Consider the following 71,524-nt stretch of genomic DNA (forward strand, 5'->3'; position numbering starts at 1 on the left):
GTTCACAGGTTACCCGTGTTTATGCACGACTAGCATCCCAGCCAGTTTATTCTCAGCCTTATAGGTGGTTCTTTGTCTCATCTGGCTCAGGGTCACCATGAGCCCTGGCTTACAAGAACTCACAGAAAAATCGTGGTGAACAAAACTGAAGACATCCTTTAAGCAGTCTTACCTCTGTTTCCATTTGTTTGTTCGTTTTGTGGATTCCTTGTGTGTTTAGATTAAGAAAATAGACAAAATTTGGGCACACGGATTTTGAGACCACCCAGATTTCTTTGTTTATTTCTTCACTCGAAAACAAACAAATCCTACGGAAATAAGGCCCAAGCGCCTTTCCGTCCTGTATGGCACCAGCAGCTCCCACCGCAACACCCTGACTACCCATGTTTGCAGGAGCCTAAACATGCTCATTTAGGTTACAGATCATCATGCTGCAGGACACCAGTGGCATTAATGCCACCACTGATCCTTCACAATATGTTTAAAGGACAACAAAAACAATGGAAAAGGCCCAATTTCTTATCACTGACACGCGGAACATGCATGTCCATGCATCCACTTGCCTTGTCTGACTGGAAGATGCAAATGGCTCTAATACATACAACTAATAATTCTCCAGTGGTCCAAAATGCTTTACAATGTAAGAATATTACGAAATGTAAGAAATTTCAACAAACCCGTATAAAAACTAACGCGGAGACCTTGCAGGTCAGCATGCTCATACTGTACGTAAATCTGATCACTGCAGTTCGTTACATTAAATATTCATTTGCTTGTTTTTTCCATACAAACTGTCTCTAAGGATACAAACAGTCTTTCACGATACAACTGGTCAGAGATGCAAGCTTCAGTGACCGTACATGCAAAAAGGACGTTAAGAAGAGCTGAAACATGCCGTTTCTTTGAGGGCGATGTCGAGCCGTTGTGCTCCTGGCCTAGGGGCCAAACGTCCTGGAAGACTCATACTCCGACATGCACTTGGGCTTGATCCCCTTGCTGTTGTAGTAGTCAACCACCTGGTTTGGGACCTCTGCCAGGACGGTTTTCGCCAAAGCCGCAGGCGAGGCCTGTGGAAAGGACACATTTACCTGATGGCAGCAAAACCCGCAGGTGCAGCGGCGGGAAATGAGCCTGTAGCCCAAAGGTACAGCAGCAGGAAATGAGCCTGTAGCCCAAAGCCCAAAGGTACAGCAGCAGGAAATGAGCCTGTAGCCCAAAGCCCAAAGGTACAGCAGCAGGAAATGAGCCGTAACCCAAAGCCCACAGGCTCGGCAGCAGGAAATGAGCCTGTAGCCCAAAACCCACAGGCTCAGCCACAGGAAATGAGCCTGTAGCCCAAAGGTACAGCAGCAGGAAATGAGCCTGTAGCCCAAAGCCCACAGGCTCAGCAGCAGGAAATGAGCCTGTAACCCAAAGCCCACAGGCTCAGCAGCAGGAAATGAGCCTGTAGCCCAAAGCCAATCTCATTCCTTAGCTGCTATACAATGTACTGAGTGCTCTACAACATTGAAAAACAGTGTAAAACATCACACACACACACACATTTATATACGTGCTTTTCAAGACACCCAAAGCACTTTACAGAACCAATGAGGAGCCACTTCCACCACCACCGTGTAGCCCCCACCTTAATGATGGCAGCCATAATGTGGGGAGGGGGCAGGAAGGTGCCGCCCCTCTCTTTGAAGGGTACCCAGAGATCTTTTATGACCTGGCAGAGTCAGGACCTCGGTTTTACATCTTATCTGAAGGACAGCTACATTTTTACAGCACAGTGTCACAGTCACTGCACTGGAGCTTGGGGATTCATACAAACCACAGGATGGGCTAAGCTGTTAGCCACAGTGTCCCCATCACTGCACTGGAGCTTTGGGATTCATACAGACCACAGGATGGGCTAAGCTGTTAGCCACAGTGTCCCCATCACTGCACTGGAGCTTTGGGATTCATACAGACCACAGGATGGGCTATCCTGTTAGCCACAGTGTCACAGTCACTGCACTGGAGCTTTGGGATTTATACAGACCACAGGATGTTCTAAGCTGTTAGCCACAGTGTCCCCATCACTGCACTAGAGCTTTGGGATTCATACAGACCACAGGATGGGCTAAGCTGTTAGCCACAGTGTCCCCATCACTGCACTGGAGCTTTGGGATTCATACAGACCACAGGATGGGCTAAGCTGTTAGCCACAGTGTCCCCATCACTGCACTGGAGCTTTGGGATTCATACAGACCACAGGATGGGCTATCCTGTTAGCCACAGTGTCCCCATCACTGCACTGGAGCTTTGGGATTCATACAGACCACAGGATGGGCTATCCTGTTAGCCACAGTGTCACAGTCACTGCACTGGAGCTTTGGGATTTATACAGACCACAGGATGTTCTAAGCTGTTAGCCACAGTGTCCCCATCACTGCACTAGAGCTTTGGGATTCATACAGACCACAGGATGGGCTAAGCTGTTAGCCACAGTGTCCCCATCACTGCACTGGAGCTTTGGGATTCATACAGACCACAGGATGGGCTAAGCTGTTAGCCACAGTGTCCCCATCACTGCACTGGAGCTTTGGGATTCATACAGACCACAGGATGGGCTATCCTGTTAGCCACAGTGTCACAGTCACTGCACTGGAGCTTTGGGATTCATACAGACCACAGGATGGGCTAAGCTGTTAGCCAGTGTCCCCATCACTGCACTGGAGCTTTGGGATTCATACAGACCACAGGATGGGCTATCCTGTTAGCCACAGTGTCACAGTCACTGCACTGGAGCTTTGGGATTCATACAGACCACAGGATGGGCTAAGCTGTTAGCCACAGTGTCCCCATCACTGCACTGGAGCTTTGGGATTCATACAGACCACAGGATGGGCTATCCTGTTAGCCACAGTGTCACAGTCACTGCACTGGAGCTTTGGGATTCATACAGACCACAGGATGGGCTAAGCTGTTAGCCACAGTGTCCCCATCATTGCACTAGAGCTTTGGGATTCATACAGACCACAGGATGGGCTATCCTGTTAGCCACAGTGTCACAGTCACTGCACTGGAGCTTTGGGATTCATACAGACCACAGGATGGGCTAAGCTGTTAGCCACAGTGTCCCCATCACTGCACTGGAGCTTTGGGATTCATACAGACCACAGGATGGGCTAAGCTGTTAGCCACAGTGTCCCCATCACTGCACTGGAGCTTTGGGATTCATACAGACCACAGGATGGGCTATCCTGTTAGCCACAGTGTCACAGTCACTGCACTGGCGCTTTGGGATTCATACAGACCACAGGATGGGCTAAGCTGTTAGCCAGTGTCCCCATCACTGCACTGGAGCTTTGGGATTCATACAGACCACAGGATGGGCTATCCTGTTAGCCACAGTGTCACAGTCACTGCACTGGAGCTTTGGGATTCATACAGACCACAGGATGGGCTAAGCTGTTAGCCACAGTGTCCCCATCACTGCACTGGAGCTTTGGGATTCATACAGACCACAGGATGGGCTATCCTGTTAGCCACAGTGTCACAGTCACTGCACTGGAGCTTTGGGATTCATACAGACCACAGGATGGGCTAAGCTGTTAGCCACAGTGTCCCCATCACTGCACTAGAGCTTTGGGATTCATACAGACCACAGGATGGGCTATCCTGTTAGCCACAGTGTCACAGTCACTGCACTGGAGCTTTGGGATTCATACAGACCACAGGATGGGCTAAGCTGTTAGCCAGTGTCCCCATCACTGCACTGGAGCTTTGGGATTCATACAGACCACAGGATGGGCTATCCTGTTAGCCACAGTGTCACAGTCACTGCACTGGAGCTTTGGGATTCATACAGACCACAGGATGGGCTAAGCTGTTAGCCACAGTGTCCCCATCACTGCACTGGAGCTTTGGGATTCATACAGACCACAGGATGGGCTATCCTGTTAGCCACAGTGTCACAGTCACTGCACTGGAGCTTTGGGATTCATACAGACCACAGGATGGGCTAAGCTGTTAGCCACAGTGTCCCCATCATTGCACTAGAGCTTTGGGATTCATACAGACCACAGGATGGGCTATCCTGTTAGCCACAGTGTCACAGTCACTGCACTGGAGCTTTGGGATTCATACAGACCACAGGATGGGCTAAGCTGTTAGCCACAGTGTCCCCATCACTGCACTGGAGCTTTGGGATTCATACAGACCACAGGATGGGCTAAGCTGTTAGCCACAGTGTCCCCATCACTGCACTGGAGCTTTGGGATTCATACAGACCACAGGATGGGCTATCCTGTTAGCCACAGTGTCACAGTCACTGCACTGGCGCTTTGGGATTCATACAGACCACAGGATGGGCTAAGCTGTTAGCCAGTGTCCCCATCACTGCACTGGAGCTTTGGGATTCATACAGACCACAGGATGGGCTATCCTGTTAGCCACAGTGTCACAGTCACTGCACTGGAGCTTTGGGATTCATACAGACCACAGGATGGGCTAAGCTGTTAGCCACAGTGTCCCCATCACTGCACTGGAGCTTTGGGATTCATACAGACCACAGGATGGGCTATCCTGTTAGCCACAGTGTCACAGTCACTGCACTGGAGCTTTGGGATTCATACAGACCACAGGATGGGCTAAGCTGTTAGCCACAGTGTCCCCATCACTGCACTAGAGCTTTGGGATTCATACAGACCACAGGATGGGCTATCCTGTTAGCCACAGTGTCACAGTCACTGCACTGGAGCTTTGGGATTCATACAGACCACAGGATGGGCTAAGCTGTTAGCCACAGTGTCTCCATCACTGCACTGGAGCTTTGGGATTCATACAGACCACAGGATGGGCTAAGCTGTTAGCCACAGTGTCTCCATCACTGCACTGGAGCTTTGGGATTCATACAGACCACAGGATGGGCTATCCTGTTAGCCACAGTGTCACAGTCACTGCACTGGAGCTTTGGGATTCATACAGACCACAGGATGGGCTAAGCTGTCAGCCACACCAGCACCTCCTCCAGTGGCAAACCAGCTTTCCAAGTTGGTCTCCCATGCAAGCATTAGCCAGTCCCAAACCTGCTTGGCTTCAGATGGATTTTATGTCTCATGCAAAGCAGGAAAACTACCCAATTTCGTGTGGGGATTAATAAAGTATCGCAATTCTATAAATGGACAAGGTGTGAAAAACACTCAACTAGGTAGAGCAAAATACTCTAAGGTATAGCTTGTGTTAAGCACATACCTCTGAGGTACATTTTATGTTAGATAAATGACTCCAGAATGCTTAGACAAAGATATTGCATGAAGCGCCTTCATTTTAAATGCTTGGAAATTACCTATATGAGAGTCATAAGGTTTGGACAACAGGCAGATCAGCACCCTGAGGATATTCAGGCTAACAGATAGAGTCAGACCACATGATTATCTGTGAAATATCCCCTTGCTGATGTTAGGCCGCAGGCTCGGAAGGGCCCAGAGAAGCCAGCACAGCCTTAGGGAGAGAGCTGACTATCTGGGTCAATCAGGTCCAGTCCTGCGTGTGTCAGGAATATTGATTGTGGGGAGAAGGAATGGCCACCTAGTCAGAACAGCAATGTTTCAAAATATTTCACAAAGGACAGCATGGGCGTTATTATGGTTACAGTCCATGTGGCTGCAGTGTGTCGCCATGGTTATTGACAATATTTCTTCAGGGTGTCTCCATGTTTGAGAACTGTGAGACCGCAGGGTTTCCCTGGATTTGGGCACCAATTCAGCCTTGGGACTCCACAAGGCTGCAAGCTGATACAAGTATGTGGATCAGGTCCAGTCACATGTGTGTGAGTGTGTATGTGTGGGACAGTCATAAAGGCTGATGTGTGGGAACCTCGCAGGATTGTCATCAGCCTTCTCTCTCTCATTTCTTCCTCTCCCTTTTGATCATCACTCTCTTTTCTATTCCATTCCTCCTTTTCCATGTAACCTCTTGTCTTCTGTGCCCATCTACTTCCCGCCTTGACGTCTCATTCGATTTTGCTTCCATGAACCCTCTACTGGAATAATTTCTCTTCCATCTCGTCTCCCGTCTCTCCATTCCTCTCTCCCCAAAGATTAGGTGCCGCGAGCTCATTAGCACTTAATGTCTCCCTGACTGGAGAATCCCCCAAACTCAACTTCACAGGACACACAGAAAGTGCTATCATTGCATCTGCAGGCTCATCTTCACCACCGCTGGATGCTAATTGTCTATATGTTCCTTCCTCTGTACCAGTCTGGCTTCATTTTGTCTCTTTTTAAGCAGTCATTTTTGTGAGCTGCCAACTCCCCCCCCCCCCCCCCTTTCCATTTCCATATCCGAGAAACGCATATTCAACAAATTCAATCAGCCGCGGCTCTCCTGTGAGAGTTTTTTTCATTAAGGGAAAACAGCCTCTCGTCTCATTTGGAGAAGGATGGAAGACTGTGTCTGAAATTCTGCATTTTATGCGTAAAAGTGACTGCAGTACACTTTGTCTTGTCTCCTTTCATCTATGTGGGAAATGAACGGGCCGCAGTCGCTTCCCAAATGTTAAACTAACTACCGTGTCCACTGCGCGTGCGAGAGCCTATGGGGGAGCTGGCACCCTCTCTCGATGATTGTTTAAAGGAAATGTGCTTTTTAAAACCCCACGCAGCTTCTGTCCATTCAAAAAGTCATCATTGTCCTCTGCAACTGGTGAGAAATTAGGGCGCGGTTTGCATGCATCAGTAGGTCTCATAATTAAAATATAAAACAGACAATTGTACGACTCCAGCAGGACAATAGCTTCCTGCGTTAGTTTATGCGACGTCTGAAATTGTCTGTCGACATGCCTGAATGAGGCTGCCTCTTGCCTCTAACCGTCTTTTACCTCAGAGGAGGGTGGGATTGCTGGAGTGTGACCATCAAGGCTTGCTGAGCTGCCAGACTGCGTGTCAGGGTACGTGTGAGCGTGCGCCTGCATTGCCTTGCGTGTGTGGATGCGGATGGGTGTGTGTGCATGCAGAGTGCTTCAGTGATGGGAAATGAGTCTTACGTGTTGCCATTTCCATCCACACTGTCTCATTATTTCCAATCCTGCGCTGCCTGTTGTCCCTGTGGCCTTTTGGCACCAAATTCCCTCCCGTAATCATATTTCGAAAACAGATTCCGAATCCTTCAGGTTAAGGAAAGAACTATTTAACAGAGCATGGAGACCACAGGACGGTGAGCCATGTCCTGGGGGAAATAATATCCCCAGGAATCTCAGAGAACACATATCACTGCATTACAGAGAACACCACAGTGAAGACATTTTCACATGAGCAGAATCCTGCTGTAAAAGTTCACGCAGCTGATTGAGTACATAATAATGTCAAAGTATCCGAAAGTACTGGAAAGTACTGATCTGAAGCCTCACATGCGCAGTTACAAGTCAAACAGGCTGTCCGTTACCAGATTCATTGTGTGGTTAAATGGGGAGGTAACAGAAGACCCTAGAGGCCCGAGACACGGCGGCGAAGAGACACCCACGTGCTTGACGTTGCGGAAGGGCACGAACTGCACGATGTCCCTGAGCACGGGCTCCCCCTTGGGCGAGCGCAGGATGCCGTCGTCGCCGTCCAGCATCTGCATGTCGCTGAAGTCGGCGTTGCCCACACCCACGATGATGACCGACATGGGCAGGTGGGAGGCGTGCACGATGGCCTCCCGTGTGTCCGCCATGTCAGTGATGACGCCGTCCGTCAGGATGAGCAGGATGAAGTATTGCTGCCAGGGGAGGAGGAGGAGGAGGAGGCAGTGCAGAGCGAGATTGGAAGAGGTGGCCGAGCGATGAAGGTAGGAGGATAAATGGGTGACCATGGGCTGGCTAAGGAGCCTGGACTTCAGCAGTGTTTATCTAAAGATAGATACACTGAATCTCTCTCGGGCCTCCCAACAACATACAAACCAGTTAACCTAAAACCAGTCAATCCCATTCAGACAAACCCCCACACAACTTCACCAACCAATCACAGTCAAACACTTTCCCATTCCAACATAACTGAAAAGCCCAGTCAAGTTCAAACAAATCCCTACATCCCACATCTAGCTATACACGTGATATTGAATTGATACGGAAACCATCTTGACTCTAGAAGTTTCTTCTCGCTGCTTGTGTAGGGCATGAATAACATGTATAGTTATCGTAAGTAATGATGAATGAATTCATGAAAACTCTGATGCCTACACAGTACCATTAGTATTTTCTTCCAATACACAGTGATTTGTATAACTGAATTATAAACAGAAAAAACATATACTATCCATGAACACAGGACCCAACTGACCCTCTATCTTACCAGTTAACCCAACACCCAGTCCCTGGGTAGGTGGATCTCTCTCATCGCGAGTGAAAAAGAAACACAGATCAGGTGAAACTGACTGTCACAATCTGTCCCCGTCAATCTTGTCCTGTTGTGTACCCAGAGAGACAGGCTCCCAGCAACCCTGCTTGGTGCTTAAAAGATGAATGGTTGATGGAGCACATTAAGGTTATTACGAGCTAATTCCTTTACTTCTGTGGCTTACTGGTCACCCTAAATTAGCTTTAGGCAGCTCTGACTACATGTCATGCCAATTCATCACTGTGATAACGAAGGAGAACGAGACACAGACCTTCATTGTGTCAGCCTCACTGGGATAATGTCATCAGTAATGATGTGGGAGAAGTTACCACATGTCCGTTCCCACAGGGCAACTTCCTCTACTCATCTTCAGCAAACACATGTTCAGGCAAGGCTCAGACTTGGGTTCCGCAAACGGGTCAATGTGAGTAACACTTACATGGGGGAGGGTGTAGCTAAGGGGAAGGATCGCTCTCTCACCATGGCCTCCTTGGTGTGCATCTCCTGGGAAGCGGAGTGGGCCACCTTCTGTATGATGGGGGCGATGTTGGTGGGGCCATAGAGCTGGATCTTGGGCAGGCAGCTCTGGTATGCCTCGACCACACCCTGGATACCTGCACGCGATAGAATGGCAGTGTTTCAACAAAAATGACTGCTTACACATCACAATCTGCAAGACCAAGTGCTTCGTATGTTCCAGATACAGCTTATTAATAACCATGCTCATCGTGCTTCTACACATGTGCAATCAGACAAAGCAAACTCTATTATTCTAATGGGAATTTAAAGGACTTCAACCTGCCTGATGGCCTCTTGCTGCTCAAACCACAAAAGCGCAGCTTCTACTGTGACTTCATCAAATCTGCATGTTTCATGCAGACTGCTCCTGCTTCTGAAAACCGTCACAAGCTGCTGTTTGTCACCATAGTACAGCCTCATTTTAAAAAAAGTTGAGACGTTGTGTAAAATGTAAATAAAAACAATGCGATGACTCGCAAATCGAATAAACCCATATTTAATTGCAAGTAGAATAAAGACAACATATCATATGTTGAAACTGTCACGCCCTGTCCACCATGTCCAATTGACGCTCCATCTCCTCCTAGCATGGCCCTAACAAGCCACGCCTGATACTCATTTGTCTTACTTCTCCTTACCTTACCCTCACATAAATCATTCCCAGCTGCCTCTCATTAGCTCCTTCATTATACCCCAGTCCAGTCATTGACATCAAACCCTCCTATTGTCTGTTCCCTTCCTGGTTGTCAATCCTCACACATTTGATCCCTCGTTGTCCAGTTTGTTTCCATTTTGTTCATTTTTCAATAAATCCCTTTTATTTCACCTCAGTACATACCCTCAAGTCCTTTATCTCTCAAGTCATGACAGAAACTGAGATATGTTACTGTTTTATGACAAATATATGCTCAATTTGAATTGATGCCAGCAACACAGTTAAAAAAAAAAGTTGAGATAGGGGTATGTTTACCACTGTGTTGCATCACCTCTTCTTTTAATGACACTATGAATGTTTGGGAACTGAGGAGACCAGTTGCAGTTCTGAAAGTGAAATGTTGTCCCATTCTTGCCTGATATAAGGTTTCAATTGTTTAACTGTTCAGCGTCTCATTTGCTGTGTTTTTTGTTTCATAGTTGCCAGATGCTTTCAACGGGTGACAGATCTGACTGCAGGCAGGTCAGTCTAGCACTCGGACTCCTGTACTATGGAGCCATGCTGTTGTGATACACGCAGAATGCAGTTTGGCATTGTTTTGCTGAAATATCCAAGGCCTTCTCTGAAAAAGACATTGTCTGGATGGCAGCAAATGTTGCTCCAAAACCTGTATATATCGTTCAGCATTAATGGTGCCTTCCCAGTTGTGCAAGCTACCCAAGCCATGGGCACTAATGCACCCCCATACCATCACGGATGCTGGCTTTTAAACTGTCCGCTCATAACAAGCTGGGAGATAGCAAGCTCTCCTCTTTATCTCGGAGGATGTGGTGTCCATGATTTCCAAAAAGAATCTGAAATTCTGATTTGTCAGACCACAGGACAGTTTTCTAATTGCCTCAGTCCATCTTAAATGAGCTCAGGCCCAGAGAAGTCAACAGTGTTTCTGTGTCTTTATCAATATTCAAAGGTAGCAGCCCCAGAGCTAAAGACACAAAAACTAAAATAATGGAGATAACCTCATTGGACGATCACCCATTTTCCACAGTGGATGACGAGAGATTTCATCAGCTCGTTCACCACTTATAAGAGGTCAGAAAGTACTGACCTGTGACATGTTTATACTTCATTAAGTTTAGTGAGCAGATCAATCTTTAATTTTCCACACAATACAAAATGTTGCAGCGTCATCCCGCTAATCTGAAGCGGCACGTCAGGCATGCTTCACAGAGAGCTAACTCACTGGCCTTCATTCAGCATGAGATCAAATCTGACAGCCAGTAAGTGCTACAGGAATCTGATGCAACCGGGACTTATAGAATCAACTTCAGATAGGTAGGCAGGAATGTAATTCTTTAATTGGTGGGAAGACTGAACATTAAACAGGCGGGAGAAAGTTAAGACTATTCCAAAAGCTCCTGAGTGACAAGGGGCCTAGAAAATTTGGAAAATAACTGGATTGGTCTGGACTGGGGGGCCCAATATGATATGCTTTCATGGGGCCCTAAATCTCTAGCAATGCCCCTGGGGGGGGGACATCTACAAGGGAAATCGCAGCAGGATCCCCCTCAGTATAGTGCCCCATTCGACATTTTGACACCTTAAGGCAGTCCTCATTATTGTAATATGGGAAAGCATGGCATCTGCTATAAAGATTCACACACAGACACCCACCTATCCTCAAGAATCTGCACCCAATCACAAGAAGCCTTCAAGTGCAACATCCCTCAGATTGCTCTGCTGTGCCGGATGTTTATCTACCTTCCACAAGTGAGTAACCTTTTTAATTAGTTTCATTCAACTGCTTTAATGATGTCTGAGCTGGTATCACTTTATAAACACAAGACATCTGACAGAGAATGACAAATAAGTATGGTGTAGAGTGGCGGGCAGCCAATAGTACTGGGCTGTCAGTGATGCTGGCATGTCCGTGGTGCTGGCCTGTCTGTGATGTTGGGCTGTCCGTGGTGCTGCGCTGTCCGTGATGTTGGGCTGTCCGTGATGTTGGGCTGTCCGTGGTGCTGGGCTGTCAGTGGTGCTGGCATGTCCGTGATGTTGGGTTGTCAGTGATACTGAGCTGTCAGTGGTGCTGAGCAATCAGTGATGTTGGGCTGTCAGTGATGTTGGGCTGTCAGTGGTGCAGAACTGACTACTGCATTGTCCTGTCTATAGCTGAACCGTCAGTGGTGCTGAGCTGTCAGTGGTGCTGAGCATGTACTCAGATAGAGACCATGTTCTAATGTCTTGCAATAAGCTATTTATGTTCAAAGATCAAACCCAAATTGCTACTGAATTTATTATCGTCTTAATTATATTGTTAGAAAAGTACATTTCAGAGGGGCCACTTTACAGTTTGAGTTAATGAAGTGGCCCCCATAATGCTTGCATTTCTGCAGGCAGTGCTCACAGCCCCGCTCCTCTGACGTTAAACTAAGCCGTGTCTGGTCCCTCCTGAAGACGGGTCAAGTCACACTCTTGATGCGACTTTGGATGGCCAGTAGACATCTAGCCATAAATCAAATTCGCATTTTGTAAATGTCAGGTTGAATGGTGGCGCTCCATGCGCCAGGTGTAAGGAAATGGGCATTTTCTTCATCTTTTCCTCTCAAGCAGACAGCAAGAACATAGACATCTGCTGTGTTTGGTGGCCTGTGTAGCCCTGACAGCACTCTTTGGGATGTCCTGCAGTAGCTCTTTAACAAATAGCTTTATGAAATATGTTAGATTAAAAGGACACGCCTGATTAAATTATTCACAGTATTTACTGCTCTGAGTCCTTTTAATTAGAGGCTTCTGTCTGATGAAAGCAAAGCTTTATGAGATAAGCAGCATAATGGGATTCTGCAGACTGAACATTTTTAATAACATATTTTAACACATTTTCCCAGTTAGGTCTCAACTAACTAAAGAGAATTTAAAGGACAGCAGGTGAGAAATCCTCAGGGAAAAGTGCAGAATTACTATGTAAATTCGAGAGCGTATAGAGATGCTGGACCAAACAAACTTCCACATGCTTCCCAACGGACACAAAGAAGCTCTCACATAATTAGTCATGTGATGGATCGGTCAGGGTCGAGATGAAGTGCTGCAGGTCTCCAGCCCATGATGACCTGCAAGTCCTCCTGAAGAAGCGGCTTTAACCCACAGGAGACCTCATCAACTGAGTCAAGGAGGGCACAGCACAGTGACCACAAGCGCCACCACATCATGGAGCCTTCGATATATGTTTGCTAAGAAAGGAAATGCTCAGAGGGGTTTGTAGGTGGAAAGAAGGCAGACTTTGTTTTCTTAAGCAATACATGCTCCGCCCAATCTACATCTCCACCAATCTAATTTCTTTTTGCACATCACATGGTACCACAGTGCCAGTGTGCAACAATCAACCTGCAGATGGTTAATCTACAAGCTTTTGTGCAGTGTTCAACCATAATTCCCTGGTAAAGTATATCCACCCTCCCTAGTTATATCTTTTTAAAACTACACTGTGAGGTCACACTTTTCTCCCGAAGAAACCACTCTTGGCCTTGGGAGCTCCAGTGAAATATGACCCAGATTTCCTGAAAAAAGGGCACCTGCTGAGACATGGCAGTTCGTCTCCATGAAGGCTGAGCTGTTCTGTTTCTGACACTTGCTATGAATGTGACGCGCGTGAGGAGAGACAGCTGCATGGACGTTGCATTTTCACTCAGTTTAGGAAGAGGTGCCGATGTGGCAGAAGTTGCAAAACACCAACCTGCACATTCTGGGTTCTCCTCATTGAAGTTCACAGCAAAATCATGAGAGACCTGGAGCACACGGAGAAGGGATATCATGGAGGGATACACACACAGACAAGGCTATAAAATGCATGTCTCACCCAAATTGCAGACACAAAAGAACAGCCAAGCCTGCATCTTGCCAACTTCCAGCTCATTCATGCACAGGTTCCACCTTCTTTCTACATAGGTTTTCATGCGAACACTCATTTTCTGCAAAGGTCACATAATCCATTCACCTTAAAGTCAGGTGGTATCCGAGCTCCGAAGCCAAACGCTGGGAACATTTTGTCACTGGATGGGTATGAAACAATCACATAGAATGAAGGTATTATCACTGAGAGTCAGATGAGAGTATCTTAACTGCTACGCCACCTGCTGCATGGTTTTTATAGCACTGAAAACTTTGGAGATAACTAATCCAACAAGGGACAAATACAATTGATTATCCATTTCGTTAATATTTGAGGCGGTCGCCTACTCCTGAATATTGGCTTAACCTACCCCAGAAAAGGACGCCACCTTCCCCCTCACCACTTTGGACAGAGAAGTGACTGAGCTACTTACAGATGCAGCTGGAATCTAGCCCTGCAATAGCAACAGTTCCGATCTGCATCATTTACGGACGTCACAGAGCCAGCAGGCAGTACCGTGTCTTATCACCGAGCACCTGTGTTGCTGTGTGATTAGCCAAAATTCACCTGTCATAATCCTGGCAAATTTCCCCCACAGCAACAAGAGCCTTTAGGTACTCGTTGGGCTGGTATGGATGGATGTAGTGCAGGGAGCAGCTATTCCGGGGGTCTCCGTTGGAAGCTGTGAAGTCGATCGCTACCTGGAGGGACGAGTGGCAGTCAGAGAGGGAGCCGCCGTGCTCTAGTCAAAGGAGCTTTCAGTATTTATGCTTCCCACGCTCAGGAAGGCATTAATCAAACCACTTGTGATGGTAATAAAGCATGCCCCCATCTACAAAGCATGCTAAGAGGTCTTGCCGGTGCTTCCGTTAAAAAAGAAAATGGACATTGTGAATGAAGCGGCAGCCGAGTTCTAGATTTATGGAGGCCTTAATACCTCCCAAAGGCTGGCGAATTTGCTGATAATGAATTCTGTTAATGTAACTTTAATGTTTGTCGTAATGTCTACAGCAGGCTAGGTGGCTCCTGTACAGCTAGGATAACGGCCCATTTAAACTCTGCGGCTCTAATCGGCAGATGCAGAACCACATGGCTCCCATACCCCTTCATGCTGCTGGTGCAAGGGGGTCGCATCTCACATACCTGTGCCGGGCGGCACTAGGAGACTGACACAGCTGTTCACTTCACTGTGACAAGCGTCACTTTCTCAGCTGCGTGATACCAGCAGACCATCTGCTAATGACTAAGCCTGGGCTCTAAAAGGTATCTGGTACTGTGGGCTACAAGAAACACTTTGCGAAGCATGAGAGTCTGACCAGTGGCCAAAGCACTGTTTTGTCTATCTGTAATATTAATGAATGTTCTATGAAACACATCAAGTGATTACAAAGGCTGTACTTGTACAATGGACTCAGGCAGAAGCAACATTCTGTCATAATCATCAAATGTGTTTACTTGTTTGTTTATTTACTTGCAAATGTATTTTTAAAGTAAAGTAGATCAGATCCTTCCTCGCACAGAATTAAAAAGCTTTCTGTCATAACTGTCCTCTTCGCAGCATGAGAACATTTTACCCAAAGCCCACGTCGGAAGAGATACTCACTGTAAACTGAATCTGGCAGCCACCCATGATGTAGTCCAGGAAGGAGTGCATCTTAATGATCTGTGTAAGAAAACGTCTGCATCAGAGCGCCACCTTCGGGGGGCTCTTCAAGCGAGGGCCCCGACCTGAGCGAGGGATCATCCTGTGGTGACACTTTTTAACCTTCCTGATTGTCCGTTTCCTGCGTCCATCCGCCCTGAGCGCATAGCACTCAAAGTAAGGCGGTGCTTTTATCATTCCCAATGGCCTGACAGCTGTCATGATCATTCACTCACTGGACAGTAGGGGTGTGATGGTTAAGGGTTCAGATCTGCGTCTGAACCTTTTAACGCAGAGATTCTCCACAGCTGAGCAGAGAGCTGCCTCACCTTACATTGGTTCAGAATGACGATGCCAGAATTCTTGTAGTTCTTCTTCTTGATTTTGTACTTGGGGTTTATACATTCCCACTGCATCTAAGCCAAAAAGAACAGAGCAGAAAGATTAGCTTTTTCACGAAGTTTGTGATTTGACTAAATCCCTTCCAAAGAGGTTTAACAGTCACCTGTTTGGGTAAATTTGGGGTGACGTTCCTCACAAAGGCAGGGGGAAAACAAAACAATGTAGCTCAGAACAATGAAATATCATCACTGCGGCTGGGGACACTGACAGTGACAGGCTAACCCAGCTGTCACTGCCTGCTGACCTGAGATACGGATTTGGAGCTTCTCTGTCTCGCCTTGATGAGCAGCTGTGGGAGGATAACAAGCGAATAGCGCCGAGCAGCAAACGGCGGCATTACTGCAGCACAGAGCGCCACTCAGAAGTATGACTTCAGCACAGTGAAGAACCCACATAACTTTGGCCCTTTTAGTGTCCGTTCCCACGCCACCTTACGCCGCCCTTATTGCTGCAATCGGGTTTCACCGTTAACTTTTATGTACAGGTAACCACATGATCTGTTCCATGTCTTCTGTTGCATGTGAAACCTGGGCCTGCCTCTTCACTGGGTGCGGGCTTGACTCCCTTGTCTGTCTCCTTACAAGCCCCCCACCCCCACGGTGGGTTTTGTAGTGTCATAACGTGCTTGCAATGGAACCAGTGTTTGATAACAGGGTATTAAAAATCTCCAGTGACATACGTGTAGGTTTCATTCAAACGTGACACGCAGGAGGTGTTCCCCTTCAAACAAAGGTTTTTGTGGTGCGTATTTTGAGAGGGCACCTGTGGCACATACTAATTTTATTAATTCCATGACATAAGGAAATCAAAGCACTAAACTTAGCATTAAACTAAGCATTGATAAATGACTCAACGCCACTCACACGTTTGTCCCTCACCTGTTTTCCATCCATGGCTCCTCTCATCTCTTTAAAATTCGTCTGGAACTCCCCGATGTAGTCGTGCTTTCCGTTGGAATCCCAGTCCCATACTGTACACTGAAACGGAGAGTGGAGGGGGTGGGGTGGGGGGGTGAGGATGCAGCTCAGCTTCTCTGTTAGGAGTAATATGGGCCGGACAGCTTGATTGGTCACTGTTTCCCCTGTAGGCTTTTTGGGTCGATACGACAGTCTGTTGAATTCATTGAGCCACTTCAAATTTATGGTTTCTGTTCAAGTAGATCCCCCCCCCCCAATTTTTCTCATCATAGTTATGAGACTCACGTCTAGGTGTTTTGATGAACGCCTCGCCTGCTCTCATGTTCATTTCATGTTCATTCATTTCAGCAAATCGTGCATTAGCAGACATGAGAAACGCACTCTGAGGTTCATGGGTCTCTGAAACATTATACATCAAGAAGTCTGAGCTTCTCCAGCAGGCTGACTAAGGTCATTAGGCAAGACAATGATACCTAATACCTAACAGCTAACAGCTAACTACTAAGGCAGTGACGCATGACATATCATCCATTCATTTCCAGATCTAGTACAGGGTAGCAGGAAAGCAACACCTCAGACAGGATGCCAACTGCAAGACACACAATTAGACACTACGGGCAATTCAGCGACGACAGTTTGCCTGCTGCAGAAAACGGAAGTGAGCAGAAGAAACCCGCATGACACGAGGAGACATCACAGGTAGGGAAGAAGTCCGCGATGTCAGAGCTGTTAGGCCACAGGGCTCACAGCTGGGCCACAGCAGCATCCAGGACATGTCATTCATTCATTCATTCATTCATTCATTCAGAAATCAAACGTTTGTCAGGGTTGGCACCCCTCTGTCCGAGTGTTTCATGTTCTCCCCCCATTTGGTCAGCAGATGCCACTTATTATTTGTACCCTGTTCCCCGCCTGCTCCTCGTTGCCCCTGTTCCCCGCCTGCTCCTCGTTGCCCTGTTCCTCGCCTGCTCCTCGTTGCCCTGTTCCTCGCCTGCTCCTCGTTGCCCTGTTCCTCGCCTGCTCCTCGTTGCCCTGTTCCTCGCCTGCTCGTCGTTGCCCCTGTTCCCCGCCTGCTCCTCATTGCCCCTGTTCCCCGCCTGCTCCTCATTGCCCCTGTTCCCCGCCTGCTCCTCATTGCCCCTGTTCCCCGCCTGCTCCTCGTTGCCCCGTTCCTCGCCTGCTCCTCATTGCCCCTGTTCCCCGCCTGCTCCTCATTGCCCCTGTTCCCCGCCTGCTCCTTATTGCCCTTGTTCCCCGCCTGCTCCTCATTGCCCCTGTTCCCTGCCCGCTCCTCGTTGCCCTGTTCCCTGGACCTTGTTCCCTTAACCTTTTGTAGTTAGTCCTGGTTTTTTCCTCTGGTCTGTTTTGTAGTGTTCCCTGTGTTTTCTCTTCTGTTAATGAGCCACCATTGGATCGTCCACCTTTTTCTACCTGCACTATGTCTTGTCCCTGTGCCAGAACCACCAGAGTGACAATGTGACTGAAATTATTACAGATAACAGCAGACTGCAAAGAGAACAGATGAGAACAAACAGGTTATCACACATGAGAAGAGAGTGAGATTACAAGAGAGGCCAAATACATGGATTTGGTCAGACTATTACTGATAATTACAGACAGAGAAAATTGCAGATGATGAAAAAAATATTTGTGGTTTTCATACCATTCATACTGAAAAGCGGCAACAGAATGCAATTGCATTTGAGCAATAATGCATGCAACTTCAGTCAGAAACAGTTTACGCGAGTTACAGGAGTATTGAGGACCTTGGGAACACCTTGAAGAAGGACGTACGGAGATGCCTTAGGCAGTGCAAGGTACTTCACAAGTGACTTTGGACTTCAAACACAGCACCCTCTCCGGGGACTCGGGCACGCACTACAGAGGAGACATGACCACCCCAACTGTCACCAGCAGACACCCACTGCCCCTTCAGTGCTCTCTCTGTGACCCACTATCTGGAGAAAGAAGAATGTGAAAATCACCGGAGTGAGACCTGGGTTCAGACTGCGGACAAGGCAGCTATGGTATTAGTGCAGCGGCAAACTGCACCCTAAGTCCCTCTGTTCAGCTTCTCTTAGTCGCTTTCCATCTGTCTAACTCCCCACACAGGAGGGTAAAAGTGTTTCAGAGTGTGTGGTTAAATAGGGAAAGTGGGGCTTTTATATTTAATCAGAATGAAATTGATGCTAGCCTACATTTTGGAATGCAATTCCACTTTTTTCGGCCAAGGCAGAAGGCAAATTGTCCCCATTAGGTTGTGGGGTCTGAGATATTTATGAAGCACACCGTACCGCAGACTGCTACATGTGACATGATTATGGAGTACAGTCAGCAGAGCCACATACAGAGGGGGGGGAATAGGGCTAAGGTGGGCAATGAGGAGGGGAATCAAAAATGGGCATTTAGCACCTCAAAAGGGAGGCACCTTCAATCATCTAGGCTAAAGCCCCCCCAGCCCCCACATCCATAACAATGCTGAGAGACAGTAGTCGATAGTTACTCCTTTGTTAGTGCATAGCCAATGCACAAGGTCATGGTTCATACTGAAAAGCAGCAACAGAATACAACTGAATTTAAGCAATAATATAAGGACATGTAAAACACATAAATGTAACAGTCTGCACTGCACTGTGTCTTTTACATCCCTCTGTTAGGGCCCTGTGAGTAAGTGTCAGGGAGACACTGTCTGACCACCCCATGGAGGATCTGTATTCCTGACCCTGACTATCCGTCTGAGGCCCTGGGGCTGCCCGCCTTCTGTGGCACCTTCCGGAATGCTGTCGGCTCTCCATCGACCCGTGCTTCACTAACAGGGCTCGCCACCCTCGCCACCCTCGCCACCGGGGGAAATCAGGCAAGGCCCAAGGAGGAAACGTAAAGCTCAGGGTATCTAAGGGGTTAACAGGCTTTTTTTTTTTTTAAACTAATTTTTCACTGTGATGGTGGTGCAGTGCTGAGCACTGTTGCCTCACACCTCTGGGCCCATGGTTCCTGACTGCTCTGCGGTTCTGTGCGTGGAGTTTCCATGTTCTCCCTGAGCTGTCATGGGGTTCCCTCTGGGTACTGTGGTTTCCATCTACAGCCCATCCCTGCCTTGCTACTGGAGCTTCCAGGACAAGCTCTGCCCCGCCCCCCCATTTTATTACACAGTTATTGATCTGGACATTCAAACATCCTACTTAGGCAATGCATCATACTCAAGGGGGCTGCTAGAGATTTTGGGCTCTCAGCGCAGACCAATACAATTATGTTTAAAAAATTTTATGACCCAGTCAGGGCTCCTTGGAATCTTCTTAACCCCCCCCATTACAGCCCCCCTGCTTAGGCTCCTGAAAACAGCTACTGGCTTCCAGGCTTCAAAAAGCCTCAGAAAACAGCCCAATCTGACATGCAGAGTGTGTGCATTTGTTTATTCTTCTCTAAGTGTTCCAGTTCAATGCTTGGAGATTCTGCAGATAGAGACATAGAGATCTGTATCTGGGACACTCACAGCCTACAATCAGCCACTAAATCCCATTAGGTAGTAATAACACGCTCTGATTGGCCAGCTCCATCTGTTCCGCTCCACAAAATCCAATCAAATGAAGTCTTGGAGGCCAATCCCCTACTGGCCACCTGATGAGACCGAGTTCCTCTTAAGAGATCTTTGGATCACAGACCGACTACCAGATGAGCACCAAAACTACTTTACTGCCGCAGTTCCTATTTGATTCATTGTTAACGTGAGTATGTGAGATCACATCTCCTTCAGAATATTCCTTTCTGAAATAGTACCTTAGGTTTTTTTTTTCCAGGAGTTATACTCAATTGGTTTTTCAACAAGAGATCGCAGAACCATTTCTCACAGGGGGCTTTTAACATTTATTCTGGAGATGCCTATGGTTGGTGTGATGTGAAATATTTTGTAATGCTGAATAAAATTGCCTGTCACCTTGCACCAGGGCTTTAACACTCCTTGACACACCCGCCATTCACACTTGGACTTTAACTCAAACATTTCAGATGCAATAGAACGTATGTTGTTCTAGGTTTTTTAAGCAGTCTGTGATAACGAGTAACAATTAACTGAATAAAATCTGCAGCATTCATCTGTCGTGTTATAAGATTTATCCACCAGTCAGGCTTCTGTGGCACATTCTGGAAAATCAAAAGAAATCTCCACATTACGTTATATTACGTTACATTCGGCACCTCCCTCAGAAAACTCCACATTACGTTATATTACGTTACATTCGGCACCTCCCTCAGAAAACTCCACATTACGTTATATTACGTTACATTCGGCACCTCCCTCAGAAAACTCCACATTACGTTATATTACGTTACATTCGGCACCTCCCTCAGAAAACTCCACATTACGTTATATTACGTTACATTCGGCACCTCCCTCAGAAAACTCCACATTACGTTATATTACGTTACATTCGGCACCTCCCTCAGAAAACTCCACATTACGTTATATTACGTTACATTCGGCACCTCCCTCAGAAAACTCCACATTACGTTATATTACGTTACATTCGGCACCTCCCTCAGAAAACTCCACATTACGTTATATTACGTTACATTCGGCACCTCCCTCAGAAAACTCCACATTACGTTATATTACGTTACATTCGGCACCTCTCTCAGAAAACTCCACATTACGTTATATTACGTTATATTCGGCACCTCCCTCAGAAAACTCCACATTACGTTATATTACGTTACATTCGGCACCTCCCTCAGAAAACTCCACATTATGTTATATTACGTTACATTCGGCACCTCTCTCAGAAAACTCCACATTACGTTATATTACGTTACATTCGGCACCTCCCTCAGAAAACTCCACATTACGTTATATTACGTTACATTCGGCACCTCCCTCAGAAAACTCCACATTACGTTATATTACGTTACATTCGGCACCTCCCTCAGAAAACTCCACATTACGTTATATTACGTTACATTCGGCACCTCCCTCAAAAAACTCCACATTACGTTATATTATGTTATATTCGGCACCTCCCTCAGAAAACTCCACATTACGTTATATTACGTTACATTCGGCACCTCCCTCAGAAAACTCCACATTACGTTATATTACGTTACATTCGGCACCTCTCTCAGAAAACTCCACATTACGTTATATTACGTTATATTCGGCACCTCCCTCAGAAAACTCCACATTACGTTATATTACGTTACATTCGGCACCTCCCTCAGAAAACTCCACATTACGTTATATTATGTTATATTCGGCACCTCTCTCAGGTTCATCCTGAAAAGTAACAGCTAGCTAGCTAGCTATATAACGCATTGGCAATTTTCAATGCATGCTGTTAGCAGAGCCATTATTTAAACAGCCATTTGCTAATTACCATAAATACTATCCATTTTTAATAAGGTGGTCAATTTTTTAAAAATTTTCTTTGTTTACTTAAGCATTAATAAGGAATTCAGACCTTTGAAGATAACTGGCTACTTAGGTATGTCACTGAAACAGCCTCGGTGGCAAATGGACTTTGAGAATGAGAACTTGATTCTTGACTCATACTCAACGTCGCCATAATAACTAAAATACTGCTGGATAAAAAGTTGAGGTGCAATAGAAGTAGCAGATGTAGGCTTATCTACACTAACGTGAAACAATTAACTGAAAAAAATCTACAGCGTTCATCTGTCATGCTATCACATTTGCACACCAGTCAGGTAGCCATCTAGTAGGATGGGCAAATTCATGGATGGATGGATGGATGGATAATATTTGTTCTATAAGGCCAGACCCAAATTTGCCTTCTCTGCTTGACAGTCCTTGCTTTGAATACCGTTATTGTCATTTGCACTGGTCTCCATAAGGACAAAACCACAGCAGACCTGCTTATTAAAGTGCAATATCCATCTTTTCACTCACAGCCATTACTCATCAATAGCATTGAGCAACGTATGTTTAAGAATCATCACACAATGGTATGTCCCCCCCGCCCCCTGCAAGGCCATGGCGGGAATAAAAGCCACAGTGATTTCTCTGTATATTATGGAGCAAAAACTCTCTTTATGAAAACAAACCAATGTCACAGCTGCGAAAACAACAGTACAGTTATCATGCAGCCTGGGGGCTGTGCTGTGGGGTCCCGGATGTCAGTGGCCAATCCAGTAGGTGGGGGATCAAAAAAGTATTAAACTCACTGTTGGGACATCTAAAGTGAAAACACACAGTGACCCCCCACCCCCACCCCAAGCTTTACGTCAGCATGAGTGACACACAGAGCGATGATCAACCAAATGCTACATGTTACAGAATGGATGTGTCAACGTCCTGGTCTTTACACATCCAAATGCGGCTGTTAAGAATCCTTCCAGAGTCACAGCCGCAGTGCGACCACCTCACATGGCGATTCATGATGTGCAATGGATTCTTTTGCACACCTCTGTGATGTCAGAGACTCGGGTCACATAAAAGGCTGCATCACATTAAATTGACCCAGATACACTTATTTAGCGAGAACATTGAAAGACTTCGTTAGAAGTTGACAGTGCAGATTCAAAAAGCAAAATACTACTTATAGTTAATTATAATTGTTATCATTTGAACAACTACATGCATATATCAGTAGATATAAAATTGTGGCTGAATGTACAGCTTGCTGGTGCCATCAGAAGAGCACTGTGCATGGACGCGGTCGTCCTGGCAAAGTAACCTGCTGTGTTTATTGCAGCACTGTGACATGCGGTCCTCTTACCTTCAGTGTGCGGTCATGGTCACCACTACACAGGGAATTCACTGAGACCTTGAAGGTTTTCCAGACTGGGTTCAAGTTGTTCATGACGGTCTGCAAAAGGGAGGGGCATACAGGGGTCACTGGAGAGGGATCGTCACGGGTCAGGGGTACTGGGGAGGGGTCACTGCTGGTCACTGACGACAAGGATGAATCTCACCTCGGTCCTGTGCACCAGTTGCAGGGTGGTGTCATCGTTCATCCGGAAGATTTCTAAGAATGGGTCCGACTTGCTGAAAAAATCCTAAGAACAACAGAACCATGGACTGAATAACAGAAATGGGAAAGAAACCATGGCTGACCCACCTTAGTTACCTGGGGGGCGGCTGTAAGCGCTTAATATTTAGTCTCCTGAGAGGAGGTCACTGTATTGAAAATATTGAAAATAAAATACCCAAAAACATCACAAAAAAAATGTAAGTAATATTATTTTTCCATTCTATAATCGATGACTTTAATCAGCTGAACACTGGATTACAAATAAAACCGTCCAGACAGACTGGAAGCGCTTTGGCTTAACAAGATTACATCAGAACCAGGTCCAGACTAGCGCCTGCAAACCTGACCATTTTGACACCTGTGCAGGGTCTTTCCCAGGCAGATACCTGTGTTAATTCATGAGATGAATTCCCACTGGTCATGGATCTGTCCACTGGCTACATTCTGGTGTTGCATTACTAGTCTGTGTGACATTGAATATTTAAAAATAGCATTTCATCGATATATTGTAAGGAAGTGAAGTACCCCCCCAGTACTTCTGTGACAAGTGGATGTCATTCCTTCCCTCTAGTGAATTATTCATTGCTCTGAGCTGTGGAGTAAAACCTGACGGAGAGAAATTGCTTGGACTACTCACTCCACAAACAGGTGGTGTAGGCTGAGGGACTGGAATGGCCGTTGTAAGCAGTACTGGGGAATCGTTTGTGAGCTCTGCATCCCTACTGGACTTGTACAAATTCATTATAAGCCTTTATACTTCACTGATCAACTGACACTCTTTTCCAGAGGAAACTCACCATTTTACCCAGTTATACAACTGAGTAATTCGCAGCAAAAATCCATGATAAAAGTCTCAAAGCTACAGGAGAGGGTGGGACGGCTCAGCAGGCAGCATCAGATACTACACTCTTGGCAAAGTCAGTCACACTTCCTGTTCCACACCACAGGCCAGCCAGAGGCAGCCAGAGGCACAAGCACAGAACAAGGCTGTGATCTTCTTGGGATCCTCTGCTTTCCCTGAGGGACTGATCATTGGCCACATGCCATCAAACGCCTTGCTAATAAAACCCCGCTGAGCTTAATTCGACTAATTAGCACACTTAAAATAAATAAGGCCAGCTGGGCAGCTCTGGATGACTGCTGTGGAGTTTGTGGTGCTCCCCTGGGTGAGGATTTGTGGGAATGAATGCAGAGGAATTTCAGTTTTGTTCCTTTTAGTTTAAAGGGAAATAAGTATGAATGTAACCTAAGGCCCATGTAACTTTTGTGGTTCACTGTAATCCTTGCATGTAATTTCATCAAATAGTTTAAAGCGACTCGGCAAACGTGCATAACTTTTTATCAACACATTGGCTCGATTCAACACAGTCTCATTAAGGCCATTAAGGGACAGACAGCTCTCAGAGAAACCATAGTCCTTCCCTTGAAAGGTCTTCAAAAACCTGGACTCACTTCAGTCATTTTTTCCAATTAGGACTCTCCACCCCTTGCTCTGAAGGCTGTATTTGCTCTGCTGAGATGGATGAGTGCTCCAGGAACACCAATATATTTTGGCTTCTTCTCGCTGTTTTACTGGATGCGAGGTGGCATCTTACCTTGTCGTCCAACTTCCTAGCACTGAACGAGAGCTCAACATAGTCATCATTTCCTGACAGCTCTTCGGCTATGACCTGTGGGATGTCAAACAAAGAGTTAATGGAGCTTGCAGAATTGTGATTGTACTTCCCAGTGGCTAAGAACCCCTCTCCTGCAGTGGCGGATCTCAGAGGTAAAACAGAGAACCTGGTCTCTTGTCACAACACCAAGAACAGTGATAAAAGTACAGTGCCCTCTACAGTATGAGACCATACATTACATAAATGTGCAGTGAGTGACAGTACTGCTACAGTGTGTGGGAATAAAAACACGATGGCTAGTACAATGAGAGCGATGCAGTGTGTCTCATAAACAGCAAACCAGAACCTCACTGCATTTGTTCACTTATAAAATATAAAATATTACCTTACTCTCTATGTTTGCGTCTAACCATATAACTGTTAGCAGAGCAACAGGGGAATAATTAAATGCTAAAAATAATCATGTGACATCAGGTTCTCTGATCTGAGACGTAACGTACCAAAGAGTGTCTCGGAATAAACCCAGAACGTGAAGGTGCACATGGATGAATTTAGAGGGGGACGTGTCTGGCAGCTGGACCAGGAGATGCGGGGGCAAACCCTCACGCAGGGGAACGGGCTGCTCAGCCGCAGCTGATCCTTCTGATTCCTTATAAATTAAGTTTAATGAATGAAGTGACAAGTGTAATTGTATCAACAACTAATTATATGGTCTATACCTTAAATTGCAATGAATTTGTGGGCCGGAAGACTTTAATTTATAAAATGTCTCTACAAAAGGGAGAAAAATAGCCATGCTTGTTGCTCTGTCACTCTCGGCCATTTCTCTCTCCTGTTAAATGCTTGTTTCTCGGATCAGTCTGTCCCTCTCCTCCCTCTCTCCTCCTTCCAAATGTCACAGTGGCTCCTGTGGTGCTCGGATTACAGAGAGCTCTGCTCCGGCTGGTATCCGGGGATAGAATCCCTGAGACACTTTTTCTCGTTGCTGCTTCAGTCTCCAGAGCCTGCTGATGTTTCTCCACCTCCTGCTCTTGCTGCTTTTGTGGCTGCTGTTGAGCCCCAACATTTATGTAGCCGCCTTTTCTGGGGGGGGCGGGGGGGGCTTATCAAAATGCATTTAGGAACAATGGATACAATGCAGCATAAAGACCATCCAGTGACTTGTTCAGTGGTAATTATTTCATTCCACTGAATTCACATTCGTCACATTGTCATACAAATGTCTGTACTGCTATGAGTGACAGCACTTCGATGACCAAGCACAGCGCTGAAGAACATCAGTGTGAACACAGTGTCAACCTCGAGGAAAGTATTACTGCCCGTTTTCATCATCCGAGTGGCTTTGCTAATATGGCTGAGCATGTGCCTTACTGAGTATTATTCAGACACGCAGGTCTTTGTATTTCTGATTTCTACTTGATCTAACATACTGGGTGTTCATTAGTAAAAAGGCAGCAGTACGGGGGGCTCCCAGCCCTTTAGAAGATGGACTACGGCAGGCAGAGCATAAGGCAGAACCTGGCCTCCGTGCCGTGGACACGCCCATTCCGTCCAGACTACCTGGGTGAAAGAGGCTCACCGTGATGGAGGACTTCCCTGCTGTGTTCCCCTGCTTCAGGAGGTTTTTGGAAAGCTTCCTCTGGGACACGATCTGTTGGGGGGCGATAAGAGAGTGAGAGAAGGTGTCAGGGAGCAGACAGTCAGCCTGGCTAGAGGGGATTCAGGAGATGAACTGACTCTAAGAATCAGGGAAGGGAGTCAGTCCCTTCTTTCTGTCTGGTGACCTGCTTTCATGGGGGGGGGGGGGGGGGGGGCAGCAGGCGTGTGGAAACACATGTGAAAGGGGCGTGGCCATAACAGCAAAGCGGCAGCGTGCTGGAACCGAAACAAACAGCCGTGTATCGTTCTGCTCAAGCTGCTGGAGAACAAAGCCGTAGCCTCAGCAGACACAGTGGGATCTCTCCAGGCTTCTGTGGAGCACTTACAAAGCATTTCAAGAGGAATCCAGGCCACTAATCCTGATCAATACCAGCAGCTGTGGCTATTAAGAATGCCCCATCTCCCCCATCTCATTCCAGCTACTTTTCTCATCCTAACTGTTCTCCGATGATACCCGGCCAAACAAGTCCTTTGTGGAAGCAGGCCGTCCTCTGTTTATCGCTGGTAAAAAGCGCCGGCAGGCTTCGAGGCAACGGCATCCATAATGAAGGACATCCTAGAGGAGCCATGAATGAGAGACGAATGCTTATGGAGCTGGAGACCTTCCAGTGTAAATGTTTGTCCAGTCGTCTTTCGCCATGCAGCACATTACGATCGAGGGCTCTGCAGAAGCACTTCTGGGACTAGCTAAAGCTGTTGCACTAGTGTTGCATTTCACTTTCAACAGCCTGCAGAAAGGGTGACACAGCACAATACTTGGAAATGGGACACAGGCAGGAGCCTGATAGCTTCCAGAAGAGAGAAAGCTACAGACAATTGGTCTGTTCTTTCAGTGTTATCTTTTGTAGCCTGGGAACCTTCTCTTCATTCAAGTGTGCTAAAGAATAGTGGTTTGCCTTTGTGTTTCACACTTTCCTCCAAACTGCTCCTAGAACATTCAAAGTGTTCTACAGTATTTATCAGGTGCTTATTTGTCCCACCTGGGAACACGGTAATACCTTATGACCCCACCCACCTGGCCCAGGGTGCACTCCATGGCCCCCAGGAAGTCGGCCTCTCTGATTCCATTATGGGTGCTGCTGATGTCATACAGGTCAAAGCGCAGTCTCTGCACCTCTTCAAAGTAAAAGTCCACGGTGAACACCTTAGAGAAGGTGGGGTGTATGGAGCTTCGTATCACCTCCGTTCTGTCCACCTGGAGGGGCACAGGATTTCAACGTCAGCTCATGACATGAACTTCCGGACATGATAAGGTACTAACATCTTCAGCATGAGCAAAAATCACGCATGGAATTTATGATGGAAGTTAAATGTTGTTTCTCACAGTCAGGGTCCAGGGAGGATGCTGTTCTCCTATTGCTGTCCTAAACCATTGTGCATGTGGTTTTTGACATAAACATAACCTGAGCATCAGTAGGATACAATTTATCAACATAATGTCCAGTGCTGGAAGCTGGAGACGTAAAACCTACTTGTATGATATGCTGGGTCCTGAAAGTACGGTCCTGAGAGTACGGTCCTGAAAGTACGGTCCTGAAACGCTCCTTATTTGTTCATGTATCTTTCCATTTCTTTGTCTTACTGTGGAATTCCACGACACTGAGGACATCGAAGATAAGTCTTTCCTGAAAAGCCATTTAACATACATCCTGAAAGGAGTCACCAAGCCATATATAAGACCCAAAAAAAGCCCAGTCACCTGAAACACATTTTGACAAATTTCTGAGCCCCTAAGTGAAGGCAGGTCTGCGGGGAGTCCCCCTTAATCCTCAGAAGTTGTGCAGGTGGTAGGAGATCAGGGCTGAACTTTTGCCCACTGTGCAAACAGGGAACAGGTGCAATGAGAAACCTCCGGCAGCTGTACTTGTTCAGCAAGCTTCAGTAACACATGCAGAGGCTTAAAAAGTAATATTACTAAGCAAATAAAAACCCACAGGCATCTCACTCAGGGCGTACCCCATCGTTACGTCACAGGAATCCCATTCGGGGCGTACCCCACCGTTACGTCACAGGAATCCCATTCGGGGCGTACCCCACCGTTACGTCACAGGAATCCCATTCGGGGCGTACCCCACCGTTACGTCACAGGAATCCCATTCGGGGCGTACCCCATCGTTACGTCACAGGCATCCCATTCGGGGCGTACCCCATCGTTACGTCACAGGAATCCCATTCGGGGCGTACCCCATCGTTACGTCACAGGAATCCCATTCCGGGCGTACCCCATCGTTACGTCACAGGAATCCCATTCGGGGCGTACCCCATCGTTACGTCACAGGAATCCCTTTCGGGGCGTACCCCATCAGTACATCACAGGAATCCCATTTGGGGCGTACCCCATCGTTACATCACAGGAATCCCATTTGGGGGCGTACCCCATCGTTACGTCACAGGAATCCCATTTGGGGCGTACCCCATCGTTACGTCACAGGAATCCCATTTGGGGCGTACTCCATCGTTACGTCACAGGCATCCCATTCGGGGCGTACCCCAACAGTACATCACAGGAATCCCATTTGGGGCGTACCCCATCGTTACGTCACAGGAATCCCATTTGGGGCGTACCCCATCGTTACGTCACAGGAATCCCATTTGGGGCGTACTCCATCGTTACATCACAGGCATCCCATTCGGGGTGTACTCCATCGTTACATCACAGGCATCCCATTCGGGGCGTACCCCATCAGTACATCACAGGAATCCCATTTGGGGCGTACCCCATCGTTACGTCACAGGAATCCCATTTGGGGCGTACCCCATCGTTACGTCACAGGAATCCCATTTGGGGCGTACCCCATCGTTACGTCACAGGAATCCCATTTGGGGCGTACCCCATCGTTACGTCACAGGAATCCCATTTGGGGCGTACTCCATCGTTACATCACAGGCATCCCATTCGGGGCGTACCCCATCGTTACATCACAGGAATCCCATTCCAGGCATACACCATCATTACATCCTGAGCTGTCTGAGAAAGGTTCCAGGCCCCCATAACCCTATCCAGAATAAAATATGGATGGAAATGGAACTTTCATGGGCAAGAATGCACTTGAATTTTAATGTATGACACTGATACATAATTAGCTCACTGATCCCATCCAATTTATCAAGTTTTTTTAAGTAGCAACAAGTGATATACGTCTGCCAGGCTGATAGAGATGTTTACACTAAGGTTTTAAATTTGGTCTCAGTCAAATGCAACTTTAAGATCTATTAAGTCTTTCTGCCCAAAACAATTCTTCAGTCCTTGAACACAAGAATGTAAGTTAACTGGCTTTCCAGAGCTCGTCCACAGGTGTTCAAGAGGCAACAAGTAAGACAAGTCCCATAATTTACAGCAGTCTGATGACTGTGGAACTATATTTGCACTCACTTACTCTGAGCGAGTCGTGTTCTGCAGTCTAGCTGGTGCTTGGTGTTTAAATATAAAATTAGCAGCCATATGTGGTGTGAATGGATGACATCATAATACAGTGATGTAATAATCAGGTCACATTTCAATCTAAGACTGAATATGCTGGAATAGTCTCATATAGCTTTCTTTGATCTCACAAAGCCTAAAGTGGTGATCTCCAGAGGCCAAAAATGCAGTGTTCCCGCTCCTTTCATCCATGACAGTGTTACATCCTGTCAGCAGCTTTAGCGACTCTCCTCCTTTTTAGACGTCAATTAAAAGCAGCTTTCTAAAAATACAGGCCTTCTTTTCCTTGGGTGCGTAATTAAATCGAGGTGAAAAAGGCTCATTCTCTCAGCCGTGAGCTTTCAGCCTGATTCTGCGAGCAGAATTCACAGGCTGTCCTTCAAACAGGCATAAGGACAAGATTCTCCACACCTGTCGACAGACCATACTGCATTGAGCAAAGGCCACCTACAAGGCCCCCTGCTGTCTAAGGGGACCAGAAATATATCAGAGGTCCACATCCTTGGCTTTCCCACCCTGTCCATGACATTTACCTGCTGCAAAGTTTTGCACAGACCCATGATTTGGGGTTTTCGCCATTTTCGCCGTTTCCTTGCTCTGTTCACTCAGTCGTGGTTCCTTATCTCTCCTCATTCAAAGACTATGCTGTATTTGCAATCCATTGGACATGTCAAATACAATTCATCCCCCAAGGCAGTATGTGTCATTGTATTTTCGTATGACTATTTAGTATTTACCAATGGCGAGAAGACATATGCTGCACATTGACATCCTGTTCCAAGAGGATTTAGGAGCTGTGAGCTCAGTTTAAGCTTATCTGTGAAGTGGAACATGAAGGGGTGATGAAAACAGGGTTTCAGGTGTCCATAGCTCATGCATCAGTGACAGACTTTCACAGGACATACACCAGATATTTTAAGTGATAAGGTGGAGGCTGAGTGGGAAAGGGTTAGTAGGAGATGACCAGGAGAAGAGAGTGAGGAAGGGAGAGTAAGGGAAGGAAAGTCAGAAGGAGAGAGAGCCAGGAGGAGAGAGAAAGTGGGGAGAGAACTAAATGGGGTGAGAGAGAGGGGAGAGTCAGGGAGGGAGAGTCTGGAGGAGAGAGAAAGAGGGGAGAGTTAGGAGGAGAGAGTCAGTTTAGAAAGAGTCAGGAGGAGAGAGAAAGAGGGGAGTCGGGAGGAGAAAGTCAGTTGGAAAGAGCCAGGAACTGGGAGGGTTCTGCATCCCACACACGTACGCAGACAGACAGGTTCAGTGTTTGGCCATGTAGACAGACACAGACAGACAGGTTCAGTGTTTGGCCATGTAGACAGACACAGGCAGGCAGGTTCAGTGTTTGGCCATGTAGACAAACACAGACAGACAGGTTCAGTGTTTGGCCATGTAGACAGACACAGACAGACAGGTTCAGTGTTTGGCCATGTAGACAGATGCAGACAGACAGGTTCAGCGAGCCAGCATGCAGACAACCCCTCACCTCATGGAAGTTTCACTGATAGAGGTTCATTGCAAGTCGTACATTGTCCATCACACAAAGGCAGCCCAATAACTGCTGATGACCCTGGTGATGGTCTTGATGTTCTACAACTACCCACACCGCAGCTAGCTTATGATGTTCGGGATTCTGGAGCCTTTAATGGATGGAGAATCTTCAGAGAGGTGTATAATCACAGAACCATACGGGGGAAGATGCGTATCAAAGAGACAGCCATCTGTTGGTGAGGGTCCAACAACAACCAGCAGATGAATAAATCCTTTATTGAGCGTGAAGAAAAGAGAGAAGCTGCCAAGAAGTATCTGACTTAAAGAGTCGGAATCCCCAAAGGGTGCCTCTTATTTTAAAAACTGTCATAAACACGACACAACTTCTGTCGTATCTGATTGCTGCTGACACGGAGATTTCTTATCTTAAAATTTACTTTTTTGTACATTTATTCAGCTCAATATTTTATAGTAGAGGCTTCTAATGAAGAAGCCAAACTTGGAGCCCAGGACATGGGACACCTGAATCATCAAGGGCACTGAGCTTCCGACCTGGGACACCTGCATCATCAAGGGCACTGAGCCTCTGACTTGGAACACCTGCATCACAAGGGCACTGACCCTTTGATCTAGGACACCTATATCATATGGGCACTGTCCCTCTGTCCTGGGACACCTGCATCATCAGGGGCTCTGACCCTCTGACCTGGGACACCTGCATCATCGAGGGCACTGAACCTCCGACCTGGGACACCTGCATCTTCAAGGGCACTGAGCCTCTGACCTGGAATACCTGCATCACAAGGGCACTGAACCTTTGATCTAGGACACCTACATCATATGGGCACTGTCCCTCTGTCCTGGGACACCTGCATCATCAGGGGCTCTGACCCTCTGACCTGGGACACCTGCATCATCAAGGGCACTAAACCTCTGACCTGGGACACCTGAATCATCAAGGGTACTGAGCCTCTCACCTGGGACACCTACATCATAAGGGCACTGATCCTCTGACCTGGGACACCTGCATCATCGAGGGCACTGAGCCTCTGACCTGGGACACCTGCATCACAAGGGCACTGACCCTTTGATCTAGGACACCTACATCATAAGGGCACTGAGCCTCTGACCTGGGACACCTGCATCATCAGGGGCTCTGACCCTCTGACCTGGGACACCTGCATCATCAAGGGCACTGAGCCTCTGACCTGGGACACCTGCATCATCAGGGGCTCTGACCCTCTGACCTGGAACACCTGCATCATAAGGGCACTGAACCTCTGACCTGGGACACCTGCATCATCAAGGGCACTGAGCCTCTAACCTGGGACACCTGCATCATCAAGGGCACTGAGCCTCTAACCTGGGACACCTGCATCATCAGGGGCTCTGACCCTCTTACCTGGCCTCGTGTTTCTGAAAGTGTTCTACTCTTCAATCCATGACTAATGTGATCTTCTGAGGATCCCATGAGGTCTCCACACTCAAGCTAAAGCACTGCTGATCCCTCCTCTGATGTAGCTACAATGCTGCAGCTGACTGCTTGCCACCAATTACACAACCAACCCGGCTTTGCAGTTTTGCAGCTGGAGTGTTCATTTCCAGTTGGGGCAACTTCCCTGGGGCAGTGCAGAACTGCAGCTATGGCTTTCGGGAACAAGACCAGCCGGATAATCGCTTCACAGCCTCCTGTGCTCCAAAGAATCTGTTGTCACACCTTCCATAAACCTGAGCCCTCAAGAAGCACCAACCTGAGAACTTGTCTGCTCTACATGACCAGTGGACAGGCCTCACCATCAGATCCGGTCTGACAACCCTCTACCAGTCATCTCCAATTCTGCTAAAGTTGGTCAGACGTGCTGCAAGACCCAAAAACTGCAGCAGAACCTGAAGAAGACCTGACACCACTAGTCACCCTGTCATCAGTTTATAACAGAAAACATCCTCGTTATGCTTTTTACACAAAATAATAATAATAAAACAAGCATAATTCTAATCTGATTACGTTAAAAGGAAAACCGACAGGCTAAGGCATTTGTTTCACTATAATTGCACCCTGGGGAATAAAGCAAATTTCAAAGGAGGTTGTGAAACGTATGAAAATGGCTTTGCTGAGAAAAGGTGTCTGTGTTAAGTGTAACATACGGGGACATTCCCTGTTGCAGCTGCCACATTTAATCACCTGCAGCAAAACCATGGAGAAATACTATGTTTTCTATTTTATTTTATTCCAGAGGACCCCATGTAGCCTCCACCACGTTCGGTGACATGTCAACTGAAGAAAACAAGATTAATGATTAGTTTTAAAATAATGGAATAAGCAGCCTGCGTGCTCGGTGCTCCACGCTCCATCGTGTCTGAAACATGCAACATCAAACCGGTCTGACCCTGCTGGTCTGGCCTAGATGTGCATATAAACGCAATGTTACTTTCAGGTAACCTCCTTCACTGACTTAAAGAGCTTTTCAAATGCGTGGAAGTCAAATGTACATTTTTCACATGTATTACACGGGGAAAAAAAATAAAAACTGAATATTGATGTGTACATTTTAAAGATTTTCTTAAAGCTCATTTTAGACAAAAACCTGCATCCTGAGAAAATGCCCCCGTAAAGACCTGGAAGAAGGAAAAGCAAAGTGTCAAAAACTAAATTCTATTAGGTGCAGAAAAAATATTTTCAACCGGAAAGTTTTAATTGTTTTTATTGTTGCACTGCTGTGTGTCTGTTGGTAGAAACCATGGCAACACAAGCAGCCTATTTGACAGACTCTATTGATACATAGCAATTTCTGTTTGGCTATAGTTTGATAAATTTTGAACCCCTTCACTGTTTTATAAATATTGCTGCAAAAGTACTGCAAAAGTTTCAAATATAATAGAAACTGATCTATAATATCTGGTCAGTTCAATCTACAACATTTCTTATTCCCAGTGCACTATACTCCATCCAAGTGCAACTTCAATCTGTTGGCATTCACCAGTAATACCCTTCCTCCCCAGTGCGTCTCAAAGGAATCTGCATCGACCACATCCTCACACGTCTGAAGGTACCAGCTCAAACCCCACGTCCAGCGTGATTGGATAACAGTTTAAGGGCTGATGGAAAATGGAGAGGAAGCATGACTGAACGAATAAAAGGCTATGGGCTACCATCAGAGAGCATGACCTGGGTAACGGGATGCCAGGAAGATCTTTCAGCAGCTAGAGAAAGCAAGCTTCACCCAGCCCTTCAGATAGAAGATTAACTGTAGACCATGGCCTTCCCTGCAGCTCAGGGACAGTGTGGGAGACGTGTCTCTTCAAACAACGCCTTTGAGGACCCATGTGCCTTTTCCCCAAAAACTCATTTCCCACCACTGACAGCAAAAATAAAGACAGATTAGCTTTAGCAGCATTGTGCAACAGACCATGTTCATTTGGCATGTGCTGTGATTCTTCTTGTCCTGCCTGTTTTTCAGTGCAGGAATTGTGGTGGCAGGAGTTAAAACCATGTGGACATGTAAAGGAAATGTACTGGACACTCAACACACACATTATATTTCAGGCCTCAGATAAGAGACAGATAAATTAGCAAATAAATGAATAAACTGTAAATATTCTTGTTGCATTTTTTTCAGTGTTTACAGTAATTTAGGGAATCCCTAATTATCTTCCTAAAATCCTGTGATCATGGAGACATTCCCCCCTAAATCGGTGCACCAATCTCAAGGCGTGATGTTTATGTTAGCGGCTTTGAGCACATGGATGCAGACATCACCACTGTGACAAGGTCAGTGCTCAGGAGTGCTAATCTTTTACCTCCGAAAGTTTAACCTTGAACTCAAAGAAAAATCTAAAAAATGTGTAAATCTTTTATACATTCCCGATTTGGCCTGTAACATCAGCACCAGCTGGGCCATTTGTACTGACATTATCACGACGTGACTCTGGCCAGACCCCATCCTGACACTCATTCCACACATCGTCTTTCATTCTGGGGCACCTGAGAAAGCCAGCAGTGAATGTCAGCCAGAAAAAGGGCTGCTAAACCCCTAGGTCACGGTTGTGTGTTTCACCATAGACTACATACTGAATGAGCTAAGCAGTATGAATTTAACACTGGCTTGAGCAAAAAGCCCTTCTGTTCAGCAATGAGTATTGAGGCGTAAATCAGTAAAACTGCTCTCTTTTCTGTTATTCCTCCACCAAAAGCCTCTTTCATGAAGCAGAATGTGATACGTATAGACATTTATTTAATTTTGTTCTATAGAAATTAAGTTTAAAATTAAAAGTGAACAGGTGCAGATGGTGGAGCAAGACACCGGTGTCTAACAGTAAAATTCTCTTTGTAGGACTTTCCTGTAAGGAAACACTATAAGGCAGGTCCTCACACTGCCTTTCAGTACTGCTTTGAATTCCTTTTCTGAACCTCAGATATGCTCCTCTGAAGATACTCTGCATCTCTGCTTTGACACACCACTGTTTCCAGATGTTATTTGTGTTCTTGCTCCAGTGAAGTGCTCCAGTGATGTTCGACGGCTCTGTTTTGACAGACCGCCGTCACTGCATGTTATTTTGTGTTCTTGCTCCTGAAGTGAAACGCCTGGCATTCATTCCCACTGGACTCTGTTTGGTTACAGTCATATATGCAGCAGGTCCCTTAACACCATACCAGCTTCCCTTCACTGCAGTTGCAGGTGAGGATGAGGAGGGGCATGAACAGCCAGACTCAGGGATATGGGCGTCAGGGAAGCTACACATGTGGAACTCAGAGTATCAGCGATGTCCTTCACTGCTTCATACCAGGAGCCTAAGCTTAATGAAGAAGGTTCATTTTTTTCAGTTTGTCGTTAGGCAAAAAGGCAGTGTATTAGAACGGAGAGTTTGTGGTGGCAGACAGCTTGTCGCTGAACTGTGCCTTGGGAGGAAGCAAGGAATTCTGGGTCCCTTCACTGGCTTGCTCATGGTGCTCAGGCTCAACTGCCCCAGTTACACAGTATCACGCAACACCAGCCTGCTCGTGTGTCGAGACTCGCCAGGACAGATGCACACAGCCCGCTCTCCAGCAGCCAGTAAGCAGGCAGAATGTCGCTATGGTAACCCGCTTCCATTAAACCCCCTCCCCAGCACCCTGTCCTCAGCCTCTGCAGGACACAGATGGCTCCCTGTCCCCTTCCCCATCCTGCAAGACACAGGTTTGTCCACCACAAAACCTTTAGTCTTCTCAGCTCTAAACTGACCTTTAGGTTAAAAAAAGTAAAATGGGATTTCCTATAATGAAACCTTTGTGGGGATGTCATTTGGCTATCAGAAAGCTGTCATGTGATGGAGCTGTGAGAACGATGACACAATGGGAATGACGTCACAGAGGCATTTATGTCACAAAAGAGAGAAAACGCGAAACAGCCCTGACAGAAGACCGTCAGAGTGAGCCACCTACCTCCAGCCACTGGCCGTGCGACTGCATCTTAAGTACCACACATGGGTCAGGTTTGGACAGCGCGTCCCGGTCTGAGATGCCCTTGCAGGCCACACGTAACTCCACCTTGGTTAGGCACGGGCTGCTGAACAGGCCTAGAGTGCTGGCTGCTGACTCGTAGATGTTGCTCATGATGCCTGTGACGCTGGTCCTGCTGAGAGCAACACACACAGGGTGAGGACTGTGCATACACAGGGTGAGGACTGCATATACACAGGGTGAGGACTGCGCATACACAGGGTGAGGACTGCACATACACAGGGTGAATATTGCACATATACAGGGTGAGGACTGTGGATACACAGTGTGAGGACAGCACATACATAAGGAGAGGACTGCACATACACAGGGTGAGAACTGCACATACACAGGGTGAGGACTGCGCATACACAGAGTGAGGACTGCGCATACATAGGAGGAGGACTGCAAATACACAAGGGAGGACTGTGCATGCACAGGATGACGACTGCGTATACACAGGGTTAAGATTTCGCATTGCACTCCACAGTGTGACACACACAATGTACTCAGCGACAGGAGAGCGCATATAGCACTAACAATACCAACATGACCTAAAATGTTTCAGTTCATATAAACAGACACATTGAGTGTCCACCTACACAAGCAGGTAAAGTAACATTCTCTCAGAGAGGGGATCACACAGGTGAGCTGGCTTTCACCCTCAGCTCTTTCACAGTAAGTATCTTCAGCTGTCAATCCAGTAATAATTCAAACATAATCAAAATCCTCCCGGCTCCAGTTGGCTGGGGTTGGGCTTAGAAAAAGCCATCTGAGAAACGCTTGATTGTGTTATAGAGCTAGAATCAAGTCTTGCTCAGAGGCGCATCGAAAAATTAAATCACTAGTATGGGTCTGTTCATTACCAGAAACACTTCAGTGTGCATGGGGGCAGTGGGAATGCAGTGTGCGTGAGGACTGGTCCAGGGGATATGCATCAGAAACTACCATCAAAAAGCAGTGTCTCTTCATGCAGGAGACTCCAGGTCCTTGCAGGGATTCTGTGTCGTGAAGAGCCCCACAAAGATGGGTCACCACCCAGCTGTGGCTCACTGCGCCCCTCTGGCAGTAAGATCGCTCCTGAGTCAGGTTGTATGCTGACACTGTAAATATAGCTGTGAACCCCCTCGACTCTCCTGCTGCTTATGGCCTCATGCTCTCTTTTAAGGTTCCAGAAGGGCAGTATGAGTCACAGCCCATGTGACGCCCCAGGCAAGCTTCCTCGCCAGTGCCCCCCCAACCAGGCAAGCTTCCTCGCCAGTGCCCCCCCAACCAGGCAAGCTTCCTCGCCAGTGCCCCCCCAACCAGGCAAGCTTCCTCGCCAGTGCCCCCCCAACCAGGCAAGCTTCCTCGCCAGTGCCCCCCCAACCAGGCAAGCTTCCTCGCCAGTGCCCCCCCAACCAGGCAAGCTTCCTCGCCAGTGCCCCCCCAACCAGGCAAGCTTTCTCGCCAGTGCCCCCCCAACCAGGCAAGCTTCCTCGCCAGTGCCCCCCCAACCAGGCAAGCTTTCTCGCCAGTGCCCCCCCAACCAGGCAAGCTTTCTCGCCAGTGCCCCCCCAACCAGGCAAGCTTCCTCGCCAGTGCCCCCCCAACCAGGCAAGCTTCCTCGCCAGTGCCCCCCCAACCAGGCAAGCTTTCTCGCCAGTGCCCCCCCAACCAGGCAAGCTTTCTCGCCAGTGCCCCCCCAACCAGGCAAGCTTCCTCGCCAGTGCCCCCCCAACCAGGCAAGCTTCCTCGCCAGTGCCCCCCCAACCAGGCAAGCTTCCTCGCCAGTGCCCCCCCCCCAATCCAGAGAAGCTTCACCGCCCAATTTCATTTAGTCTCAAGCAGTGCCCCTAGAGCCTATGTTGCCTTCGCTAATATAGTGTTTCCCAGTCCCAGTCAGACCCACAGTCAGTCCCACAGTTGGTCCCACAGTCGGTCCCACAGTCGGTCCCACAGTCAGTCCCACAGTCAGTCCCACAGTCGGTCCCACAGTCAGTCCCACAGTCGGTCCCACAGTCGGTCCCACAGTCAGTCCCACAGTCAGTCCCACAGTCGGTCCCACAGTCAGTCCCACAGTCAGTCCCACAGTCGGTCCCACAGTCGGTCCCACAGTCAGTCCCACAGTCGGTCTCACAGTCAGTCCCACAGTCAGTCCCACAGTCGGTCCCACAGTCGGTCCCACAGTCGGTCTCACAGTCAGTCCCACAGTCAGTCCCACAATCAGTCCCACAGTTGGTCCGTGTTTTTGCTCCCTCCGAACTCCCTGCCAGAGAATCCACATTGCTCCTCCCAGCTCCTGCAGCAAAAGCATGGACATTCTGAGGACTGGATTGGGAAACACTGGCCTAATGGAGGGTGAACGACCCTGCAGGAGACCACAATTTCACACACACAGCACATGACAAAGACCCACACACGTCTGGACCCCCCCCCCAACCCCACCACTGCCACTACCTCCACTGGGATGGTAAGATAGGTGCCCACAATGGAGCTGTTTGCACCAACTCCCTCCAGACATGGTCATGAGCAACACGACAGAGGAACAGAGATGTGGAGACGAGGCTGAGGGATATATCTGCACCCCTGAATCCGGTAGCCATTGTGTAACAGTGGTAACCTTCTGGACAGAAACACCTTCTGCTCCACACCAGCATCTGGAGTTCAGCTCCGTCTCACTACCTGGTGCCAGACTGGTTTGAAATGCATCCCAAATGTTTATAAAAAGGGTTGATTTGTCCGCGCTGTGGGGAGTTTTGGCGGGACCAGTGTGAGTTCTCAGGTGACTCGCGCTCTCTGCTGTGCTGAGAGCTGAATCCCTACAGCTGGTGCCTCTGTATCCTCTAAGGAAGTAACACATTTGGGAAATGTGTGTTCAGGGGAGCAGCACAGCTCCAAGTATTCATCGATGAAGAAAGGAGGCAGGAGAAGTAATGAGGTGAGGGATTTTCCAGAAGGTTCCAACAGGTGGAGTGGGGTAGCCTTCATCTGACCAGTCTCACACTGGCATCCACGCTGACATGTGGCTAAAAAGCTTCCACCACAGATATCAGGGGCACTGTAACCCTAACCGCACCAGCACTGCAAATCTCCAAATGAGCAAACAGATAGAGGAAATTTCATTATTCATGCTCTGATGTTGTTTAAGCCAAGATTATTGACAGTTTATTGACAGATGTGAGCCTTTGACCTTTCTGCTGCTGGTCCATTTCCTATTAAAATCACTTCAGAGGAACAAGCCATTCAGAGTTAAATAAATACATAGTAACAGCCAATCAAATTGAAAACTGAAGTAACAGTCAAAAAGAGTAAAAGTCAAATCCGAGTAATGACCTGTCAGAGCAGATACCTCTCAGAAAAATGGCCATTGACAGTAACAGCTAGATAAGACGCAAAGTAAATAACTAGAATTGCCATCCATTGCATTGACTCAGTTATGTGGCAGAAAACCAACCACAGCTCACCCAGCGTGGCAGCGCCGAGAGTCACGTCTCCCCTGGGCCTTGCATCTCATTACTTATTCACCTCACACCTTCTGCTGACCAGCAGCTAAAGGCTGTCACAGGACCGAACCCGCCGGCCTGCAGTCACAGGAAACGCCACCGGCCTACAGTCACAGGACGAAGCCGCCGGCCTGCAGTCACAAGAAACGCCACCGGCCTGCAGTCACAGGGCAAAGCCACCGGCCTGCAGTCACAGGACCGAACCCGCCGGCCTGCAGTCACATGGAAACACCGCTGGCCTGCGGTTACAGGACCAAACTCGCCAGCCTGCAGTCACAGGAAATGCCACTGGCCTGCAGTCACAGGACGAAGCCGCCGGCCTGCAGTCACAGGAAATGCCACCGGCCTGCAGTCACAGGACAAATCCGCCGGCCTGCAGTCACAGGAAACGCCACCGGCCTGCAGTCACAGGGCCGAACCCGCCGGCCTGCAGTCACATGGAAACACCGCTGGCCTGCGGTTACAGGACCAAACTCGCCAGCCTGCAGTCACAGGAAACGCCGCCGGCCTGCAGTCACAGGACAAAGCTGCCGGCCTGCAGTCACAGGAAACGCCACCGGCCGGCAGTCACAGGACGAAGCCGCCGGCCTGCAGTCACAGGAAACGCCATCGGGCCTCCGTGTCCCCATCTGCTCTTGAGATGAAATTAGACTGAACCCCAGATCCTGGAGAGGGCTGAGCTGCAGTAACACCATTTGCTGTTTGGTGTGTATATTCTGTTTACCAGTTATTCCCATAAACTACACAAATAAAGATGGATCCCTGCTTCCACTTCATCTAGCGGTATGTTTTATCACGCCAGGGGTCGGACACAGCATGTGCACTTCGGCAAAGAAAATGTATATCGCTTCTGTTCAAAAGTGCAGACAGTCAGGTGGACCTTCCCAAGGATGTGCGGATAATGACTGACAAGCCCAAGAGCAGTGGGGCTTTAATGCCATACCGACACGGCCCAGCCTGGGATAGTTCTGGGGAAACTGCTAGTTAGTATTACAGAACTGTCAGCCACGAATGGAGAGGAGTTTACCAGCAAAGAACTAGATGCCGACTTCGGTCAGCTGGCTGGTGTGAGGCTTTCAGTTCAAGACAAACCTGGGCTTGCATGCACATACATTTACATGGATGGAACAGTTTTATTACCTTGTAAATAGTCTGTAGGGTTTGCAAACTACCCCAATGGTTTTGGTGTAGATAACTTTAGGATTATAATGGAATAATACAGATTTCTTGCGTGAGAGTGAGAGTCTGAAATCGCGAGTGTCACACCAGATGCATGAGAGTTGCCTACCCTGCAGATGTACCATTTACACCATAGTGAAAACAAAACGTGAGCTGCGGACATAACGGGATGTAATGGGATTACGACTGAATCTAGGAAGCCTCTCTCAGCACTTCCAATGGGCAGGAACAATAACACTTACAGGTCTACAACATGCGTGCCGCGTGCTTTCCGAGTTACGTAATTAAGGTACTTAGAATCTTCTTTGATGTGAAGCGAGCTGGAGTGTATGTATTGTTTTACTTACGTTCATTTTTCTTATTATACAATATTTGGGGAAGGTCGGAGTAACTTCATGTGCATGTAATCTATCCCATTTCTATTGTTTCATAAAGGTGTTTTCTTTTTTTTACTGTATTTCATGTGAAGGAGGTAATGCAGATTGTCAGCGAGCTCTCATTTAAATCCCATGATGAAGAAAACTGCGTACCGAAATGAAACGAGCCCTCCTCACGCCAGATGTGGCTGCAACAGCAGCTGATAGGATCAATAAAGTAATATAACTAATCAAAGGCACATCCTTACATCCCGGCTCCAGGCAATGTCCCCTTAATCTGAGCGCAAAGTTAAACAGTGCAATGCTAATGCGACTTGTTCGCCCCCTTTTGGTGATGGAAGGAACCATCGGCCCTTTTCTCACGAGCCCGCCGTTTCCACACACGCGCAGCAAAGCAGCCCGAATCTGGCCACGAGGTAATAAAATCCTTCGACCGGAGCAAAGAATAATGTATGAAACTAGAACAACGTGTCTGTCAAGCAAAGAAATTGAGAAATTGAGATTGGGCAGCTGGTACAGGCACGCTTAATTTCTGATAGTTACGTGTCCTGAACTAAAAACTTTTTCTGTTTTCCGCAAAGCTGACTGTATTCATTCTTCTGTTAAATCACCGAAGAGACTTGGAATTGGTATTTATAGTGGGAAATTATTTTCTCTGTTATCTCATTGAACATTGGCACCCTTGTTTATGCTAGAAAATGATTTTCTCCTCTTAGTTTAAACAGGTTTAGCATCCTTACAGTGAGTGATAAATGACTGTTTCCGTTGGCGTCAATACCTATTATGGTAAATCACTGTGTTATCTCAGAAGGACTTCGCATTCATAGTGCAAATTGCTGTTTTCGCCGTTAACTCACAGCGAATATGCAGTGGCGTTTTTCATTAAGGGATTTTCCTTACCCAACTTTGATTTAAAGGGACTAAATTTTCCCTGATTGACACGAAATTGATCTCAAACTACACCAAGCTCAAAGGTAGATTGATCGCGAATCATTTAACTATGTATTTGTTTATGTAATTTTCATGTGATTACTATATAGCCAAAGAAACCCCACAATAAAGCTTCAAAACTGCGTTATGAATGATATATTTCCGTCTATTAGATCATACCCAGTTTATATTATTTTGTGGGAAACCACTTTAAAATCATCTTCTACTCTATAAAATCTCAACGAGCAGGTAAAGGGTGCCGTGTATTACGCGTGCGATTCAGCGTCAAGGAAATAAGCATTCAATAGTGTGTAATCTGCCAAAATAAAATGCTTTTATCAAAACGTTGCATTAACAACAAAATATCTGGATTTAATCCACAATGCATATTCAACATAATCAGACACTTTTAAATTGTAATCATTTAAACTACTTACTAAGATGAACATTTGAAAAACGAATTTATACCTTCATTCAATCAATGACAGGAAGACAACCTACTTTTTGTATATCTTTAGAGTAACGTGCGTAGTAATAGAAATAAACTCACCTTTCGTAAACATAAAATAATATTCCTGAGCCGGTATGACTGCTATAACTTGCTTATTTAAAGGCTGGGATTTGAGTAAACGTGGGTTAGAAGGACGAATGCTCCAAGCAGAGAGCCCATGGTTATTCCATGGCTGCTGCCGCGGGGTAGCGAGCCCACCTGGAAGGTAGACGGAGTTCCGCTCACTCTCCTCTATTCGGACGACGACCAAGATCCTCAGGTTCCGCAAGCGCTTTCCTGCACTTTCCAGGGCTGCTTCTCCTAAAAGGGAAAAATCTGCCTTTGCCACGCTGCGACGGCGTCCTCTAGCGGCCGAATTCTGCGTCTCAGAAAATGGTGCGACTCCTACACTCCCATAAGCACAATGTATACTGTAGAATCATCATTGGTTTGACCTGTGAGATCTTCAGACCAGAGAGTTGTTCACCAGCTTTTGGTACCTTTATAGAAAGGTATTTTTTGCCAGTTTCTTACTTAGTTGGTGTCTCCAGAATACAGAGGGTGAAGAAGTCCTTTTTAAATTAGGCTCAGAGAGACTGCTGGTGTTTTGTGGTTTTGCTGACTCACCTGAAAGACAGAGAAATAGTTTGGAAGGTGGACGGACAGAAGAGAAATGGGGAATAGGAGTTTAAGTCTTACCTTCGTATCAAACTCGGCCCACGAGCAGCTGGCACCCGCTGGTTTCCTGACTTCTGACTTCTTCAAGCTGGCCTGTTTTCAGATGTCCATTGAGTTGGAAACATTGCTGATACATTGAACAGGAGAAAATAACCATGACCCATGAACATGAACCATGGGTTTATATTTACAGTAATCATCGCATGCTTATAAATACAAATTGTTCCCTGAAATTCTGCATAATCCCTGACGGTCTACTGGCTTGGCCGTAAACACCTCCAGATTTTCACTGGTGCGCTGCTGCTGCTGCTGCTGCTGCTGCTCCAGTGCAGTAATCAGGGCCCTGCAGTCATCCTGTCCCCCGGGAGAGACACTTACGTGGACCTGCAGCCCCCAGGGACAAGGCCAGGTAGCCCGCCATACCAATGGGAGTCTAATCATTCCACCGCAACCTCAATCAGACCTGGGCCAGGTAGGGTCCCAGGAACCCTTTTCCATTGTAACCCAGCAGCTACAGGAGGGTCTTCGCTGCGATTGACTGCAGCTGTGCCCCCATCGCATGCTGTTCCCGGTCACAGCACCACCAATCACACAGGCATAGAGTACCAACGGGTCGCTCCGGGAAGGTGTAGCGCTTGGCTCCCAGAGGTGTTCCCGGGCTCCTAGTGGGTTCTCTAGAACTCTTCCAGTTCCCTCTCAAGCTCTCCCAATCACATCCCCAATTCTGACCCCAGTGTTGTGTACAGATCAGCCATTATGGTTCTGATAAATGAAGAGACAGAGAACATTGTTTATTTAGCCACAAAGTAGCATTTATTTCACCTGTGCCTAACAATACAATCACACACTGCCCACCACGGAGGTTGCCCCCAGTACCCACACCACACACACTGCCCACCACGGGGGTCGCCCCCAGTACCCACACCACACACACTGCCCACCACGGGGGTCGCCCCCAGTACCCACACCACACACACTGCCCACCACGGGGGTCTCCCCCAGTACCCACACAACACGGTGAGCACACACACGCACACACACCCCTATTTACGACAATTAATGCCTCACATGACATTATTAGACTGCAAAATACCAACAAAAGACATGACAATTACACTGAAGTATTTACACTACTTATATTCGCCTATACAGCTCCACCACGATGTGCTGCTCCATGAATAGTCCCATGAATAGTCCCATGAATAGTCCCGGCACTGTTCAGTTAATTTCTATTCAATTTTATCTGTGTGGCACATTTTCCCAACATTACATTGTCTCAAAGCGCTTTACAGCTTCCCCACCCAAAGCCCCAGTGCACAAGCCAGAGGGGACAGTGTCAAGGAAAAGCTCCCTAGAAGGAAGAAACCTTGGGAGGGACCAGACTCAGAGGGGGAAGGAGGAAGTCAAATGAGCAAGATGGCAAAGTCCCAGTTTTAATATTTGAGTCGCAAAGCAGGGCAGGAGTCACATTTAGACTTGCGTCCTTCGTGAATCATTATTTTTTTCCCCAAAGAATCACCACAGTGAATATCATTTAACATTAAGTTTAACAACATAAAAAACATGTACAAGACATTGGAGAACCAAAAGGAATTCCGTCTCTGGTCACAATGCACGGAAACAGCAGATTATAAACATGTAGCGGGGTGGGGGGCTGAACGGTTCCAAACACCATCGGGGGAGGGGCAGCCTGAGCTAAGCAAACAGCAGTCCCACCGCAGGCGCAGAGCCCAAACGCTGTAATCCGCGTATTCGGGGGGGTTTGTAACATCGCCGCATCTTCGGGGTTTAGCTACGCGAAGGTCTGTTAGCTTGAAGTCTTGCCTCCAACAGGTGGGTCTGCTGGAACCCGGCGACATACGGAATGTCGCTACTGTATATGTTTTTAAACTGTCCCTCCAGATTTAAGGGGTGTGTCTTTTCAGGAATTACTGCCTGTTATGTACTTGGGGTTAAGTTTGACTTTTTTCCACGCATCCCTGTTGCGTGTCCGGTGGTAAATCCTCTGTAGGCGGACCTTGTATCCGCACATGGGCTTTAGTTAATTAGTCATTACTGGTAGAGTAGACAGCTACTGTACGCAGTGCTTTTTTAAAACTTAACAGTAGTAATAAGAATTATCAAACATTCTTTCCTAGGTCAACCATGGCAGCAGCGAATGCGGTTTATAACGTCACGACGGTGCAGGAGCCCAAGGCCGGAAAGTGGCTCATCGTGCCCTCGGAGTATCTGGATAAATGGCGCTTTGGCATTAAGGTGGCGGCCGTGGTGAGTGTCCCCCTTTATACTCACAGTCCACTGTAGGCTACTTCATAAAGGTTAATGCGCTATATAATTATCCTCTTTCATTATTGTCTTTATATCGGCCAAAGTTGATATTGATTCATATTTTTCTTAAATGTACGACGTCTGTGTTCCAGTACGAATAAAGGAATTTCTATGTTCCCTGACAATATTGCATCTCGCGTATTATTCTTGTAACTTCCTGAACTGCCGATGAAGGTGAGATTGTCCAGGAATTATTACAAGGTTGGGGGACCTTGTTATCCTCCCCTTCTCTCTCTACTTTATTCCTACACGGCCTCATATGTGCCATTGAATTGTTAGTTTACATTCAGCATTCCTGATAAGTCTGCCCCATTTCATAGATTCAAACGAATAGTCATGATTTTGGGCTCAATAAAAAACAAAGCTTGTCTGTTAACAATGTAGTTTGAGCAAAGCTTTGGTGACCTTCCCTCAGCATGGGATGGCAAACGCTGTAAAATCGGCCTACTGATGCTGCCTGTCTCTGCTTCCTCCGGCGTTCCCTCGTTCTTGTCCTTCCAGCATTGTGCTCCCTACTGTGCATCTTCCGAACTGTTCCAGAGCAGGTCTTCTTGTGAGGCAGGGCTCGCACTTCAGCTCCTCACGAACAGCAAGCTAAATGGTCCTTTATCTCTCTCCATTACCCTTATGCTCTCAGTGTGTTGAATGAACTGTTAAACTTCTGTCCCAGCACAGGTGGGGAGCAAAAGACGGGTCACCTATCTCAAGAGGTGCATGATACCATCCAATATGATGCTAGCAGGGGTGACCTCTCCTAATGTGACCTTTGTCTCCTAGCTTTTCTCCCTGCTGGCCTTCATCCTGGCAGCGACAGTCTACCTGTGTTCCTCCTGCCCGGCACTCTACTTCTTTCAGTTCACCAGCTGTGCAGCCTTCCTCTTCACCGGCCTGCTTGTCTTTTTTCTCGCCACACCCTTCCACCGCAGGGTTGGCATCTCCGACTGGCCCATGCTGGTGAGTGAGCGGATTGCGGTGCTTGTGACACCCAGGTCATGTAACTTCCTTCAGCCTATCCTTAAGACTGATTCATACTTCTGCGTCAAATCAATGCCGTAAGTATGGCGGGGCCATGGATCCCGCGGCATGGCCTTCACCATACACTCTCAGAAAAGGGGTACGAACTTGTACTTTTGCTTGTCACTGGGGCCGAACCCTCGGGGCCAATTGTACCCTTAGCTGTAGGTAATTGTACTTTTTAAGGTACAGAAATTGACTCTATCCCATTGATGGTACATTAATGCTGTTTGTACCTTTGGGATGATCCTCAGAGTCCCTTTCTGTACCTTAACAGGCACAATCATAAGGGCTGTACCCTTATGATTGTGCCTGTTAAGGTACAGAAATGGACTCAGAGGATCATCCCCAGTGACAAGCAAAGGTACAAATTTTCACATTTTTTTTTAAATGTAACTACATCTCTGTGACGCAGAACTATAATTGGTCCAGTGTACATCGCAAGTGTACTTCTGTTGCTGATTGAAACTGAAGCACTATTTATAACTAACATTAAATAGCCAGTTTCAGTTACCTCCCTTAATGTTATTCCTACATTAGTAAAAAATAAATAAAGAATACTATAGACACTAACTTTTAAAGGGACAGTGCATAAAATGTGACTCTGTAGTCGCTCAATGTTTTTCAAAATGTATCTGTGGGAAGTATAGAGTAGCTCACATATTACCAGGACTCGATAAACAGAGGCTTTATTAAATGTTTCGTTTCTTTATGTTTCATTTGCGTGATTTAACAGCTGAATGTATCGCAGGATGGGAAGACAGTAAGTGAAGCATCCAACTATATGTACCACCTATTGTTTTGGAGGCGTAACAGCTGAGCGAAAGACACCAGGGCACAAGTATAAATGCTGGCAGCATCGTAAGCCACTTGTGCAGGTCACACCATAGGCTCCATGCAGAAGATAAATCAGCCATTAACAAGCAACCCCTCCCACAGGACTTCTCATACACTGTGGCCATCGGCTTCCTCATCTTCCTTGCCTCTGCCGCCTTTGCCTCTGAACACAGATGGACTCTAGAGGTGCAAATGTCAGTGGTATGTCCTGTAGTCTAATAAGTAAAGTCTCACTGATCATTATGAATTCATGATTGGATGATCATGCCATTTATGAACTGTATTCATGTATTATTCTGGATGTGATTTACATGTGGATGTGATCATGTGATTTACAGTTCCTTGCTCTGAGAATGAATACTCAAGCTAAAGAAGGAAGAGGTTAACAGACATTTATTTGTATGAGGCTCTAAACCTCAGATGCTGACAGTGGAAGAAAATTGAATTATTTCATAAATGCCACTGCCTGTTGAGGCTGAAGGGAGCGTGAGATCGACAGGCAGAACGGTGCAGCATCAGCAGATGCTGTACTGTTCTGTCGTGGTGAAGAGGGAGCTGAGCCGGAAGGCAAAGCTTTGGATTTACCAGTCGATCTACATTCCCACCCTCACCTGTGGTCAGAAGCTTTGGCTTGTGATCAAAAGAATGAGATGGTGGATACAATCGGCCAAAATGAGCTTCCTCCGCAAGGTGCCTGGGCTCAGCCTGGAGACAGGGTGAGGAGCTCAGATATTCAGCAGGAGCTTACGGTAGAGCCACTGCTCCTCCGCATTAAAAGGAGTCAGTTGAAGTGGTTCGGACATCTATGTAGGATGCCTCCTGGGGAGGTGTTTCGGGGATGTCCAACCGGGAGGAGGCCCAGGGCAGAACCAGGACACGCTAGAGAGATTATATCTCTTGGCCTGATCCCTGTGAAGTAGATCTTCATCCTGTGACCGATAATTCAGGCTTGCATATTATGAATACTCTCTAAAGTGAGTGTGTGTGTTTTTTAGGCATTTGGGTTCATAGCTTGTGTCCTGTTTCTGGTGGATGCCGTGATTTTTGTGAAGATCAAGGGATGGCCGTGTCACTCAAAGCCCCGGGCACCGCCGGAGCAGAGCGAGACCCCCGAAGCGGAGAAGCTCACTGTCCACAGTGAGGAATAGGATTTCGCGGCCTGGGTTACCTGGGTTACACCCTCTTCTGTCCTTCATGCCCCCCCCACCGCCCTGCTTTGCTTCTAGTATTTCAGAAATCAGGGAGCAAGCCTTCAGCTGAAGCCTTCAATTCAATTGCCCCCCATTGTTGTTTTTGGTTGGTGGTTCTTGCTGACAGCTGTGTCACCAATTGCCTCCTGTAAAACTTGCTGGAATGGATGGGTCTGCTTTTCTGTTCCTCAGTGGGTCACATGGTAACATGCATGGGTCTGTTTTTCCGTCCCGTACTGGGTTGCATGGTAACATGCGTGGGTCTGCTTTTCTGTCCCGCAGTGGGTCACATGGTAACATGCGTGGGTCTGCTTTTCCGTCCCGCAGTGGGTCACATGGTAACATGCGTGGGTCTGCTTTTCCGTCCCGCAGTGGGTCACATGGTAACATGCGTGGGTCTGCTTTTCTGTCCCGCAGTGGGTCACATGGTAACATGCGTGGGTCTGTTTTTCCGTCCCGTACAGGGTTGCATGGTAACATGCGTGGGTCTGCTTTTCCGTCCCGCAGTGGGTCACATGGTAACATGCATGGGTCTGCTTTTCTGTCCCACAGATGGTCACATGGTAACATGCGTGGGTCTGCTTTTCCATCCCGTAGTGGGTTGCATGGTAACATGCGTGGGTCTGCTTTTCCGTCCTGCACTGGGTCACATGATAACATGCGTGGGTCTGCTTTTCCGTCCCGCAGTGGGTCACATGGTAACATGCATGGGTCTGCTTTTCCGTCCCGCAGTGGGTCACATAGTAACATGCGTGGGTCTGCTTTTCTGTCCCGCAGATGGTCACATGGTAACATGCATGGGTCTGCTTTTCTGTCCCACAGATGGTCACATGGTAACATGCGTGGGTCTGCTTTTCCGTCCCGCAGTGGGTCACATGGTAACATGCGTGGGTCTGCTTTTCCGTCCCGCAGTGGGTCACATAGTAACATGCGTGGGTCTGCTTTTCCGTCCCGTAGTGGGTCACATGGTAACATGCGTGGGTCTGCTTTTCCGTCCCGTAGTGGGTTGCATGGTGACATGCATGGGTCTGCTTTTCCGTCCTGCAGTGGGTCACATGGTAACATGCGTGGGTCTACTTTTCCGTCCCGCAGTGGGTCACATGGTAACATGCGTGGGTCTGCTTTTCCGTCCCGCAGTGGGTCACATGGTAACATGCGTGGGTCTGCTTTTCCGTCCCGCAGTGGGTCACATGGTAACATGCGTGGGTCTGCTTTTCCGTCCCGCAGTGGGTCACATGGTAACATGCGTGGGTCTGCTTTTCCATCCCGTAGTGGGTCACATAGTAACATGCGTGGGTCTGCTTTTCCGTCCCGCAGTGGGTCATATGGTAACATGCGTGGGTCTGCTTTTCCGTCCCGCAGTGGGTCACATGGTAACATGCGTGGGTCTGCTTTTCCGTCCCGCAGTGGGTCACATGGTAACATGCGTGGGTCTGCTTTTCCGTCCCGCAGTGGGTCACATGGTAACATGCGTGGGTCTGCTTTTCCGTCCCGCAGTGGGTCACATGGTAACATGCGTGGGTCTGCTTTTCCGTCCCGTAGTGGGTCACATGGTAACATGCGTGGGTCTGCTTTTCCGTCCCGCAGTGGGTCACATGGTAACATGCGTGGGTCTGCTTTTCCGTCCCGCAGTGGGTCACATGGTAACATGCGTGGGTCTGCTTTTCCGTCCCGTAGTGGGTCACATGGTAACATGCGTGGGTCTGCTTTTCCGTCCCGTAATGGGTTGCATGGTGACATGCATGGGTCTGCTTTTCCGTCCTGCAGTGGGTCACATGGTGACATGCGTGGGTCTGCTATTCCATCCTGCAGTGGGTTGCATGCTGACATGCATGCAGTTATTCTTCTGTTTTTTGTACAATTGATATAAATCATTTTTTTAAGAGATTACGTTGTATTCCAGGCTTCACGCCATTGCTATCTGCACGTCTATCCCAAGATGCAATCCACAATGCATAACAGTACAGGAATATAAAGACTCAGTCAGTGGTTTCCTGACAATAGTTACGAATCAACATCCCAAACTTCTTGCCAAACTCCGTTTTTGGACTAAAGTTTGCATTATTACCATATATTGCTTATGTGCCAAATATTTCAGACAGTAGTCACTAATGTTGTATTCTGTTTCATGCATCTGTAATTAATCATTACGGAACTTAAAAGATAATAAAATGCAGTTTTATTTTTTTACTGGAATTTTTTTGTGGTTCTGCTTTAGTGCTGTGGCTTCACTCAGACGCTCTATGGGGAAATCTCCCGCCTCCCCCTTCCATCCCAGGCTCTGCTTCACTGGTGTGCATTGGCTATACTGGTTTGCACTTCCTTTAGAACTTCCCCAGCACAAAGGTTTTTTTCCCCTAACATCCGTGTTGTAAATTACACATCTTGTACTTTTATCTCGATAACTGCCATGAATGGAACACTTTTTTGACACTGATGCGTCACAGATCACCCAGATTCCAAAGCCTTTTTGCAGGTTGTTTTTGGTGTAAGTTAACAGCCTTAGGTAACAAAGCACCCAACTCAACGATTTCAGGACATGTGGGGGACATTAGGGGCTAAAGTGCTACTGGTTAATATATGCGTATGAAAAATTAAAAACGGCTATAATGAAACACGTAATTATGCGCCTTCACGACCCCCTTGCCCTTAATTCCTAATAAAACATGGAGCACTGCGCATTTCCCGGTCCCGGCCAGACGGCGCCCTTCGCGGATCCTGTAGGGGTGGCGTGACGATCCCGGGACGCGCATCATTTCCGCTGAAGGGCTGCCGTCCTGTTTGCGGAAGTGCGGCGCTGAAACAACACAGACATCGACGGAAACCGAGGCCGGGCAGCGGCGCAGCCACTTTGGGTATTTAGCTGCACACCAAACCGCTATTGAGCGGTCAGTCTTCCCAAAAAAGGTGGGTGTGCCGGGGTCCGCCTCGCCCCCGCCCGGGACCTGCCCGGCTTGGCGGGGTGTATCCCGGCCTGTGCCCTTCTTTCTGGCACTTATTTTATTACAATGTAATTAATTATTTACCCCAGCGCCTAATTTTGTACTTTTGTGAGTAAATATGGGGTGTTTGTGAGATTATTTCGGTTTTAATTGTACTAGTTCGGGCACGTTTCTGTCTGTGTCCCTCCGGTAAGTTTCATTTTCACTTTGCCGACGTCGGGGCTCCGCACCCGTGCTTTTACTTGCGCGGTCACCGGGCTTTGAAGTGCTCTCCTTTTTTTGTTTATTAAACATAGGTATTAATTATTGCTAAACTTTTCCACCCAGTTCAATCATGGCAGAATCGAATGCGGTTTATAACTCCACGACGGTACAGGAGCCCAAGGCCGGAAAGTGCTTCATAGTGCCCTCGGAGTATCTGGATAAATGGCGCTTTGGCATTAAGGTGGCGGCCGTGGTGAGTGTCCCCCTTTATACCCCCAGAAACGCCAGTGCTCTGTCCCGTGGTCCTTATGTTTATTTTTGAGTATTTTAATGATTTTCCTTATGCCCTTTATTGTAAATTATTGTAGATTATTCTCTGTATCCGCACTATCTGCTTGTCGCCAAAGTTCGCATCGATTAAGCACTGAACCCTAATTTCAGACGGTGAGTGTTTCTCGTCCACTAGGAATAAAACAGATTTAACGCAATACTCTGAATTTCCTGAAATGGATAAAAAGTCAAATGTATTAAGAACATGACTTGATAATACTGCAATCCACTTTATATATGCTTTTGAAAGGAACGTTTTATATAGCTCTTCATTGCTATTTGTCAGTCTTGAAGAATTCACAGAATTTGACTGCTGTCTCTTTGATGTCCCCCTGTCCACCTTGACTCAGTCCCAACGTGAACACTTGTGTTTCTCTATCAGCTATGAATTAATTAGGTCAGGTGGTTTATGGAATGAGAAGTTGTCGTGAAGTGCCCACCCTTAACGATAATGTTGAAACAGCATGATCTCCTTACCACAAAGTGTCTCAACATGGATGAAACTGAATGTTTGAGTCAGTGGAATATGTGCTGATGTGTTGTCTGAGGACAGACTGCGAAAGGACAGCAAAGCACCTTCACACGCGCTAATCAGATGTATTAATCTGAACATTGTCACCCTGATTGTCACATTAAGACATTGTTTTTGGACAATCAGGTAGGCCCCCCAACCACTCATAGATAATAACCAGAAATGATTTCTTAGGGTGAAATGATTTCTTAGGTATGTTTCCCCCCAGTACAGCCCTTTCTGTTTTTCTGCTCTTCTGCTAACGCACAGCCCACTGGGAAAGCCCCTGTCTTTCCTGGCTGTCACACTGTGAATACACTGGTATCCACAACATTGTGCATGTGTGTGTGTTTTCGTTGAAAATGAAGTGAAAGTGATTAATTGTCATTTGCTGACAGACCACAGTGGTCGGGCATCTCCGTGAGTATGGCAGCTCACTGTTAGTGGTGATGGCCTCTTGAGCCGGGGTGTCTGTCTCTCTTAGGGCTGTCGTTAAAGAGCAGGTACGTTACGTGGTCGGGCATCTCTGTGAGTATGGCAGCTCGCTGTTAGTGTTGGCAGTTTTCCAAGTGAATCGCTTTTTTTTTTTTTTTTTCCCCCTCACGATGTAAGGACTGGTTTTTCTGTTGTGTCCATGTGTTTGAACGTACAGACTTTGAGACAAAAGTCAGCTCTTTATTGCACTGCCCTCCCTGCCACCCACATTCTGGACTATTCCAGGCTTGTGAACAGGTAAGGTCTGTCTGCAGCCTGCCTGAGGTGTGTGTGTGTGTGTGTGTGTTTGCACCCTGTGAGCATGAGACTGACGCATGACTGTAAATGTAATATTTTGTCTGTGTCAGCTCTTCTCCCTAGTGGCCTTCATCCTGGAGGAGGTGGTCTTGCACTGTAAATACTGCCCGCCACTCTACTTCTTTGAGTTTGTGAGCTGCACAGCATTCCTCTTCACCGGCCTGCTTGTCGTCTTGCTTTCCACACCGCTCCACCAGAGGGTCGGGATCTCCTGCTGGCTCATGTTGGTGAGTGTGCTGAAATGCGACACTGGTGACACCCAGGTCATGTGACATGCTTCAGCCTATCCCTGACGGGTGACCTCTCCCACAGGACTTCTCTTACACTGTGGTCGTCGGCCTCCTCTTCCTCATCGCCTCTGCAGCCTTCGCCAAGGACAATGGTGGGAGTGCAGTGGAGAAGACCTCAGTGGTATGTCCTGTGGTCTAAAGAGTGACCCTTTTACTGATCAGTAATTCATAATGACACGTTGACAAAGCCTTTTTAAAAATGAAGATTAGCGTTTTTCATATCCTGTTCTGACTAATTTAACATGACGTATAGTATTAAAGCAATTCACTAAGTGAGGGAACATGAACAGTAACCAGGTGGCCGTGAAATACTGTATTTTCTGCTTGCTCTGTTGAATATTGGTCCTAATCCACACGGTGAATGACAGATAAGAGCCTAAATACATGATGTAACTCTTATTGGTGCCTAATTTGCATATTATGAACTCTCTCTGACTCTTTCATTTGAAGGCATTTGGATTCATTGCCACTCTCCTGTTTCTGGTGGATGCGGTGGTTTTAGCGAAGACCAAAGGTTTGCCATGTCTCTCAAAGGCCCAGCCAGCCCAAACCCAGAACCAAACCGCTGAAGGAGAGAAGCTCAATGCCACTGGTTCTGAATAGTCTCTCTATTCCAGCAGTCTGCGTTTTTGCATTTACAAATTAGCGTTGCAGTGTCTTCATGGACACTGGTGGATCACCCATTACTGTCCCTTAAACAGGAGACACTGGGGGGGTGGGAATTCTTTTGTAATACTTTTGTGGGCAGCAAGGTGACATGTAGTTAATAACTAGCTTTTTTGTGTAAACTATGTTTTCTACGGCCAGAATTTTTAATGACTTTAATCTAGATGAGTTATATTTAAAAATCATACGTTTAAAATGTAATTTATTACAATCAGATTGAACAACAGATTTTTGATCTTTTTCTAATGTTTCCTACATCAAACCCCTTTTGTATGATTTTCAGGAAAAAGAAAAATGCAGTAATGCAGATGTGTAAAACCGAAACGAGGCCTTTCACTGTACAGTTAAGACCCTCTTTCCTCCCCATCCATCCCAAGTTACATGTCACTGGTGATTTTCATAGTCTAGTATCATATCATGTATAACTTTGGGAATATTTTTCAGATCACATTACTTGTGTGCCAAATGAAATCTCCCTGATTCTATTGTCACTGAGGTTAATATTCAGTCTTGGGTAAGTTACCAGAGAGTACTTGCCACTTCTACAGCGTTTACCCTTGAATGTCAGAATCTGGATTTGGATTCTGTTCCGGAACTTTCTCTCCATGTGGGGAATATCTGACGATGGTTTCCCTTTTCCACCCCCTTCATCAGTATGATGGATTTTTAATATACATTTATTAGCTTTCTCATATTGTACAGTGTGTATAATTGTTTTTATCACTTATATTTTTAAATGTGGATTTTAGAGAATAAAAGACCATGCATACATTCATATTTTAAAAGGCATGTGGTTTTTTTAAAGACAACTCATCCTTGTTTACAGCCTGAACAGTGGAATCGGTCCCTAGTGGCTCAACATCAGTACAGGGTGACAGGCAGATATTTGGATGCTGCCATAGAAAGTACTTCCACTTGTCTTCAGTCAGTGGATTAGACAGAAATGAGTTGAACTGTCGAAGGCTGTGACTGGTGCCATTGTGCTGTACCACAGTGCAGTGCCAGTGTCTGAACACAAGGGGGCAGTGTTGTATAATTTGTGACAGTGGGACTTCAAAGAACTGACCATGTACTCCTATTACCTATGTTGCATTTATACATTTGCAATAAAGTAGACATTTCTGTTGATCGTTGTCTTGGGTTTGTGCAGTAATTGTGGGCCACATTTGGGCATTTCTGTCCTGTTTCCAAACAATTAGCTTCCACATTTAAACTTCCATCCATCCATTTTTTGAAACTGCTTATCCTGTTCAGCCAGAATTTGTAAGGAGTTTACATGCACACCTACAAGCAATTTGGTAACTTAGCCTCAGCATATTTTTGGACAGTGGGTGGAAACTGGAAATAAACTCCATGACAGCATGGGGAAAGCATGCAAACTCCACACACATGGAACCCTGGTGGAGACTTGAGGTCACAGACGTGTGAGGCAAAAGTGCCAACCACTGCACCACCATGCCCTCCCCCATTAAACCTGTATATTTTAATCCATCTAACCGTCCTGTCCAGGATCCTCATGTTTAAACGGTGCGAACGCACGAAAATGTTGCGTACGCCCGTTTCCACGCTCACGTCAAGATGTATATAAACGAAACTTGGTGTACCACTACGCAAATTCTCACGGCAGCTCCAGATACGGCGTAAGCACGTTTCTGCTCGGCTTTGTAAACGGACGGCACCCAGTGGCAAGTCATTCCTACTGTGGTTTCCCTTTTTTAACTCAGTCATGGCGCTGACTTTATCCAATACACCGACATTAATTGTATGTTGTTTACAAATGTACGGCACCTGATTTTTTAATCAATTTGTAATAATAAAACGGTATCGAAAATGACCGAACTATTACAACTACTTTGGCAGCTCTTGCGTTAAATTTTCCTTACGCTGTGGTTGAATAGGCAACCATTAAAGCGCAATTTGCAGCGATGTCCGGTTTTCCCAATGTAATCGGAGCCATCGACTACACTCACATTGCTATAAAGGCACCTTCAGAGAACGAATTTGCTTATGTAAGTAGAAAGCACTTTCACTCTATTAATGTACAAATTATGTCTTGCGTCTCATTAATGTTGTGGCTAGATGGCCTGGCTCAACCCATGATTCATTCATTCTCAGAAACAGTAGTGTTGGAAATTTGAAAATGGGGTGGTACATGATGGCAGGCTGCTTTTTCCAATTTTATAATTTGGTCCAATATTGTAAGCTTTCTTTGATAGAACCATTTGACAGTTCCTTAGGGGACAGTGGGTACCCAGTTGTGGCTTCTCACACCGCTCCGAACCCACAGAATGAACAGGAGCGGCGTTATAATGATGCCCCCCATTCTCGGGCTCGGGCGGTGGTAGAGCGCACTGTAGGGCAGCTTAAAAGCCGTTGGCACTGCCTGGACAAGACCGGTGGGGTGCCGCTATACAGTCAGCAAAAAGTATGTCGCATTGTACATGCATGTAGCGTGCTGCATAATCTGGCACAAAATCGTGGCTTGCTGGTATCTGAAGAGCTCAGGCAAGATGAACCTGACCCTGAGCCACCAAATTTTCCACCAAATGGAACAGCGTTACGACTTCAGTATCACATAGTGTATCATTTAGATGTTTTAATTCATTGGTAACATTTCTTACAGCATTGACTATTGCATTTTGTGATGCAGCACAGCTTCAGACAGCACACGGCCGGACGGTCGCCCCCCGGTTTCTGAGGCACGGGAATGTGTGCAGCCAGCGCCCAAAGATGTCCTCGGCACAGCAGCACCATCGCCGCCTGTGTCGTCCTCGGCACTGGGGGCACCTTTTGTACTGTTGTCTGTAAGAATAAACAAACAATAAAGAAAAGTAACATCGCATCTGCGCCCTACTTATTATTCATAAACATGCAAGTAATTCAAACAAGTATGCTACGAGAAAAACTTGCGCTGACATCGGCGTCCCCCTCACCCGATAAAGTGAGAGACCGGGGAGTTCGCTCCCTCCGCCTGTGCTGTTAAGACTCTTACGGTGAGCGGCCACTCGTTTTGTCACGTCGACTTTAATGTCCGACCACTTCTTTTTAATTTCGGCCACCGTGCGAATAGATAAAAACACTTCTAACTGACTCCACCACGTTCTGCCGCTCCGTCAACTTTAGTGCTGATGCCACTAATTAAACCACCAAATAATATCACTTTTCTTTTCTCGATTTCTGTTAACATGACCTCCACTTCACACTCTCTGAAATACTTATTTTTTCCACGTGGTTTATCCATTGTTGTTTAAGAAAAACAGAACAAAGCGGGTATTTATACAGATTTACATATGCAAATATACATAATTATGGGCAGGTCGAGGGGAGGTGACTGCGGCCTCGTTCATGTGCGTAAAATGTCACGCTAATTTGGATTTGTAAAGGGAATGTGCATAGATCTGTACTTACGCACAGTTTTGTGCATCTGGATTATTCTTACAAATGCACATTCCTATGTGCTTTCGTGTTAATTCTACGCTTGTCGTTATACATAAGGGCCCCAGGTTCTTAACACCACAAAAACAAAAGAGAAAATTGAGGATTTCAGAAGAAACAGATCTGAGCCTCAGCCCATATACATCAATGGGGACGGTGTGGAGAGGGTTTCTGTCTTCAGGTTTTTGGGCCTGCACCTGAATGAGGACCTAACCTGGAAGACCAACACCACTGCACTGATCAAGAAGGCACAGCAGAGACTCCACTTCCCGAGGGTCCTGAAAAACAACGCCCTAACCAAGGAGCTGCTGACCTCGCTTTACAGATGCCCTGTGGAGAGTGTGCTCACATACTGCATGCCATTGTGGTTTGCCAGCTGCACGGCTCAAGAAAAGGCAGCATTCCAGAGTGTCATCAACACAGCGCAGAAGATCATCGGACGCACTCTCCTCTCCTTGGAGGAGCTGTATAGATCCTGCTGCCACTGTAAAACCTGCAGCATCCTGAAGGATGTCATACCCAGCTCGTACAATCCTCGTGTGTGCCACGCCCCCCTGATTACCCACGTGTGCTTCCCTGATCGTATCCAGCTGTGTCTGATTATGTTTGCCCAGTCTTATGTATTTCAGTCCGTGTCTTGTGCTGGTTCCTGGTCTGTCATTGATGTCAGTCAATGTCTGATGTGTCCTGCTCTTTGTTTCCCCGATTCCTTTAATAAACCCCCGTTTTCCCGGACATTCGCCTGCCTTGCCTGCTTCCTGCCCATCTGCCTACCTGTGTGCATTACCCGCACTTACCGAACGTGACAAAGGACACATCCCACCCAGCACATCACCTGTTCCAGCTGTTACCCTCAGGAAGGCAATACAGATCATCCATCCATCCATCCATTTTCCAAACCGCTTATCCTACTGGGTCGCAGGGGGTGTGGAGTTTACATGTTCTCCCCATGTCGTCGTGGGGTTTCCTCCGGGTACTCCGGTTTCCCCCCACAGTCTAAAAACATGCTGAGTCTAATTGGACTTGCTAAATTGCCCGTAGGAATGCATGTGAGAGTGCATGGTGTGTGAGTGTGCCCTGCGATGGGCTGGCCCCCCATCCTGGGTTGTTCCCTGCCTCGTGCCCATTGCTTCCGGGATAGGCTCTGGACCCCCTGCGACCGAGTAGGATAAGCGGTTTGGAAAATGGATGGATTTGGACTCTCTGTACTTTCTCTTTTGGATTACGATTTGGACTCTCTGTACTTTCTCTTTTGGATTACGATTTTGACTCTCTGTACTTTCTCTTTTGGATTACGATTTGGAATCGGTGGCCCTGTGATTCTTTTCTGGAATTGTTATGACATTATACATACAATTACAGCTATCGTTTCAGCCATGCTACTGTATCGTGGGTATATTTTAAATTAAGACCGTACCAGAAATTATAACCAGACACCAGATGCATGTCTATGGTGCCCAGCGCTTCTTTGAAGACTGTAAAATGTATGTTTGCAAGGGAATTTCACACGACTGTCATTACAAAAATATACAATGATCAGTAAAAATCCGAGATGGGTGTTTATATCACTAGAGCAGGATCCACACCTGTTTTTGCAGCCAAAGGCACAGTGTGAAGGGTTGCTTCGACTTTTCCAGTATGGCTGTTAAATTCTTGCGCTTTAGTCACATGACAACAGGTCTAGTAAATATACGTCATTGGTCCTTACTGTTCTGTCAGACGGTTGAATTCCGCTTTGTGTCCTAATAGCATGAATGTTTCTGGTATGTATAAGCACAGAAAGTGTTTTGAGGGTATGTGGTGTGAATATAATCCTTTGGGCTGCCTTAGTTTTCTGTGAAACCAGTACATTTTTTTTCTGTGACTTGCAGAAGCCTCTGTGTTCATTCTTGTGTATCACTGGGTTATTTTCAGATTTTTATATTTTATTCTTGTTCTCAAACATGGTTATCCATCATATGTCGGGCTTAAGGGGTAGTCTCTTAATCCATCCATCTTCTGAAGTCTTATCCAGTACAAAGCTCTGTCAGTACATAGAGTCTATTCCTATGGGGCAGTGTGTGGATCAGTTTTGAATGCTGTGTCCATGATCAGAGGGTCGTCGGTCTAAATCCTGTGGTTGGAAGAGTGATTTCAGCATTGAGCCCTTGAGCATGGCCATTAATCAATGACGGGCTTCTTCCTTGCTTTATGGGACTTCAGTTCTGCTTCTAGGAGCCTGATATGAACTGTCCGAGTGGTGCACTTCACACCTTCACTTAATGTTAATGTTTTTTTCTTGCTTTTAATGAAATTAATCGATTTTATTGATGAATTCAAATTTCAGGTTTGTTTTAATTAGCTTTAAGACCAAGGCAAGGAATTTATGAATGAGGTAAACATTTTGAACAAGCTTTTATTTTTTGCCCTTCACCCACTGCTTTATGTACATTTTGACTAAAACAATGTTGAAAATGTTACTGTCAATCGTTTGTCGTTGACCAATTTTTTAAAATGCTGAACATGAAGCATGCTGTGTCTAATGCATACCATCCCCAGACCAACGATCAGGTAACTCATACTACGTTTATGTACTCAGGTCTCTCATTCCTACACTGCTTACTCACAAAGAAATGTATTTGTACAGGATGAACGGATCAATCAAAACATAAAGTGTGCTCTGAGTAAGTACATGAATGAATGTCATACTGACTGGTGCCTCCACCTACCTGCTGCGGTCTATGGCATTAACACTTCCAAGCAGTGTAAGTCTGTGCCTTAATAAAACTGCATTTATAATGTCAGCCACTAAGAATACGAAGGATTCACTTTAAACCCTCATGTGATGCAGGCAGCAGCATGCATTTGTTATCAGCTACGACTGACTACACAATTTTGTTTTTAACTGCGAACTTCTTATCATTAGAACGATGCAGCTTGTAAACTTGAAGTAATTGTGTCAGACAGATGCCAGACCTTTAAGTGCCTTATATGTAAGTGGGAGAACTTTGAAGTCAGACCTGAACCTGACAGGAAACCAGTGCAGGGAACTATATTGCTTTGTTTACACATTTGTTAAAGTTAATCTATACATTCATTTTCTGTATTGTAAGGATGGCTGGAGTTTACGTAAAATCTCATTTTTACTGTGCAATAAACTATATATAAATAAAATGTTCTATGTATAGTGATTTATTTTTGTAGAAAATACACGTTACTCAAAACGGGTTATGTATATATAAGTTGTAAGTACAAACAATTTTTAAACAAATTGAAATAAACTAAATCATAAAACCGACAAGGTAGTGAGAAGACCCGCTATTCGCCGTCACGTGTCAAAATGAAAGTGAAACTTTATTGCCGCCATTAACCAAACTTACAACGCAGGAATAACGGAAGCGTCGTATTCGACAGGGTATGTTTAACTTTAAATTATGTCCTCTGTATTCTGTTTTAAATTCTGGAGGGAAGCGTGTTGAAACATAGGACCGATTATTCGATGCCTGCTGGATTTTTTTACATTCTTCCACGTTGGCCTTGTTTTTATAATCCATGGAGAAAGAAAAATCAGTGTTTTCTAAAAGAATGTTTAGCTTTTACGTTTGACCCGAATGTTACAGATAGAAAGGACTGAAAATACTGGGTCAGCGTTGTGTAATAAATCATGGGGTAGAGCTACCTCGTTTTCCGGGAGGCCGTTCCGGGGTACCGGTGGTGTAGGCTGCATGTCTGCTGGAGCTGATTTTTCTTATGTTTTGACACCATTTCGTGCGTTTGTGCTGCTGGTGTTTTTTTTGTTTTGTTTTTTGAATGTTTATTTGAAAACTGCCCTTTTTGTGCTGTATAACAGGATTACTTTTGGTTCGCTATTTCGCCACTCTTTCTCGTAATGGTTGCCAACCAGAAGTGTGTCACAAAACCTATACAAATGGACTGGGAGGTTAATAGACTAAAGAGGCTTACTCAAAGATTACTCAAAATCTTCAGTCGGTGAATGTAATAATAAATTCTCCTCAACCCCGCAGAATCACCGTGCAACAGTGCGTGACTGCATTTAGCAGAATTCCTAAAAACTAAAGCAGAAGATAAAAATCAGTGAAGATTTGACACAGAGATGCAAGAGCTAAACTCTGGCCTCTGGTCGAGAAAGCCAGACTGCAGAAGAATTTGGCAGGTTTTATAAGATCTGTGGCCTTTATTGATGGTAAACATGTCATGGTAGATGTTTAGGATATGTTTAGTTAATTCTCTTAGGATTTTATATCCCTAAAGATGCCTTTACTGCCTGTCTTTTCTAATTCTAATGGAGAGGAGAGTTTTCCCTTTATAAGCTGGTTGTTCTCTCACTACTCAGAAGGTGCAAAGATACGAATGAGATATATATAAAAAATACATTTAATTTATATAGGCATTTGCAGCTGGCCAAATTCACCCCTCTCCTCAGGCGATGCGCTCTTCGTTCTCTAAGTCATGTCCGGGTGAGGCTGGTTGCGGTTTCAGTTGCAAAGCACTTTGGTCAACGCGTCCCTAACCAGATGAGTAAGGTCCAGCTGCAAACGCCTGTAGAATGGATCTCCACCTGAAATACGTGATCTTTAAGGACATAAAGTGGAGCTCAGGTTAGGGTTTACTCGCTGTAACTCAGAGTTGAGATCACGTGTTTCCTGTGGAGGTGACATATTTCGGGTGAAGCCCCACTCTACAGGTGTCTGCAGCTAGACCCTCATGAACGAGATAGGCATCCCTTCCCCCAGAGAACGACAAGATAGGTGTTCTAGCTCTTTCTATGAGAACACAACATATTGGGCAATGCTTTCCCTTTCCCTCAGGGAGAGACAAGATAAGCATCCCTTTCCCTGGAGAAAGACAAGACAGGTACCCTAACTCTCTTTATGACAAACAAGATATTTGTGGAAAAACAAGTTATGTAAGTGATTAATGAAAAAAAATTGCATAGTTAAAATGTGTCAACAATGACCACTGAACACTAAATTTTAATTCTAAAAAAACATCTGTCTTAGCACTAGATTTCCAAACTTATTGGGAACGGGAGTCTTCCATTACTAAGATTGTTTTGTTGTGTTTTCACTGTTTTTCTCATAATGTATGAGGGATATGGGATACTACTAAAACAAAAGTTTTTTATATATATATCTATTTTGTATCTCTTTGAAAAGAGATAATTATTTGTTAGAGGAAACACACAGGCAAAATTGAAATTCTGGCATAATCAGTGGGGTAATTTCATGTTAATTAGGCATGGCTCTGTTTTTTTCTGGGGGTGTTGCAATTTTGTTTAGCAATAATTTCAAATGTAAAATACTTAACATTCATTTTTCTAATCTAGGCACATTTTGCATAGCAGGCACGCATTTTTACACCAAAGTACGCCGGTACGATTTGTTGCTCTAAAGTACGCAAAAAGCAGCTGGTCACGCTGACGCTTCTTGCTGGTGCTGTTTCAGTCTGCAGTAGTGATGTGTCGGCCGCGAACGAAACGGCTCTCGGAGCCGGTTCTTCGAAGTGAACGATCGGAGCCCGCTCCTGCCTGTGAGCCGGAGTCAGAGCCGCTTTTTTTCTTTCTCTATTTTTTCCACCCGCACGGATTGGTCAACTACACGATGCGTGTCTGCACTGAGCAGGAGGGGGAGGGGCGGTGCTACAAAGTGCGTTCGACTTTAAGTCGTCTTGCTCTCGTGAGGTTTTTGTACCATGTGACATGGTCACGGATGGTAACGTTTTGCAGTGCTGGCTGAAGTCGGACAAAAAAAATCTAACCATGACCGTTGGGACCACAATGCACTGCTTTAAGCAAGCACTGCAAATGGCTGTGTGAAGTCGAACGCACCCATAGACAAATACAGCAATCACACGCACTGAGAGAGAAACAGGAAGGAAGGAGATGTGCGCGACAAAATGAGTGACTGCAGGAAACGGAAAGTAAAATTTGGATACATTTCAATTGCATTGATAATACAAAGGCAGAGTGTAGAGCTTGCAAGGTTAAAATCTCATATCGAACAGGCTCTACAAATAACCTGCATTGGCACATGAGAACTGTACATCCATCAGGGCAGTGGGAAGAAAAAAGACAAGCAAGTGAACCTGCTACTAAGGAAAGTGACAGTTTGTCTACTGCAACTGTTGAAAGTGCCAGTTTGTCAATGTCTACACCGTCATCCAGTACAGCACCACAACCACCTAGACCTACAACCTAGAGCTCTACGAGACAGTTTCTGCAAACAGAACACAACTGATGAGGAATTGGCTAAAATGATTGCGTGTAATTTCCAACCATAGTAATTCGTTTCACTAATAATTTTACATTATTTCTGGTAATAAATTCATTTAAGCACCAAAGAAAATCTGAAGAGCCACTTGGGAGCCGAAAGAGCCGGCTCTTTTAAGTGAGCCGAGCCATAAGAGCCAGATCTCTTAAAAGAGCTAGTCTGCAGCAGGAGGGCGGGGCTGCATACACAGCTCAGGGCGCCTCGAGACAGTAAAATGACGAGAATAGCGATAGTAAAGGATTGGAGGTGAGGAGAAATACGCACATTATTGGCCGAACATCCTGTCAGTCGTCAGTTGCTGCCCCTCCAACTAAAGTCACTGCTTGCGCAGTCCAGTCACATCCACCAAGCGAGTGTGAGTCTGCGGTAGTGCCACCATTGGGGTACTCAAAAACATTTCCCAATGTTGGCAGGTCTGGAAGAGTACATTATGCCCAAGAATGGTTATGGAATGTATAAAAAAACTTGTAGATGTTTGTCTTTACTATATCGCTTCCGGGGGGCGGCATGGTGGTGCAGTGGTTAGCACTGTCGCCTCACACCTCTGGGACCCGGGTTCGAGTCTCCGACTTGGTCACATGTGTGCGGAGTTTGCATGTTCTCCCCATGTGGTTGTGGATTTTCCCCCTACAGTCCAAACACATGCTGAGGCTTATCCAGTAGGATAAGCAGTTTGGAAAATGGATGGATGGATATCTCTTCAGATGTCGAATATCTGAGAAAAAAAGAGAGAACATTCTATTATAGCGGTACCTTTCAGTGATTTATAACCATGTTTGTGATGGTTTTTAACAGTCACTGATCTATGCATAAAATTACGGTACTTCATTAATAACATAAATTATTAAGTAACTCCCATTTAAGTGTTAATGTAGAACCTGTGCTCTGCTTTGAGTACAAGCTAGCAGAGAAACTTGATAGAGAATGTGTAAAGTTCAAGTTTTATGAAAGTGTTTATTTTATAAATTAAATAGGTATAAAGTCGATTCTAGCTTAATTCCACACAGGTGCTGACAGTTGCCACACACACAAAGACCTTCCTTCCTACGTGTTAACATGCAAAGTACACCGTGTCATTATTTGTTTTTGGCACTACCTGTCACGCCCAGCTCGTGTGTGCCACGCCCCCTGATTATCCACGTGTGCTTCCCCAATCGTACCCAGCTGTACCTTGTTGTTTTGCTCTGTCTTGTCTATTTGAGTACATGTCTTGCCTTAGTTCTTTGTCTGTCGATATCAGTGCCAGTGTTCATTTACCTGATTCCTTTAAATAAATCCCCGTTTTCCCCGACTTCGCCTACTTGCCTGCTTCTTGCTCGCTTGCCCGCCCGTGCGCGATCACCCGCTTCACTGGCGAAATCGTGACAATACCAATATAATTTTTTTATAACGTCTGATATTTCAACTTTGCGTATTCTATAATGTTGGGTGCACTTTAAGTTACAGCATATTTCGTTCTTTTGTGTCACATATAATGCTTATGCCACATTAGGGTAATTATGATATACACATATAAACAATGATAGCACATATAAATAATTTGTCTTTTAGCACTAACTATTACAACTCTCAGTCATTTCTTGTTAGTGCAGATGTAAGTAATACATTAATGATTACCTATCTGGTGATAGCTCCGACAGATAATCTAGTGTGGTTAATAATTGTTCAGCTCTCCATCATTAGGCCACATTAGGAAAACTGTGCAACTTCTTTTAATAGTCTGTCTTTGAAAAAGAGAGAAAAGCGACATACATATCTGTCAAATTGTATGCAATGGAAGGTGCATCCATATCCAATGGATGAATGCAAGATCATAACAGCCGGTTCCTCTACACAAAGTACATGTTTGTAATTGTGCCATGTGGTGATGATCACATAACAGCAAGAACACTTTTCCTGAATGGGTTGAAGAAAAATCTTTCTTTGAATCAAATTTAACTCGAAGTCCTGGAGAAATCATGAGAAGTCATGAAAATTTATTTGACTGAAAACTGTATGAACCCTGTAGAGTGTATCCTATCACATTATGTATTGCCACGAGATGAGAGCATTTTGAGTATTTTGCTGTCACTAAGTGTTATTGTCCTAAAATTGAAGAGATGTCTCAAAATTTGATTGTTTCAGTTTGTCATCAATAAAATGCAATGCATGCAAAACTTTTTGGTTTATCGAGCTAATGGGGTCATGTGTCCGAATCTGCCCTTATCTTTTGGTATTACTATGTGGCACTGCAACAGTTTTGGTGCCGTCTGTCTCAGAATTTGATCGGTCCTATTCCAGCGCCCCGGCAGTGTGCCTGCTGAGTTCGATAAAAATCTGTCAAAGACCTTGAGTTATCACATTAATGATAAGGCATGTACAATGATAGTGGTCTTAACGATTACTGTCTCCCTCTAGCCTTGGTGTAATTTATTGGTGAACCAGAATGCTGTTAAACTGCTGGTTATGACTGACTGTAACCAGCACTAGCTGTAATCGGCTCATAGTCACAATTAGGATGCGTAAACATCCACTTGTGAATTTAGGTTCTGCCTGTGTCGAAATGTTTTCTTTCATTTTATTGTGTGTTTCAAAATGAAAATGATGTAACTGAATGGCACAAAACAAATATATGTGCTGTTAGAACCCTAGTAGTAAGATCAGGTAAAAAAAATTTATCCCAGGGCAAAATATTGATTTATGAAATTAACTTAAATAGGTCTGTACAGTTTGACCACATGCCTGGCAGGTGTTATCAGTCAGAAGTTTCAGATACACGCAATTAGCTTGAGCTTGTTTGGGGGTAAGTATGTGTACGTGCAATTGCCAGAGAGAAATAAAATCAATGGAAACAACAGGGAAATTCACACGTGTCAGTCATTTGTTCATTTTCTATACACAGGGTTGCAAGAGTCTGGAGCTGATGAGAGACAGAGGAGTGGAGAAGCAAACCCTGGTCTCCAGAGGTGGGAGATGACCTTGCTAACTGCAGTGCCACTCAAGCTGGCATACGGTGAAAACAAAAAGATTAAGGTAAGATGACATGCTGTGCTGTGTGTAGAAGAGTCTGGGAAATTGAGCATTAATGCATGGTAATTTAGCAGGTAGGTGATGTAATCCATGTTTTCAAGTTAATGTTGATGTCCCACAAATAATGATAATCTTTTAATACTAAAACATTCAAATTTTCAGCAAGGATGGAAGTAATTGAGGAAATTACAGTGTAAATGTCCTTTTATCAGTATTCTTAGGTTTAACATTGCATTATTTAAAATCAAAGAAAAGGAAGCAGCAGGTGTAAAAGATGTTGACTGTAATCCCCCAGTGTGAACTGTTCCTTCTTTTTTGATGTATATACTTCTGCAAACACTTACAGGTGTCAGTAAACAACACAACCTCAGCTTACTAACCAGGCCCACAGGAAGCCGAGGTGTAAAGGTATGGTCCATGGCCCACAATGCCTCTGTAATCACACTGCAAGGGGAAAAATAACCAGCTTTTATAGTGAAACTGTATCGACCGATTTGCCTCAAATCAAGTTAAGCTGCTGGTTCAGATTTCAGAAAAAGTTCCACTGTAACGGTTTTAAAATAGAGTGAATGTGATGCTGTATGTGACCATGTAAGGTAAATTGACTGGTGTATTTCACACCCCGATATTTCTACAATGAAATGTCCTTGCATGTCTGTTGACCATGGAAAGTGCCTTAGGTTAGACTTGAACATTGTCTGGTCAAAATACTTCGCAATGACATTAGTAGAAATGACACTGGTGTGAAATGTCAAACATTATTGGGAAATTGAGGGAATTACAGGGTGAATGATTTATATCAGGACGTTTTGAGGTTTTAGTTATGTTTATGTTATGTAACTCAGACCTAAATAATAGGGAGATGCAGGCAGAGGTTCACTGTAAACCTCCAGCTTGAACTGCTTCTGCTTGTCTGATGCATATAATTCTGCAAATGCTTAAGGATGGTGGTAAATAACACAACAGTATGCTGACTAGGTCTGCATGATACAGAAAGCACATAAAAGTGTGAGGCTGTTATTACTGAAACAGGAAGAGTAATGAAGTGTTCAGCTTAGAGCAGTAGGCGTCCATGCTGTTCATCCTGGAGATGTTCAGGACCTCAGACATGAAGTCACTGGTGGTACTGAGCTGTATGGTCTGCAGGATCTCAGTCTGTCCTTTACACAGGCGTACAATGGAGAGGATTGAACCACCCTCACCCAGCTGTCTGTCCATGAAGAGTGATCACTCTATGGATCTACCAATGAAATTCAAAGATGGCAACTTCCCTCCTGACATCAGGTAAGGCTGCTAATCTTTATGTCCTAAATGCTATAGAATAATTTGCAAGAAATTACTCTTATTAATTTACAGTAAGAAATTTGGACTGGACAGATGGTGCAGTGTGTCTCAAGTCTAGTTAAGCTGCTGGTTCAGATTTCAGAAAAAGTTGTACTGTGACTGTTTTAAAATGGCATTAGTGTGACACTCTACAGCATGTGCAGGATTATTAAGCAAGTGCTTTTCCACAATCCCTCTGTAATAACAGTATAAGAGGAAGATAACCAGCTTTTACACTGAAACAGTAAGAGTAATGAAGTGTTCAGCTTAGAGCAGTAGGCGTCCATGCTGTTCATCCTGGAGATGTTCAGGACCTCAGACATAAAGTCACTGGTTTCACCAAGCTGTATGGCCTGCAGGATCTCAGTCTGTCCTGTACACAGGCGTACAATGGAGAGGATTGAACCACGCCCTCCCAGCTGTCTGTCCATGAAGAGTGATCACTCTATGGATCTACCAATGAAATTCAAAGATGGCAACTTCCCTCCTGACATCAGGTAAGGCTGCTAATCTTTATGTCCTAAATGCTATAGAATAATTTGCAAGAAATTAGTCTTATTAATTTACAGTAAGAAATTTGGACTGGACAGATGGTGCAGTGTGTCTCAAGTCTAGTTAAGCTGCTGGTTCAGATTTCAGAAAAAGTTGTACTGTGACTGTTTTAAAATGGCATTAGTGTGACACTATACAGCATGTGCAGGATTATTAAGCAAGTGCTTTTCCACAATCCCTCTGTAATAACAGTATAAGAGGAAGATAACCAGCTTTTACACTGAAACAGTAAGAGTAATGAAGTGTTCAGCTTAGAGCAGTAGGCGTCCATGCTGTTCATCCTGGAGATGTTCAGGACCTCAGACATAAAGTCACTGGTTTCACCAAGCTGTATGGCCTGCAGGATCTCAGTCTGTCCTGTACACAGGCGTACAATGGAGAGGATTGAACCACCCTCACCCAGCTGTCTGTCCATGAAGAGTGATCACTCTATGGATCTACCAATGAAATTCAAAGATGGCAACTTCCCTCCTGACATCAGGTAAGGCTGCTAATCTTTATGTCCTAAATGCTATAGAATAATTTGCAAGAAATTACTCTTATTAATTTACAGTAAGAAATTTGGACTGGACAGATGGTGCAGTGTGTCTCAAGTCTAGTTAAGCTGCTGGTTCAGATTTCAGAAAAAGTTGTACTGTGACTGTTTTAAAATGGCATTAGTGTGACACTCTACAGCATGTGCAGGATTATTAAGCAAGTGCTTTTCCACAATCCCTCTGTAATAACAGTATAAGAGGAAGATAACCAGCTTTTACACTGAAACAGTAAGAGTAATGAAGTGTTCAGCTTAGAGCAGTAGGCGTCCATGCTGTTCATCCTGGAGATGTTCAGGACCTCAGACATAAAGTCACTGGTTTCACCAAGCTGTATGGCCTGCAGGATCTCAGTCTGTCCTGTACACAGGCGTACAATGGAGAGGATTGAACCACCCTCACCCAGCTGTCTGTCCATGAAGAGTGATCACTCTATGGATCTACCAATGAAATTCAAAGATGGCAACTTCCCTCCTGACATCAGGTAAGGCTGCTAATCTTTATGTCCTAAATGCTATAGAATAATTTGCAAGAAATTACTCTTATTAATTTACAGTAAGAAATTTGGACTGGACAGATGGTGCAGTGTGTCTCAAGTCTAGTTAAGCTGCTGGTTCAGATTTCAGAAAAAGTTGTACTGTGACTGTTTTAAAATGGCATTAGTGTGACACTCTACAGCATGTGCAGGATTATTAAGCAAGTGCTTTTCCACAATCCCTCTGTAATAACAGTATAAGAGGAAGATAACCAGCTTTTACACTGAAACAGTAAGAGTAATGAAGTGTTCAGCTTAGAGCAGTAGGCGTCCATGCTGTTCATCCTGGAGATGTTCAGGACCTCAGACATAAAGTCACTGGTTTCACCAAGCTGTATGGCCTGCAGAATCTCAGTCTGTCCTGTACACAGGCGTACAATGGAGAGGATTGAACCACGCCCTCCCAGCTGTCTGTCCATGAAGAGTGATCACTCTATGGATCTACCAATGAAATTCAAAGATGGCAACTTCCCTCCTGACATTAGGTAAGGCTGCTAATCTTTATGTCCTAAATGCTATAGAATAATTTGCAAGAAATTAGTCTTATTAATTTACAGTAAGAAATTTGGACTTGTGACGTGGTACATTGTGTCTCAAATCTAGTTATGCTGTTGGCACA

General features: G+C 45.9%; 3 protein-coding genes and 1 long non-coding RNA gene across 10 annotated transcripts in view; 2 read left to right on the forward strand and 2 right to left on the reverse strand.

Moving 5' to 3' along the window:
* Nucleotides 1-253: 253 nt before the first annotated feature.
* On the reverse strand, nucleotides 254-43,742 carry LOC125748424 (copine-4). Its single transcript, XM_049024501.1, has 16 exons — nucleotides 43,528-43,742; nucleotides 36,950-37,142; nucleotides 27,643-27,822; nucleotides 26,548-26,619; nucleotides 24,948-25,022; nucleotides 23,294-23,377; nucleotides 23,098-23,187; nucleotides 16,331-16,429; nucleotides 15,380-15,466; nucleotides 15,012-15,071; nucleotides 13,976-14,109; nucleotides 13,514-13,568; nucleotides 13,253-13,304; nucleotides 8,826-8,959; nucleotides 7,492-7,728; nucleotides 254-1,067 (listed from the first exon to the last, which is right to left on the reverse strand). Exons 2-16 carry the CDS (start codon nucleotides 37,118-37,120, stop codon nucleotides 936-938), a joined length of 1,662 nt encoding a protein of 553 aa, XP_048880458.1. The 5' UTR covers nucleotides 37,121-37,142; nucleotides 43,528-43,742; the 3' UTR covers nucleotides 254-935.
* A 2,098-nt stretch (nucleotides 43,743-45,840) lies between these two features.
* Nucleotides 45,841-56,375, forward strand: LOC125748420 (CKLF-like MARVEL transmembrane domain-containing protein 6). 6 transcript variants are annotated; one of them, XM_049024495.1, is made up of 5 exons: nucleotides 45,841-45,978; nucleotides 46,284-46,413; nucleotides 54,344-54,520; nucleotides 54,606-54,704; nucleotides 55,034-56,375. In XM_049024495.1, exons 2-5 carry the CDS (start codon nucleotides 46,291-46,293, stop codon nucleotides 55,184-55,186), a joined length of 552 nt encoding a protein of 183 aa, XP_048880452.1. In that variant the 5' UTR covers nucleotides 45,841-45,978; nucleotides 46,284-46,290; the 3' UTR covers nucleotides 55,187-56,375. The 6 variants fall into 6 exon arrangements, with proteins under 6 accessions (XP_048880452.1, XP_048880453.1, XP_048880449.1 ...); XM_049024493.1 differs by lacking the exons at nucleotides 45,841-45,978; nucleotides 46,284-46,413 and adding exons at nucleotides 52,245-52,421; nucleotides 52,784-52,913; XM_049024494.1 differs by lacking the exons at nucleotides 45,841-45,978; nucleotides 46,284-46,413 and adding exons at nucleotides 52,452-52,645; nucleotides 52,784-52,913.
* A 5,636-nt stretch (nucleotides 56,376-62,011) lies between these two features.
* The window catches only part of LOC125748407 (uncharacterized), a 59,493-nt gene continuing 49,980 nt past the window's right edge, over nucleotides 62,012-71,524 (forward strand). Inside the window, exons 1-8 of one of the 2 annotated variants that reach the window (XM_049024447.1) lie at nucleotides 62,012-62,078; nucleotides 67,835-67,965; nucleotides 68,309-68,370; nucleotides 69,133-69,246; nucleotides 69,669-69,782; nucleotides 70,205-70,318; nucleotides 70,717-70,854; nucleotides 71,277-71,390. In XM_049024447.1, coding sequence (XP_048880404.1) covers nucleotides 69,140-69,246; nucleotides 69,669-69,782; nucleotides 70,205-70,318; nucleotides 70,717-70,854; nucleotides 71,277-71,390 — 587 coding nt within the window. In that variant the 5' untranslated portion in view covers nucleotides 62,012-62,078; nucleotides 67,835-67,965; nucleotides 68,309-68,370; nucleotides 69,133-69,139. The remainder of the gene's footprint in view (nucleotides 62,079-67,834; nucleotides 67,966-68,308; nucleotides 68,371-69,132; nucleotides 69,247-69,668; nucleotides 69,783-70,204; nucleotides 70,319-70,716; nucleotides 70,855-71,276; nucleotides 71,391-71,524) is intronic. The other variant, XM_049024448.1, reaches the window with a different exon arrangement.
* Nucleotides 64,605-67,730, reverse strand: LOC125748429 (uncharacterized). The gene is made up of 2 exons (XR_007399545.1): nucleotides 66,571-67,730; nucleotides 64,605-65,668 (listed from the first exon to the last, which is right to left on the reverse strand). It is a non-coding gene; the product is annotated as an uncharacterized LOC125748429 (long non-coding RNA).

The sequence above is a fragment of the Brienomyrus brachyistius genome, chromosome 9, assembly GCF_023856365.1.
Source record: "Brienomyrus brachyistius isolate T26 chromosome 9, BBRACH_0.4, whole genome shotgun sequence".
Taxonomy (NCBI): domain Eukaryota; kingdom Metazoa; phylum Chordata; class Actinopteri; order Osteoglossiformes; family Mormyridae; genus Brienomyrus; species Brienomyrus brachyistius.

Excerpts from the sequence above, each read along its gene's own strand:
- LOC125748424 (XM_049024501.1), bottom strand. The coding sequence starts at position 37,120 with ATGAGCAACATCTACGAGTCAGCAGCCAGCACTCTAGGCCTGTTCAGC. Across the intron at positions 26,620-27,642 it reads TGGAGTGCACCCTGGGCCAG|ATCGTGTCCCAGAGGAAGCT; the intron begins GTGGGTGGGGTC and ends GCCCCCCAACAG. Across the intron at positions 15,467-16,330 it reads GAGCCATGGATGGAAAACAG|ATGCAGTGGGAATGTATAAA; the intron begins GTGAGGGACAAA and ends TTTTTGGCTTAG.
- LOC125748420 (XM_049024492.1), top strand. The coding sequence starts at position 49,678 with ATGGATGGGTCTGCTTTTCTGTTCCTCAGTGGGTCACATGGTAACATG.